This window comes from Pinus tabuliformis, chromosome 4_1 (genome assembly GCF_031772625.1).
Source record: "Pinus tabuliformis cultivar Carrire ecotype Pingquan chromosome 4_1, CPIR1, whole genome shotgun sequence".
In the NCBI taxonomy this organism is placed as follows: Eukaryota; Viridiplantae; Streptophyta; class Pinopsida; order Pinales; family Pinaceae; genus Pinus; species Pinus tabuliformis.
In genome coordinates, this window is record NC_142303.1 from 193,724,829 (window position 1) to 193,796,917 (window position 72,089).

The following is a 72,089-nucleotide window of genomic DNA, read 5'->3' on the forward strand; positions in this document are numbered from 1 at the left end:
GACAGCTCTCTGGCACTAAGCAAACAGAAACCTGCATACACATTTAATGATACGTACTAGAATTTATCATAGAGGTGGGATTACAGCCCCTCTAATGCTAAACATCAAGAGCACATGAAAAATTCATAACAGGCACAGCCTGGAACAAAGAAGAAGAAGTGGAAAGTGAGAAATTAACAGCAAAAGAAGCTTGCATTAGCTGAAAATGAAGAACATATGTGGCAGGTATCACAGTAGTTACAGTCTCCAGAAGTTGAACTTTATAGCAAAATAACATTCATCAACCCCATTACATCTTCTTTCTGGGTATATATGGAGGTTGATTACAAAAATGTTTGTTATCCTATGCGTGGAGGGGTCATAATGGACCACCAACCACATTTACAATCTAATATGGGTTTCTGCTGCAAACTCTGTGTTTTAATAAATCAATTTGACATTCACTGGTACTTTGTTGTCCTTCCTGAATAGGTGGAGTATTGTTTGAATAAATTCAATAACTGTTGTAGGCATTGAACTGCTCAAGGATCGTCCTTTCTTTCTCGACCATGCTGCTCTTTGAATGTGGTAGCTGAGGATTTAATGCGCAGAGTGCTGGATCATGGCGTCCTTCCTCCTTCGGGTGCATAGGACAGGCCAAAAACATAAAAACCGTATGGAAAACAAATGAGGGCCTAGGAATGAATGCTAGCCGTTGGATGGAACTAGCGAGCGACTAAGATCTCATGGCGAGAGGCGATGGAAGATGCATGGCGGAGTGAATATGCACTATAGAATCTTGCAAATAGACGGCGGGGATCAATTTGCAGGGGATATCGGGAGGAATGTGAGCGGGGAGAACATGGGTTGTTGGATCTAGACGTGGCAGATCCAACTGTTATCGCGCGGGAAAGGTGTGAGAAGGTTAACAAGTAGAGAAATGTACGTGTGGGCAGTAAGCGGTTTCCCCGCACCGCTTCGGGATGGCAGGTGGTTTCTGTATGTGGGGGCGCGAGCACATTCAATGAGCGACACGTGGCTGGTGGGTCTGGCGGGAAACCGCTTTCCCCGCGGGCTATCGTATGTGCAAGTTCGCAGGGGCGGGAGCTGCGAATACCGTCAGATCCGCGGGAAATGATCAGACGGCCTAGGTATAAAGCATGTGTTTTGATCGATGTGACAGGGGAGAGCCTCGCCGATAACACTTTTTTGTATGCGCGCGGCTATAAAGGGTTAAGACCTTAGCGCCGGGGGTTATATGACCACAGTCTCATGGGTTAACTTTGCGCCTGGGACTCGAGGGAAAAGGACTTATACGGGGTTTATGAAGGATTATAAAGGAAATAGAAATAATGGGGTTAAGAGAAAATAAGGAGCATGAAGGGGAAGGAGGAAATGGAGGTAGCGGGAGTTATAAGGGTATAAAGCAAATAAAGGGGGAAAGGATAAAATGAACAGCTGCGAGCTCCCTTTTTACAAAAAACACACGGCCTCGGTGTCTTTGACGCAACAAACACTGAATTATGTAGTAGAGCTAACATTGCCAACCGCCTTTTTTCACTTCATACATGAGAAGTTACCAAATCTGTTATCACTCAACCATTTCATTGCTTCAAAAATTTAATAATATATTATTTAACTAAAACAGAGAATCACAATATTGTCTAGTTTATTTTCTTACAACAGTAATTAAAATATTTATAGATTTCCCGGGGGCATCACAGTTGGTCATTTTGTTCTCTCTATTTAAACTTATGTTAGATCTGCTTTTCCATCTTATCCTCACAATAAACCACACAATGAATAATTCAAAACTCTCCAAAAAAATTATGTGATTTTTCTGAAAAAATATTTCCTTTCACTATGAATTATCCCAATTTTTTCTTCCAATTGTATGGAAAAATAAGGAATAATGTCTTAGAAAAAATTTAATAAAAACTTTCAAATAAGAAGATTCCTTTATTGCAAAATTAACTTCACCCTCATCCCCGCCTAGGAAGAACACTAACTTTATGCACCCAACTAATTCGGATCGTAACATGACTGTCCGTACTATTTAGGGCTTCTATATTGTGAAGAGTGCGTGCAAATACATAGTAAAGTTAGTAAAGTTAACATTGTAGTAGGGGGTGAACCATATTTCTCATGCTATCGGGCTTTAAATAAACGGTGATTGTATATGCTCACCGTTTGATTTCGGAATGAACGGCGGCTGTATATGTCTATTGTTCGATTTCAACCTTAGCAAAATCAAACGGTGAACATATACAGCGGCCATTCATTTAAAACCCAATAACATGAAATTTATTGATTGCCGTAGCAAGGACCCTCTTTTTTTCTCCGTATTCTAACCCGACACATTTGAAAGCCATGGATTATGGCTTTCAAATATATTTACGTACATAAATTGTCGTCTATTGTGCGTTCAAATTTACAATTTAAATGTGCGGTATCTAAGTCAACAAATTGGTACTCCAGAGTACCGCGCCCATGCCATGGTGGCCCGGGAGACGTCGGCTACCACCTATAATCTGAACCTTATTCTGTGCACCAAACTCCAACATGCTGGGGCACCCTCCTCTTCAAAGTTCGAACACCCCCTCTGTCGATTCGCCCGCTTCTATTTAATGGGATCGCGCACCTCTAACCTCTGATCCACACTCTATATCTAGAAGTAGCTATTTTTTCAAAAGCTCTGTTTTCGCTTGAGTTCACTTCTCTAGAGTGATAATTGCAATGGAAATCGACCAGGCCTCACGTTCAGCCAAGAAGGCATCCGTTATCTTTTTCTTCCTCATATGTTATACTGTTGCGCCAGCATTTTCACTAAACCGAGTCCCTGCAATCGGTCAGCACGGCCGAAGATTGTTTTCTTTAGTTCAGTCAACGCCTCTCGTATTGCAATATTACAGAGGTGCCCTTCTTACGGGACCAAACAGTATCAACGTCTATATTGTCTGGTATGGCAATTTCAGTCACTCCCATAAGGCCACTGTATCTGATTTCATTGCTTCCATTGAAATAAATGTTGGAGCCCAACCATCGGTGAACAGCTGGTGAGCAACCACACATCAATATAGAGACTCGGCCAATCAAGGCGTTTCACCGATCGTTAAGATTGGAGGTCAGGCCTTGGATGCGTTGTGCTCCCTGGGGAAGAAGCTCGAAAGAAGCGACATAGCATTTCTGGTACGAGGGGCCTTGGCTAAGAGGTTGTTTCCCTTGGCGCCAAGGGAATGCAATTTACATTGTTATGACATCAGCGGACGTGTACGTGGAGAGATTCTGCACTGACTTGTGCGGTTTCCACGATTCAATTCATGCAACTAAGTCTAAATGCGTTTCTAAGATCTTGTTGGCGTGGGTGGGTAACTCGGGTGTTCTGTGCCCGGGTCAATGCGCGTGGCTTTCTGTAGCCCCACTCTACGGGTTTCCGAGCAAGGTTGAAATTTGGATTTTTTTGCCTATCAATTTTTTTTTTTTGATGTTTTAGATCTTATCCGTATTTGGATTTTGTCATTCACTAATAGTGTTTTGATAATAAATTAACCATTCACTAATAAAATTTTGAGTAAAAATTTACCCTTCAATAACACAAATTAATATATTTATTAGAAGAAAAAATACAAAATGACCCTAACACAAATGACTTATTAAATCTTATTATTTATTTATAATTAATAATGATTACATATTTTCTATTTTAATTTTATTTTAATATCAAAATTTTTGAATAACCAAATTGAAATCAAATTAATTGTCAAAAATTAAAATAAAAGTACTTCATTGTAAGTCTTGTACAAAAAATTATATAATCCCACATAAGTGAATTTTTTGTATTTTAGACATTCTTAGAGAATCATTTATTTTTTATTTAATTTATACACCATATTATTTTTTATTTTTGTACACATCCATATTATTATTTGTACACAATTGTTATTTTTAATTCCAATTAAACTCAATTAAGTATCATTCTTTACCTAAGTTTCCAAATCCCAACCCTCATGAAGGCTATTATGACGACTCCACCCAACTAAAGAAAGCAACGCCTTTTGAAAATAAAGTTTTATCCTATTACATAACCTTTTGAAAATAAGTTTTATCCCACTACAGAGCTTTCCAAATAACCCTTGGTGAAATTGTTAACATAGATATACAAATAAAAATGATTTATACATCATCAACTTTTAGCAAAAACTAGTTTCTAAGTGAAATCAACCCAAAAATGTTGTATAAGACATAATTGATTAAATCACATTTTCCATTTCCACCCAAAAACGCTGGTATAAGGCAGGGTTGATTAAATTACATTTTCCATTTCCATCCTACATTAAAAGTTTGTAGATTCTCTAATAATTTTTGGTCCTCTTTCCCATATATGTAATAGTAAATCTATAGTCAATAACTGCTATATCTTCTTCGTCATCTTTTAAAGTACCTTTACCCTTTACCTTGAGCATGGCTATCATGTCACCTTCATATAATTTCACTCATCTCATGGTGCACATATTCGAATTTTCATGTGAAATTATAGGCTTTGCCTCCACTCCACTCCACTCCACTCCACTCCTAATGTCTCATCCTCAAACTAACTTCCCTTTTTTCTTTGTTTTGTGTGCTAATTTCTTATCATTTAAAACTAATTTCCCTTTCTTTCTTTGTTTTGTGTGTTCGTTTCTCATCATTTTAGAGCACGGATTACTATAATTCCTCTAAAATGCAGCTTATGTAAATTTATCTCATTTTACATTGTAAACTTTTAACATATTTGGAAGGTTGGAATTCCTTTTCCCTCCTCATTTTTATGTAAAATTACATCTCATAAAATTCTACAATATACTCTTTATATTCTATTCCTCAAACACATTTTCACTATTTTTCCTTCTCTTACATTTGAATAACACTTTCAACTCCTTTCTTTCACTTAATTCTTTCTTGGCCATAATTATAACCCATATCAAATTGAGGCTAAATTTAATTGAGAATTTCTTGAGAGAGTAATATTAATTAAAACTAAAATTATTTTTAATTTTTTTCCAAAATTTATTATGAAATATTTAGTAAATTTTAAATTAAACAATTAACATAAAAATAAAAACCAAAGGCTACAACAAAGTGAAATTTATCACCTCAATTAGGATTTAATAACGACATTATAATAAAACAGGTGAAGTTAATCATCTCATAATTGGCACTTCATGACAACGTTATAATAAACCATACTTCTTCATTTCAACACAATTAAAAAGATGTTACTTCACCTGGTAGTTGGCACTCCAAAGCTACTTTATAATAAACCATACTTACTTTTCACGTAAAAAATTAAAAAAAAAATATTAAAAATTTAATTTAGAAACAAGAATGTAAAAAATAAAAATAAATAAATAGCTTTCATTGCAGTGTTAAAAGATGAAAGAACCGGCCATTAGTGATGAATAAACACTATCTTGTAATTAAATGCAGCTAGTACGATTTATTTTTTATTTTTTATTTTTAATAATAAGAAATAAATAACCATTTGTAAAGTATTTCTAATAAAAATGCATTTGAACAATAGTAAAAATTAGCAAAATATTATTTACCCATTAAAAAAACACAAAAATCTATATAAAAATATAATTCTCTTAATAAAATTTCCTAACTTAAACATAATCCAAAGATATCATTTAACTGTTATAAAGTTTTTTTTGCATAAACCATTTCCTAACCTAAACACAATCAAGATATTATTTAATTGCTATAATGTTTTCTAAGATAAACCTAACCCATCTTTTCTAATTTCCTAGTTTTGGTTTATTTTTCATTGCTACTGGATTTTGATATTTTTATTAGTTAATTTTTTTTGTTAAATGACGGATAACTCCACTACCTTTAGTCCATCCGTTGGTTTATTTTTTGCTACTGGATTTTGATTTGATATTTTTATTAGTTAGTTTTTCTGCTAAATGGCTGATAACTCCACTACCTTTAGACCATCCGTTGAAATAATGATTTGCCCGAGTTGTTAAAATTTGATAATAAATGCACATACAATAACCCACAGAATTGTTAGACATGTAATCTATGGTGGGATTGAATGTGGATTTTGATATTTTTATTAGTTAATTTTTCTGTTAAATGGCGGATAACTCCACTAGCTTTAGTCCATCTGTTCAAATAATGATTTGCTCGAGTTGCTAAAATTTGATAATAAATGCACATGCAATAACCCAAAGAATACCCAAAGAATTGTTAGACATGTAATCTATGGTGGGATTGAATGTGGATATTGATATTTTTATTAGTTAATTTTTCTGTTAAATGGCGGATAACTCCACTAACTTTAGTCCATCGGTTGAAATAATGATTTGCCGAGTTGTTAAAATTTGATAATAAATGAACGTGCAATAACCCAAAGAATTGTTAGACATGTAATCTATGGTGGGATTGAATCTAGATTGGTGGATCTCATTAATTACATCAAAGAGTTGGAGCGTCCCTGCATGAGAATGCAGCGGTTGGAAAATAAGTAATTATGCCTGGGCCGCTGTTGGAAAATAAGTAATTATGTATAAAGATATTAATAATGGTTTTGAAAGAAAATAAAAGGAGTCGTCTAATAAGGTGGAGGAATTGACCAGACAGCTAAAAGTGGCTTGAATCTAGGCAAAAAAAAATTCAAAAAACCTTGTAGAGGGAGTGCTTAAATCATGTTTTTGATGATGGAAATAGGTTCAGCACCATCAAAAAAGTATAGAACACCTAAAATTTTGAAGTTTAACAACTATAATTTGGATTTAAAAAAATAAATCCTTGCCAGATTTCTCTAAATATGAAGTGAATTTCCATAATTTTCTGGGCAACTCCTCCGCCTCATTAAATTACACCAAAATAAACCATAAAAAAAATCGTTGAAATTTCAAAACACATCGTGTCAAACGGCAATATAGAGGGCATTTTGCCCGTCAAATTCCAGCCCTGCCTCCGAGTCAGCCTCTTATTCCGCCAACTGGAGATGTGGGTGTGGACAGAATGATAATAAACATAACGACAATTTTAGCAGGGCGGCCACGAATCCCTTCAACACCGGTTACTATCAAGGAGATGTTTTGACTCCCCTGGGAGGCAGTGACCGCCTGTGCTGGCATCTTCGGGAAGGGCGCATACTCTGGATATCCCGGAGAATAGCTGATCGATAAGAAGAGCAACGCAAGTTATAACGCTTACGGAGTCAACGACCGCCTGTTTCTTCTGGCAAGCATGTGGAAGCCCACTAAATTTGCTTGCAAGACAACTCTTTCTTGAATATTTAAGAGCATAACTAACTAACGTCACGGAAGGCATCAAAGTTCGAGACTACTATTATGTGAACCATTAGAAATAAAACTGTTAGTTTACTAGAGGTGGCAACGCAGTTGTAGCTATTAATTCCCTTCGTAAGTTGAAACTATTTATAGGCAATAAAGTTAACGAAAGTTTAGTTGTTGTTTGAGCCTCACAGATTTCTCGAAAGATAAGAATGCAAGACACTGATTAAGTGGTATTGAAAGTATTGACTCGTATAGCTGGGAAACCAAAAGTCTTGTGGTTCAATCTTGAGTTAGACGGTTTAATCTTGGGTTAGATTACATTTGAGAGCGCTCCAAACATGAATTTTTCAATAGAAAATAAAAAGTGTTTGAATTTATGGTAGACTTGGTTCTAATATATTATTAAATAGATATATGTGTTTATTTTGGAAATAAGTTTCTATGAATTTTAATTTTATTTTGAGTAATTAATAGATAGATGGTAGGAATTTAATCTCTATCAATATCTATTAAATATTTTTATAATAATTAGAATAAGAAGTTAAAATTCATTTAGAAGGTAATTTTTTTTTTAATTTAATTTAAAAATGTTAAAAAACAAATTAAAATAAAATATATTGAAAATATTTTACTTAAGTACTGTGTGTTTTCGTAGTGCATTATATTAGATAACATTTTTTGAGATTCAACTATGTTAAATAAGTCAATCATCTATAACCATTTTCATGAGAATTAGTCATAACTGATGCTCACACGGGTGAAGAAGTGGGATTGAAACTAGTGAAATAAATCAGGTAGTTCATGGTTTTTGAATAGTCCACTGAACATGCTCACAAGGGTGAAGAAGTGGGATTGAAACTAGTTAAATAAATCACGTAGCTCATGGTTTTTGAATAGTCCACTTAGCACTCGTTGCATCGAGTGAAGAAGTGGAATTGAATCATCACTTCTCATGGTTTTTGAATAGTCCACTTAGCAATCATCACTTCTGGGGAATCATCACTTCTCATGGTTTTTGAATAGTCCACTTAGCACTCATTGCATCGGGTGATGCTCACAGGGGTGAAGAAGTGGGATTGAAACTAGTGAAATAAACAAGTGGGATTGGGGAATCATCACTTCTCATGGTTTTTCAATAGTCCACTTAGCACTCATTAGGGGTGAAGAAGTGGGATTGAAACTAGTGAAATAAACAAGTGGGATTGGAGAATCATCACTTCTCATGGTTTTTGAATGGTCCATGGTTTTTGAATAGTCTACTTAGCACTAGTGAAATAAACAATTATCACTTTCGGAGAATCATTACTTCTCATGGTTTTTGAATAGTCCACTTGGCACTCATTGCATTTGAAACTAGTGAAATAAACAATCATCACTTCCGAGGAATCATTACTTCTCTAAGGTTTTGCAAATGGGGTAGCAAGCTAAGTGGGCTTGATTGTGGGGAAATCTCCACAGTTAAGCGCACTTGAGCCAGAGGCGATCTAGGATGGGTGACCTCCCGAGAAGTTCTGGTTACCGGGTGCAAGCCTCGGAAGTGATGATTGACGCTATGTGATTCATTTCACTAGTTTCAATCCCACTTCTTCACCCCTGTCAGGATCACCTGATGTAATGAGTGCTACATGGACTATTCAAAAATCATGAGAAATTAGTCAGCTGTGACTACCACTCATGGAAATGGTCATAGATGAATGACTTTCTTAACGTAGTTGAATCCCAAAAAATGGTATCTAATATAATGCACTGCGAAAGACCCTCAATACTTAAATACATAAGAGTGAAGGGAGCTCTACTTGAATGGTTCATGAGGCACAATACTTGCTAAGGTTTTGCAAATGGGGTAACAAGCTAAGTGGGCTTGATTGTGGGGAAAAATCCACAGTTAAGCGTGCTTGAGCTAGAGAGGATCTAGGATGGGTGAACTCCTAAGAAGTCCTGCTTACTGGGTGCAAGCCCCGGAAGTGATGAGAAGTGATTATTGACGTTACGTGATTTATGACTAATTCTAAGTGGACTATTCAAAAATCATGAGAAATGAGTCACTTATGGCTAAGTCTCATGAAAACGGTCATAGATGAATGACTTGCTAAGTGGACTATTCAAAAATCGACTAATTCTCATGAAAATGGTCATAGATGAATGACTTGCTACCCCAGAAGTGATGAGAAGTGATGATTGACGCTATGTGATTTATCTGATGCAATGAGGGCTGAGTGGACTATTCAAAAATCAAGAGAAATCAGTCAATTACGACTAATTCTAAGTGGACTATTAAAAAATCATGAGAAATCAGTCACTTACAACTAATTCTCAAGAAAATGGTCATAGATGAATGACTTACTTAACGCAGTTGAATCCCAAAAATGATATCTAATATTATACTTATAAATTTAATTATGATTTTTTTGGATATGTGTTATTAATAAACTATGATATCAGTTCAAACAAATTTGATTGACAAATTAAAAATATCTATAAGAAAAGGGATATATATATATATATATATATATATATATATATATATATATATATATATATATACATACCGAAAAAATGTATATATATATACCCAAAAAAATGATATCTAATATTATACTTGAAAATTTTATTATGATTTTTTTTGGATATGTGTTATTAATAAACTATGATATTAGTTCAAACAAATTTGATTGACAAATTAAAAATATCTATAAGAAAGGGGATATACAGACATACATATATATATACCCAAAAAATGGTATCTAATATTATACTTATAAATTTAACTATGATTTTTTTGGATATGTGTTATTAATAAACTATGATATCAGTTCAAACAAATTTGATTGACAAATTAAAAATATCTATAAGAAAGGGGATATATCCAAATATATATATATATATATATATATATATATATATATATATATATATATAAATAATAGTTTATTAATAGCATAGTTAATTAATAACTAATATCATAGTTTATTAATAACACATATCCAAAAAGATCATAATTAAATTTATAAGTATAATATTAGATATCATTCTTGGGGATTCAAGTGCCTTAAGTATATATATAGTTGTTTTTGTTTTTGCCTAGCACAATCAGTTTAAGATGGGTCTCGTTAACATGATGACCAAGAGGTTGTTGCCCTTGGGGTTAGGACACACCCTAAAATCTAGTCACCTTAGGGCTAGGCCAGGTAATATCCCTAAGTGTTGCCCTTGGGGTTAGGAAACACCCTAAAATCTAGTCACCTTAGGGCTAGACCAGGTACTATCCCTAAATGGCTTTGACAGCTTAAATACTCATAAATCAAGCCACAAGCCAGCCTAAAAGAACAAAGGCAACTTAACAAACAAAAGAATAATGTTTTAATATCTACTAAATATATATGCTTACCTATATTTATAGTGGTTAAAGCACTACTTTTAACCAAATATTTTATAGGAACTAAAGTCTCCAAAAATTCTCTAATCTTTGTATTTGTAATTTAAAATCTTAGTAAAAATATTAATAAACTAAATTATGCCTAATATTTTAACGTAATGATATTCAATATTTACTTATTTTTTAAAAATAATGTATACATATAAATTAGAATAAATTTTGATATAATCAGAATAATTATTTTTAATACATTTTAAATTCATCAAATGTAATATTATTTATTATAAAAAAATTATATATAAATTAAAAATATAAGTTAATTTAATAGATTAAATTTATGTCTATTATTGAAATGTCACATGTTAAATTCTTGATATTTATATAGAAATGGAAATAATTGAAACACTCTCGGTCTTTCATCCGCTAATTTACCAAACTGCAAGGTTTCAACACCTTTATTATCGAGAAACCTTTTACTCGTATATATTTCACATTTTCACATGCTTAGTAAGTGAAATCCCGTAGTAATTGGTTTAATAGTAATTAGCTTGTTATTTGACATCTCAGTGTGCACTCAGTACTGACCTACCGTGCTAAGACTTTACGCAATATGGGCCAGTGAATTGCTTCATGATCACTGTACAGATTTATATACTAATTGCTTCAAAATTTAAAATACAGACTTCTACTTTTCTACTATTTACAAGTAGCGTGAACATTCTCAATAAATTGTGGTTTTATTTTTTGTTACAAAGTTTGACATTCACAGTTGGAGACATTCTTAGAAATGAAATTACATTCTAGTATACTCGTGCAGTAAGCAGCATTGTCTTTTACCAGTTTTCTGAATTATTATTAGGTAAGCAATATATATATATATATATATTTTTAATTTAATTCTGTGCAGTTTTGATTGGTTTAATTTGAGCAAATTTTTATAAACAATAAAATTATCATTTACCAAATTTTAAATCATTTTTGTATTAAAATAATTATCTTACAGTTTTAATAGTATCATTTACAATTTTAATAGTGTCATTTTCATATGAAAATAATTATTTCACATTTTTACCTTTTATTTTAGATAATAAATTTACCCATTTTTACGTCTACCTCGGACAATTTGGATTTGACACTAATGAACCCACGAGAATAAGATGAAAATTATTCGTATATTAGTGAACTTATTCTGAGTGACCAGATTACTATGAACATAAATTCACATTCCTAATATATGATTAATGCAAACATGGGAGTCGTTATTAATTCAGAGACTTGTGATATCATAGATTGTCAAGATGGCAGGTACCTTTGATTTTCGTAAGACTTTGGTTGGCATAAATAGTACAGGAATTTACTCATATTTTAATACTTTAATACTGTAAGGATAACGGTGGTTTCTATTGGTTTGAAAGTGTAAAAGAAATCAGTGTAATGTGGATTGTAATGAGATGTCCCCGTAATGGGAAGAATAGTGTTAAAAGTTTAATGGAAAAATGATTGACCAGTTAAATATAAAAGAATATAGGGGTCTTCAACAATTATGTTAAAAAAAAAACTAAAAACCAAATTATTAAACATAATTAATTATTAAATTTGATAGAATTTTAAAAACAAAAATTTGATTGACTTCCTAAAATATAAAGAATGTGAACCTGCAACAACTAAAAAACTATTAGAAAAATATTAATTATAAAATTGGGTAGAAATTTAAATAAAATATTTATGAGAAATAATTATATAATTAAAATAATCATCTAACTTACTAAAAATGTTTAAAAATTAAAAATGATTACATCCAAAAATAGTATGTCATGAGTTTGAAATTAAATTAACTACATATATATATAAAAATTTAATTATGATATTTTTAAAAGAAATTAAGAAATAAAATAATAAAAATCTATAATATGTTATTAATTTTATGTATAGAGGTTTAATATTAGGTTTTTTAATATTGAATTATATTTGACTTTTAATATTGGGGTTTATAATATTAATATTATAATATAAATTTCTTAATATATAGTGCTTAATATTCTTAAATATTTAATATATTATTGATATTTAATCATGACATTAAGATCATATATATATATATATATATATATATATATATATATATATATATATATATTAATTACTAATAAATTACGATAAGATTAATAGTATTACTATAATATTTAAATAATATTAGTAAGAGTTTAATATAAAATTAAAGACACATTAATAATATATTAATCTGCACATTTATAATATGTTAATTATAAATTAATCTATATTAATACATGCGGGATTATGATTGACTATTGTTGGCATGGTCAACTATAGTCAACATGAACATCATAGTCAACAATAGTCAAGATGACTACCATGGTGAGCTACACTTACTACAAGGATCATGGTCAACGCTAACTATAGTAAAATCATGGTTAACTATCAACAACCACCATAGTAATGGGGGCCATAGTTAAATCACGGTCAACTATAAATACATCATAGTCATATCATGGTCAACTATAGACAAACCCTAGTCAAAATATGGCCAATGATAGTATCATTGTATTAACACCATGATCAACTATAGTTAATCATATTAAACAATGATTGAGCATATGAAAACAATGGTCCAATGTCAAACCATATTAAATCATAATCCATCATCATCAACCATAATCAAATCATGGTCACTTTCAATAGATGCAACCTCTGCTAGGGTTTCTAGAGTTCTAGGGTTTCAAGGCCAATTATGAACTTATTACATGATCAATTTTATTTCAACTTTCAAAAGTTGTAGTTTGCCTTGAGCACATGTTAGTTACCCTTGGGAGAGGGGGGTAGCCCCCTCCTTCAAGAATATTTGTTACTGGAGCTCACCGTACTGCTTTTGGTCCATCATGTCGAACATGGCAAAAAAAGGAAAGAAAGTGGAATCACCAATATTGGGAGCTCAATGAATTTCCATGATAAGGGATCGTTGCCTCCCAAAGGCGACTAAAAAGCCTCACGTGGTGATCCCCAATCATCGATTGGAATAATCTAGGCAGTACAGGCAAGATCATGCGATAATCTACAAATTGATGGGTATTTGGCCTAAGGAGTCACATATCCTTAGATGGATCCAACTAAAATGGGAGCCAAGAGCTCCAATTGATCTTTGCTTAAGAGCAAAAAGATTTTTCACTATCATCTTCGAAGATTTGGAAGATAGGAGGAAATTTTTGGACAATGAGCCATACTTTATGAATAGTGCGGGGCTATTCATGAGACATTGGGAACCATGCTATAATCCAGAGAAGGAACAATCCTAGCAGTGCCAAAATGGGTACCACTATACTCTTTGCCTCTGAACTTATGGGAGATGAACATCTTGGAATCGATTGGAAGTTCTATTGGTAACTTTCTTCAAGTCTCAGAGATCACCAAATGCCAAAGATTTTCTTCCTACGGTAAGACTTGTGTTTACATGAACATGTCTCAACACTTGCGAGAGTTTGTGGAAATTGAATACCATGATGAAGTTTGGTCCTAGCCACTGGATTATGAGCATGTCCCATTCAAATGTAGAATCTTTCATGAATATGGTTACTTGTTTCATGATTTTCCTCAGCGGCAGAAAGAGAGTCCCAAGAAGGGTAGAAAACCAATTAGTGAGGTGATCCATGAAGCGAGGAAGATCTTAGTCAACCTAGAACAAGCGAGTGTCCTCACTGAATACTACAAATGCTCCCTACCCCCTCCTCACAGAAATTAGTCTCTTGGAATATAAGGGGCAGATAAGTTGAGGTACTTATGAGATAGGATTCAACAAGAAAAATTGGATGTGATTGTATTACAGGAAACCAAGGTGATGCAGGAGAAGCTAGGAAAAATCATGAGAAGAAGCTAGCCATCAGCGGAATGTATGGCGCTGGACACCAAGGGTAGTGCGGAGGTTTAGGGATCATCTGGGATATCAGATCTATATCCTTTGGATCTTGGATTGCTTTCCCCAACTCTCTTTCACGACAATTCAAATGTATAAGCTCCTGTGTGAAGGTCTGGTTAACAAGTCGAGCTTGCTTAATAGTTTACAGAGGTTAAGATAAATATTGGGTGAGGGAAGTTTACGATAAGTTAAGATATAATTATTTTGTTTGTGAGAACAGGAATCTTTAGGTTTTCAACTGTTATGAAGAATGACATATTCTTCAGCATCCAAATTAATCTATTAAACTCATGAAACAAAAAATCCTTTATTTGAGCTTCTAACCTAATACGGAAAAATATACGTTTTTAATAATTAAATGCACTTAAGGTACACAATACCATAAATGAATATTAAAAACCATAATAATTGAAACTCCAATGAAAAATGGCTAAATGGTGAAGGCGCACCGATAACGCACTCTTTGTAGATGCGCTGTTTTGTTGAAGCGAGGAAGCTTGGCCGACCTGCTCCTTACGTAGGGAAAATGATTCCCAACATTGTTCTGAAATACTTAGGGTTATGGGTAGGTTTCAACAACATTAAAACGCAGAGAACGTCACTGCAAACGTAATCCGCATATTCAGCACGTTCAAAAGGTGAACCCATACTTTTTCATGTGTCACATTGATTGAATTGATCGACTACCACGCTTCAAATTAGAGTTTGACATCGGTGCGAGACCTCAAGAGGGTTTGTCATGGAGATTTGTGCGTTTCATAAGATTTTATGGCATTGTCATCGGCTCTGGTATCATTCAATTCAGACGTTTCAAAGGGATATAGATTGATCGTACTCAAGTTTGGCAAAAGTTGGTCAAATAGGGTTATTGATTGTTGTACACAACTTTAGAAAAGTGATTAAAATAATTTGTCCGTGCTCAGCAGCGAAAATTTGAATCACAGTAAAACTTCCATCATATTCCCATTTTTCCCAATACTTCTCGTAAAAAAAATTCAATCGAATGGGAAAATACACAAATTCGAGTAACACTGTTAAATAATATTCAATTCGAAAATAAATTAGGTCAATCTCTTCTTTCAAACGTATGGGAAAATAAAATATAATCTCTCAGAAAAAAAATTAATAAAACCTTTCAAAAAAAATTCCTTTATTGCAATATGAACTTCATCCTCATCCCAACCAGGAAGAACACTAATTTTATACCTAATGCATCCCAACCAGGAAGAACACTAATTTTATACCTAATGCAGTTCCTAACCGGACTGTGAGTACTATTTAGGGCTTCTATATTGTGGAGAGTCCGTGAAAATACACGGTAAAGTTAACCTTATAGCAGGGACAGTTCTGGCAGTGGTGTAAACAGACTTATTTTTGTTTTGAAAATTATAAAAATTTTAGCATTAAATTTTTCACGGTTTTGTAAATTCAGATTATAATTGTTAAATTTAAAAATTTTAAGTATTTTAGATATTTTTGATAAAGCTAAATCTATTTCCGTTTTAAAAAAAAATATGATTCAAATCCTAAATTTTTTAAATTATTCTTACCCACATTCCAATTATTTTTAACCGTACTTCAAGTTTTCCGTGTCCTTCTTCCGTTTTCTCTCCGTATTCTAACCCGATTTTGCTAAGCCCGAAATCGAACGGTGGGCATAAACACCCGCCATTCATTTATGGCCCGATAGCCTGGGAAATATGGCTCGCCAAGAAGTTGTTTCCTTCGGACGCCAAGGGAATTTACGTTGTTATGACGTCAGCGGACGCGTACGTGGAGAGATTCTGCACCGACTCGTGCGGTTTCCGCGATTCAACTCCTGCAACTAATTCGAAATCCGCTTCTAAGATCTTATTGGCGTGGGTGGGTAACTCTGGTGTTCAGTGTCCGGGGCAATGCGCGTGGCCTTTTGCAGCCCCACTCTACGGGCCTCCCACTCCACCTCTATGTCCACGGCAACCCTTAGGTCGATTGCAGGTTCTCTTATCCTGCATACGTGGCTCCTCGGGCCCACCGTTTCCGTCACCGTTTGAATAGACCTCGGGCCCACCGTTTCCGTCACCGTTTGAATAGACGGATGTTGGCGTTGTTACCATAATTATTTATTGCCGGAAAACTTTTACAGCGGATAACTTATTTAGTACATGGTAGAATGTCACGTTTAATTTTTGTCATTTTTGTAAAATTTCCATTAACAGCCCAAAGATCATCAATACCGAATATTTCACTGACAAACTCAATATGATCTTTGTTTAAGATGACATACCTTGATTTACAGCGGAAGAAGTAATGGTTGCCATCTTCTGTCTTCTGTCTTCTGCTCTTCTTCTTAGAATTCGGTTTCTCTCCTCTTGCCCTCACTTCCTTTATGCGTTTCTTGATGGAGAAGAATACAACTCTTGTGTGTGGGAGAGAGAGGACCCAATCCTTTATATATTATTTAACTCTAATCTGGTACGTCCATCATATACCAATTCAACGCTTAAGATCTGATGCTTTAATGCTTTAATGCTTTAATGCTTTAGATCGGGTCACATTAAGATTAGAAACTGCTTTAACGTTAAAAAGCAATGAGCCTTTTGCTGTTTCTAATAGCAGTTTCTAACATTCTCCCACTTGACCCGACTATTCATAATATTAAGTGTTGAACATCATATTATGATAAATTGCTGAGAGTTATGGCGGTTGTGCACTAATAATTCAATGCATTCCCTTCCATATACTACAATACCAGCAATCCATCAATTCATACTCATAATTTATATAAAACAGCATAATGGTCCACATAATGTCTTATATCATAATGATTAAACATAATATCTTTATAAGACTCTTTCTTGTTTTAAAATTACATAAAATACGTACTACTATATTAAAACAAGAAACACATGATTGTATATCAGAAACACATAAAAGAGCTCAGAATGTCACACATCAATTATTATTAATACAACCAAGATCCATTCTTTGAACATGTTCCTTAAATTGTCTTGGTTGTAACCCTTTCGTCAAAGGGTCTGTAATCATAAGTTCTGTCCTGATGTGCATGATTGACATTCTTTTTTTCTGAACCTCATCTTTCACAACAAGATACTTCAGTTCTATATGTTTGGCACCTTTAGAGTACTTGTCGTTCTTTGAGAAAAAAACTGTTGCAGGGTTATCACAATAAATTTTCAGCGGCTTGCTAATGGTGTCGACAACCGCAAGTCCTGAAATAAAGTTCCGCAACCATAATGCATGAATTGTGGCTTCAAAACATGCCACAAATTCTACCTCCATAGTGGATGATGAAGCAACGATAGTCTGTTTCGCACTTTTCCATGATATGGCACCTTGAGCAAACATAAACAGGTAACCAAAAGTCGATTTTCTAGTATCGATGCATCCAACAAAATCTGAATCGCTATATCCAATCACTTCCGATTCATTGGATGAGCATGTAATCTTTCGTTGAGAGAAATTCCTTAGTCTCATGCAATATACTTAAATTATTTGCAGCAAGCAAGACGTCATCAACATAAAGGACCAGATAAATAAACTTGCTCCCACTGATCTTTCGGTATATACAGTGATCAACCGTATTTTCCTTAAAACCAAAAGATGTAATAATGGTATTGAACTTAATATACCACTGCCGGGATGCTTGTTTAAGCCCATATATTGACTTCTTAAGTTTACACACCAATTGTTCTTTACTTTCTACAGCATGTGAAAACGAAACTGGATCCTTATTGATTCCAATATCATAATCTGATTCTTGCATAATCATCAGAAATAGCTGACCTACGATTTCTTTGAGGTCTTCTTAATGCTACTTGTTGTGGTTCATGCATATCAGCATTATGTAAATCATTTCCTTCAGGAAGTACTTCTTTATTTATATGTTGTTCATTATCATCATGCTGTTCTACAACAGCTGGAACAACATTTGGAGTAATAGTAGATGGAGGAACTATTCTAGGCAATGTAACATTTACCCTTGTTTCCTTTATTTCTACTATTTCTCTTCGAGTACTCCCACTGACTTCACCATTCTCAATATATCTTGCATTACCAGTTTCTACAATTCTTGGACTATGATTAGGACAGTAAAACACGTACCCTAATCATATCTATTAACGTCCTATTGCGCCTTTCTGCTACACCATTTTGCTGTGGTGTACCTGGCATTGTGTATTGCGCAAATATCAGTGTGTATTATTTCAAGAAGCTGGCTGCTTCTGGTGGCTCCTTTCTTATTATGTTTGGTTTGTTTACCTTTAATACAATCCACACATAATTCTAGATCACTAAAGTCCAAATTTGACAAAATTTCATTATTTACTATTCTCATCATTCTTTCTTTGGATATATGACCTAGTCTTTTATGCCACAAGAAAGCAGAATTTTCATTCACCATGCTACGTTTACATCCAACATTATTTACTACATTCAACAAGGAATTCGCATAATTGTCATTCAGTTTCAATTTATATAAACCATCAATTAGAATACCAGAACCAACATTATCAGTATTCTTATATAAATCAAAACAGCCAGATCCAAACATACATCTAAAACCAGAATTATCCAACTTACTTACGGAAATAAGGTTTCTAGATAATGAAGGTACATAAAGGGTACTGTATAAGTCTAATACATATCCACTTTCTAGAATTAGACGATAAGTCCCAATGCCTTCAATTGAAGATTTCATTCCATTTCCCATAAAGAGAAAACGATCTTCATTTGTATTTATGGTTCGGATCATAAGAAATCCCTGCATATTATTGGAAACATGAGTTGTAGCACCAGTATCAAACCACCATGTATCAATGGGAACTTCAACTAAATTTGATTCAAAACATACGAAAGATAGATAATTACCTTTCTTTTCGAACCAAGCTTTCCTTTTCGGACAGTCAACTTGATAATGTCTTTTCTTTTTACAGAAATGACATTGAACATCCTTTAGTTCCTTCTTTTCCTTATCCTGCCCATTCTTAGCAGGTGCCTTTTTCTTCTTGAAATGACTTGATTTTCCTTTCTTTTCTTTACCAGCTTTATTACTCACAAAACTTACTGAGTGATTCACTTGATTTTTCAAACGTCCTTCTTCCTGAACAAGTCTACTGGCCAATTCATTAACATTCCACTTATCCTTTATAGTGTTATAGTTAATCTGAAAAGGTCCATATTCAGAAGGTAGCGAGTTCAGGATGAACTGGACAAGAAAAGAATCCTCTACTGTAAGTCCCAGGGAGTTTAACCTTGCTGCAAGATTAGTCATCTCTATAATGTGCTCTTGCATAGTTCGCGACCCATCAAACTTCATGGTCGTGAGTTCTGCCATAAGAGTACCAGCGAGTGACTTATCAGCTGAACGAAAACGCTCTTCCACAGACTTCATATATTCCTTAGCACTTTCTGTTTGTGGAATTGTTGACTTGATGTTGTTAGCAACAGTCATCTTAATAAACATAAGGCTCAATCTGTTACTGCGTTCCCATGCTTTATGGTGTGATTTTTCTGCCTCAGTACTATCTCTTGTAAGAGCAGCAGGCTTATCCACAAGGAGTGCCAAGTCAAGATCCTGAATACCTAAATGGAAATTGACTTGTTCTTTCCATTCAGAAAAATTAACACCAGTGAACAATGTAACAGATGAAGCATGTGTATTCATGGTAACTCCTGCAAATTAAAAATGAAATCACTATAAGCTCATAACTAACGCGATTCAGATGTAGACATAATAGTATAATATAGCACTCCTTTGGGTAGATACTATCTTATACTTAACATAATTAAATACCAAAACATAAGTAGGTAATAAATATATTCAATTAAATAGAACTGACATCTTTGGATGATCAATATTTATTTAATCAAAATATTTATCAAACCTCATCATGTCAACTAGTTATAGAACAAGACTTTCCTTTGGGTAAGTTCTCAGGTTCTATCATTAGTGACGCCAGTTCTTAATTGGTATTATTATAACTGGCAATTTCTATCAATAATCATTATGTCACTTATGCACTAAATGATTATTCTGATTTTGACCACTTTGGTGATTAACAAAATCATAAATCTCATGTGCACAAATAACTTATAACACATACCTTATGCAAAACAACATTCTGATTTTGACCACTTTGGTGATTAACAAAATCATAAATCTCATGTGCATAAATAACACATTAATGTATGCAAAACAATCATTCATAGAGCAATTACTTTTATGCCCAAATTTCAAACGTCAATCGAAACTGTAACTTTCCTACAGGAGTTCTTCTCAACTCTGTACTAAAAATGATTGCTTTGTTAGTCTTCTTACAGTGCACAAATTCGACTATCTACCAGGATTCAATAACTTATATTCACCGCATTTTAATACATTCATTCCAAACAAGGTCGAAAACTTTATATCCGACGGTAATATACACCATGGTTGACATGCAACCTCAAATTTTCAGAATCCGGATCATCAATGTATCATTATATCATATAAAACATGAACGGTTCATTCAAACAACAGATTGGATTTTCATCGATATTTCAGAGGATATTTTAGGTAGACGGAATTGACGCTGTAAACGGCCATAGTCTTGGCATATTCTAACAATGGGAGCAAATTAAGATTCATATCTCGAACAGGAGTGCTACATTGAAAGAAGCCATTTTCGGTGCAGAGATCCGTAAAACAAAAACATAATGGCACACAATCATACCACTCGCGCCCTATGATGCATATAAATGTTAGACGTGGCCGAAGTCGCAAGGATCTCTGTTTCATATTGGCAGTGAAGTATAACAGGCTGGGCGAGACTGGTATACAGGGATACAAACCATACGGTTGTTTGAATGAACCAAAGATTACGGCCTCTTGAACCAAAGATTCATAACCATTATTATAGAATGCGGAACATTCAGTCTAATTCATTAGGTACGCTTTACCAGAAACAGGAAAATAGCACATCCAACACTAAATACAAATCATAAATCGGCTGAGAGACAAAGGGATTTTATGACTTCTAAATATCCGCGTCTTCTCGAACAAACCCCTACTGCTATACCATTTTATCTTATATAATGGTAATATTGGTAAGTTAAAAACCGTACAATGTCTTCATGTAGACCTAACCAGATAAATTATTTAATAAAAAATACAGCAGAAGACTCGCTGAGAACACTTTCCTATCCTGAAATAACTTGAGAAAAGAAAGCTTTCATATTGAGCGGCTTTAACCGTGAAGTGCATCAAAGAACAACCTCCGAGACAAAGAAAATTGTTAAATTACTAGATTCCAAGGGTTTAAAGCTCAGGAACAAATTAAAACGATATTACAGTCAGAATCACACTCAATATACAAGGATACATCAAAAGCTTCTAAAATAATGCCACATACGAGACTGTAACAAGAAAGCATACACACGCTGCATAGGAAGACAGCATAATAACCTAACTCATGGGGCTAGGAAACGGCGACACGGTCAACCGTAAGAGACAAACGATCATAACAACGAATTTGCAGCGGGATGAGTAAATGTTAAATTTATCTACTTGCAAATACTTGAAAATTAATGCATAAATATGACATCACGTGCATAATGGGAGAAACAAGTTCGAGTTTGCCAAAGGCGGATTGAAGGATCCCGTTACAGGCGAAAGCCTAAAGGATGGCGTTTTGACACCGGCAGCGCAATTACATGGCTCGGATTCTGAGGGCAAGAATTGAGCTTGAAAATCGAAACGATGCTGAGCGAGTAAGGGCGCTTACGGATTTGATTAACATCATGAGTAAAGCTTAATTGCAATCATAGGAAATATTCAGTTATTGAATGGCTCTTATACCAAATGTAAAATTTCCATTAACAGCCCAAAGATCATCAATACCGAATATTTCACTGACAAACTCAATATGATCTTTGTTTAAGATGACATACCTTGATTTACAGCGGAAGAAGTAATGGCTGCCATCTTCTGTCTTCTGTCTTCTGTCTTCTTCTCAGAATTCGGTTTCTCTCCTCTTGCCCTCACTTCCTTTATGCGTTTCTTGATGGAGAAGAATACAACTCTTGTGTGTGGGAGGGAGAGGACCCAATCCTTTATATATTATTTAACTCTAATCTGGTACGTCCATCATATACCAATTCAACGCTTAAGATCTGATGCTTTAATGCTTTAGATCGGGTCACATTAAGATTAGGAACTACTTTAACGTTAAAAAGCAATGAGCCTTTTGCTGTTTCTAATAGCAGTTTCTAACAATTTTTTCCTGCGCTGTCCTGGCTCCATTTAATGCAGAGTTAGCGACATGGAATTTGGACTATCTGCGGGCTTGTGGGGACATACAAATCCAAGTTGGAGCAATTTATTTCTGGAGTGTCGCACCAATAATTTGACAGAGTGGAAACCTTATTACGGTATAAAATTATGGTTTAAGTTTCTATGAAATAGGAATCTCATCGTGAGCCATATGAAACTGTCCACTCTGTAAAAATAAACAAAATACATTTAAAAAATTATATTATATAATCTGTCTTTTTTGTCTATTGTAATGTATTAATAGTATTTTTAATTATATATATAATCTGTCTTTTTGTTTATTGTAATGTATTAATAGTATGAAGGAAAGTCATGTAAATTAAAAAACAATTTTGATATATATATACAAAAGTAAATCATTGTGGATTAAAAAAGTTTTAAGCGGGTGAGTATAAAATGAATATATGATTAAGTTCAGTAAAATTTATGTTATATATAATTGATTTGATATATTTTTTTTTATATTAATATAAATTAAAATAATTAGTTGTTATTAAATATAGAAAAATGAATATCTATTTTAATATGTTTATGGTAAGTATCAAGTTATAATTTAAAATTTAGAATTTGTTATAAAATTAAATTAAAATAAAATATTTATATTTTTTTGGTTTTTTTTTTTTAATTGAGTTATGGTTTTTGGGTATGTGGTATTGATAAGTCATGATATCGGTTAATGGTATTGTAAAAAAACCTATTTTGAAATTATTAATATCCATGGTAAAATGAGTGTGAATATTCCTGGTTAAGAATCTTGTTATATTGTAAATATTAATTTTTTTGAGTTTAATAATTAAATTTAAATATAGTTAAATTTATAAGTACTGCTTATATGTGTTATATATTTTAATGTGATTTTATTTATAAGTATATGGTATATGTGTAGGTGTAATATAACAATTTTAAATGTCCGCTCAATAAAAACATTGAAAATTTAAATGTTGGTTCAATTAATAATAAAAAATTAAAGTAATAAAAATAATAAAATTCAATTTGTTATATTTTTATTTTGTTATTAACCTGTGAATAGGCTTTGTTACAATACTATGGATTATTATAAAAATATGACAAGATTTTTTAACCATGGATATTCACCCCACTTTTCCATTAATATTATGAACATGTGAATAGGATTTGTTACAATACCATTGGCCAATACCATGGCTTATCAATACTACATTCCAAAAAATAACTTATTTCGAAATCAAAATATTTTATAACAATATGACAAGATTTTTACCATGGATATTCACCCCACTTTACCATAGATATTCTTCACTTGTAAATAGGCTGGCTTATTGATACCACATGCCCAAAAAGCATAACTTATTTCACGATCAAAATATTTTATCAATATTTTATTTATTTTATAATATAATTACTTTTGAGATATATCTAAACACTCTATCCTCACTAATACTTAAAATATTTCCGTAGAAATTAAATCAAGGTTCAATAAAATTAAAAATGAGAATACTTTTATATATAAAGATGTGAAATTTATATAATATAAATAATATTATGAAGAACAAGCATAGATCCATAGATCCATCTTAACTAAGGATCCAAGAAATTAGAGCAAGCAAAGTGACTAACAATAATAGAGGAAAGATAATGCATGATTCTTAAGTTTTTCATTATTGTATTTTCTTTGACATGATTGATCCAAAATATATGTTTAATATTTAACAACCAATTGAGTTTTTTTAATTTAGATACTTTCTTAAACACAATACAATGGGATCAAATTTAAGAGAGAGAGAGAGAGAGAGGGGAGTAGAGAGTGACAAAGTTTGAGGGTGGAGAGAGAGAGAGTGAGAGTGATTGGGGGAGGGGGAGAGAGGGAGGTGAGAGAGAGGGAAAGAGAGGAAGGAAGAGAGAGGAGAGATGGAGGTGAGAGAGAGAGGGAGAGAGAGACATGGAGTTGGAGGGGAGAGAGTGGGAGGAAAGAACAAAGGCATAGAGAGATAAAGGTGGAGAGAGAGCGAGGGAGAGAGGAGAGGAGGGAAGAGAGAGAAGAGGAGAGGAGAGAGATAGGGAGTGAAGGAGAAGAGAGAGAGAGGGAGACACATAGATGGCATAGAGGAAGAAAGGTGGAGAGAGAGAGGGAGTGACAAAGGGGAGATGGAGGGAGACTGAGGAAGAGAGGGAGGAGAGAGAGAGAGACGGAGCGAAGGGGAAGATAAAGAGAGGGAGAGGAAAATGGAGTGAGAGAGATAGATAGATAGATATTGAGAGAAAGTGTGCATATTTGGGGGGTGAGATAGAAAGAGGAATAAGAAAGAGACACATAGATACAAATATAGATATTATATAACAAGCCTAGATCCATCTTAACTTTGGATCTATCAAGCTCCAAGAGGGATAAAATATCCTTGGATCAATCAAGCGCCAAGAGGGATAAAATATCCTTGGATCAATCAAGCGCCAAGAGGGATCACATTTCTAGATCCAGATTAACCTTTCCTCAGGTTTTGCACTCAAAAAAGAGGTTTTCACCTTAGGAGATTTGGTCCCATCTTAACCTTTCTTGAAGTTTTGCACTCAAAAAAGAGGTTTTCACCTCAAGAGATTTGATCCCACCAGGTGCTTGATAGATTTGCGATAGGATGGCTTATCTAAAAAAATGTCCATAATTTTATTAATAAAAACAAACATACTATATAAAAAATTTGAATTTAGAAAATATTTATGTCTAACATCTAACATTTAATGCCTACATATCTAGTGATTAAATAAAATATTGAAAAAAATTAAAAGAGGAAATTTTTTTACCTATAAGGTGAATTGGTACTTTTTTATTGATCTCTTGTGATACTTTTTCACTTGGTAATGTTATTTTGATATTTTCCATTATTGATTTATATGTTTTCATGATACATTTGGTAAGGTATAATTGACGATTTTGTGTTTTATTTTTATTTTCATTTAACTAATAATATTTTTGTATGAGATTTATTTTATTTCTATTTTTGTTTAATTGGTAATATCTTTATATGAGATTTGTTAAGATGCAAGTTAGTGTAATGGTTTAAAAACAACATTTTAAAGTTAGAGAATTGCACATTCCACAATTTGGAAGAATGATTAAAATGAATTCAAATATTCTATAACAAGTTCAAAAAAGTTAGACATGTAACAAGATAATATAGAATAAGTTAATGTTTCCATATGAAATTTTTGGGAAACACTTTTACTTTTATCTTTATTGTGATTTATATTTTTGTATAAATAGTAATTTTACTATTGTGGACTAATTTATTATGAAGATAATTTGGTTATTGATAAATGTGTATAACCTTTAAAAAAAAAAAGTAAATTGAAATTATATGACTTCATGAATATGAGTAACTTTATGTGAATATAAAGGTTTATTATTACACTTTAGATATAATGAGGTTTATATAGTTAATTAAGGAAGGATAAAGAAATTTGGAACCTTATTTACTGCTACAAGGGTAAGGGAATATAGATATAACCAATAATAGTTGTAATATGTGGGAAAATAAATTTTAGTAATTATTTTATGAATTGTTTGTACTTTTCGTCATAATAAAATATTTTGATACTATTGATGAAAGTAACAACCTAGCCATCATGGCATAGTTTGAAATGCAATTCCAGTTGATATGAATGATGGGTTCAAATATAAAATGGATTCAAGATGATAGTTGAGCCTAACTCCTAATTAATGATTATTGGATTTACTTGCTTTGAGGATGTTGCATTTTGAAGATGGGACGAATGGCGATAAAATCCTAACCATGGAAATTAAGTAAAGAACATCAAAGATAAAGTAACATACAATCACATAATACGTTAAAGGCGTAACAAGCGTTAGTAAAGAAGGCACTAGTCATTCAGGAAAGATGTGGAGATGATCAATAAATTGTCGTGAATATTCCATTGGAACAATTTATCATAATAGATCTGATAAAATATTGAAATTTTTACTGTGAATGTTAATTCTTTTTAGATCTCAGATTATTTATTTATTGTTTGTATGCTTAAATACAAATTAGCTAAAATGCAAGCAATACAGATTGAAATGACATACACACACTAACTAAAAAAGGAACAATTTTTTTGTTTTTGGGAAAAACTTATTGGAGAAACCTAGGTAGAAGGTGAGGTTTCTTTGATCTCTATTCTCTATAATGGAAAAATGTGTAGATGAAAAGAAAGAGGCACCCTCTATAGAGTTACCTAAGACTTATGTCTTGTAAATTTGCTACAAAATCTTAAGCCCCTTTTTTTCTCTCTCTAACATCCCACTCCCAATTGCTTTGCTTAGATATGGAAGAAAATATAATAGCATGGAATGGAATCCCTACTCCTCCTAGTGGCCTAGTATTTAACATAACCCAATAGCTAACAATATGAAAGGTTTGACTCCCTCAAACCTTAATTAGAGTTATGATTTTGGACGTTTTAGAGTCTTTTTTAAATTCCACACATGGCTAGCCCTATATACATGAGTAACAGAGACTAACGTTACATCGACTTGTACCATGGTGGTCAGTATGGTAGATCAAATTGTAAGAGGTATAAATTTTGCATACAAACTTAGAGCTACCAAAAGGTCTCGCGCAAGAGATAATTTTTTTACCCCAAAAAAAATTGTTTAATGCCTCAAAATGGTTGTGGAAGATTTCATACCCAAATTTTCCAAATTGGGACCCATTGATAAAAATACCCTACAAGTTGATTCATGTAATTCTTCCAGTCTTAAATCATTGAGATAGATGATGAACAATATAATAATTCAATCTGAATCAAGAGAAATTATTGATGAGAAATAGTATCGTAATTCCCTAAATTACATATGAATGAAGTCAAAATTGGAAGAAACTTTCCCCTCAAGGAATACAAAACCTATGATAAGATAGAAAAATAAGTATAAAGAAAAGGGGGTTTTAAGAAGTTAATGATGATAACCTATTGCAACGATCGTAACCATGACCAATCTATAATGATGAGATGAACCTAAAAGAGTAATAAATAGATACATAAAATTAAATATGTGAAATTTTCTCAAACAAGTGTAAGAAATCAACCAAGACATGATGGAGGCTTTTGTAATTAGGGACTAGTCATGATGAAATAACTTAGCACTCTACTAGTATATTGTAAATAACCACGTGGCAAGTGGTTGTGGAATCACATATGTGTGGAAATTAATTCATATGTGGAAAAATAAATAAACTATGTAGACTAATGAGAAAACACCTAACATGAAGTGTATGAAGGAATGTTGTGAGAAATTCTATAATGAGACCTTGAGAAGGATTATGCATAATTGAAAAAACTAGTGAGAATAAACTAAGGTCACTTGCACAAGAATGATGACCCCAAAAGTGGAAATGGGGCTATCATGAGGAACACATGCCCACAAGAACGTGTGCTTGTTCTTAGGAATACACACATGTTCCTAGTTGTCTAGGTTCCATAAGGCCCAAGATAGGCTTCTTGTTTAGCATGGCTCAAAAGTGTATGTCCGTTATTAGGAAATATCATTATGAAATTTGAAGACCTTAGTTTAATGCACTATGAAAACCCTAGATTTTTGGAATTTGAAAACCCTATCAATGTGGAATGTGGAAACTCCAATATAGTGAGTTCAAATTTGAGCGGATAATTAGACAATGTAAGTAAGTACACCATATTGACCTTGCATCACAATTTGGTGATGTGTGTCAATGTATATTGAAGTGAACTTTGAAGACCTTAGTTTTGTGCAATTTGAAAACCATATGTTTATGGAATTTGAAAACCATATTATTGTGGAATTTGATGGAATGGAATCGTATGGATGTAATTGTTGTTTATACCATTATGAATAATTTATTCCCAACACTCTCTATCTCTCTATTTCCATTTATAGATTTTCTAGTCTCTCTCTCTCTATTTATATTTCCCTCCCTCTCTCATTTCCCAACAAGCACTTCATTGACTCTCATTGAAGAAATTTTACGAGATTTCTTATCGTTGGAATCTCTAACCAATAGAAAATACAACCCACAAGAAATATGACCATAGTAACTGTGTCATATAAGAACTATGAACTTGAGAACTTTAACCCTTAGGAACTATGACACATAGTAACTATGAGCTCGAGAAATTTGACCCTCATGAACTATGACCTTAGGAATCATTCCTTTGTTGTTCATAGTTCCCTTGTCAATTACGAATTTTTACTTTATTTTACAAGAATCATGACCACAAGAATTATGATGTGAGAGCTTTGACTATGAAATTAAACTACGACCTTTGTTTTTCAGTCATAGTTCTAGGGAATAATTCCTTTGTTAGTTAGGAACCTTGAATCACAAGAACTATAATCAATGTTTATTAGTCATAGTTATAGGGAATTTCTTGATCAGAGAACTATTATGACAAACAACCTATAATCATCTTATTCATTCATTGATCAAATTTCTTGTTAGCTAGAGTAACTGTGGTAATAGTTCTCATTGGTTATAGTTACTATGGGTTATAGTTCCTATTGGCTAGAGTTATTAAGGTCATAGTTTTTCTTGAATTGATTCCAAAATCTATCTTTTCAATGTATCGATTATTTAACGATGAGTAGTGGGAAAACGATGAGCATTATCCACCAGGATGAAGAGTCCTGTAAGACTATGTTATCCATATGTATGCATGTATGGTATTGATATTCTTGTCACTTTTCCAGCCTTCTCCTGCTCCCATATTTTGTTCATCCATTTTCTGTCAACCCCTTATTTTGAAGTAATCTTCGTTAGGATCACCTCTACAGTTTCCAAATGGTTGAGTAAGTAATATGGTGAGTTGGCAAGGTATTTTTTTTTTTGTAAGCTGCGATAGTTCTATTCATATAAACATATAGTACAAAACAGAGGAGCCTCAATCTGCCCCGAGGGGAAACCAGATCTGTTGGCTCCTTATCATCCAAGAGTCAATTAAGTCTGTGTTTAGTTCCTGGATCCTTATCCAAAATTACAACATCTCTTTCCTCCACTCATCCCAAAAGGAGAGCAAGATTTCAGCATTCTATTTATCCTAACGAAAACTCTGATCGAAATTCTACTGTTCCTTCCTACATTGCTAATTCAATCACTTAAAGACCCATGGAAGTTTTTTCAAAATTACAGTAGACTCTCAACAAAATTAACAATTTTAAAACAAGGAAAGAGAGCAGGAACCAACCTCTTAATCCTCAGCAAAACCACGCTCGCTTGCTTTACTGGCTCTGTCTTGCTGCATTTCCTTCAGCATAGTTCTGATTTCTTTGAGGAGTTCAGTCTGCTGACGCACCTGCTCTGCCAGACTGGAGGCCTCCTGCTGTGCAGTTGCTGAGGCTTGCGCAATCTCCAGCATTTCCGACGCCACCTGCTCCAGAGCTTTTGCGAGGAGGTGTTTGAGAACCCAATAGGTGTGCAGAGCTCTACGATACAGCGTTAGCCGTCCGCGCGTGTTCCCAGGATCAGGCAATTGAGAAGTCCACTCATTCATTTCTGGATCTGAGGGTTCTTCTAAGACCCTCGCCTCCATCCCTTCCATGATTTGCCTGATGTCCTCATTGGTCTCCACCTTGTATGCTTGCTTCGCCGCATGCATGGCGGAACTGGTCGTCCTGCTGCTCCTCCTTTTTCTGGTTGGCGGACGGGTCTCTTCCGCTTCGCTTGACTTGTGTCTGGTCGGCCTGTTTACTCCCTGCTCCTTTTTCGGACGCCCTCTTCCTTAACTATCCTGACCCAGTTCTCTGCTGCTCTGTCCCAAGTCAAACTGGTTCCCCTTGCCACCTTCTTCTTGCATGTAGTCCGACTCTTCAGAGCTCTCTATGTCTATGCTTTCATACTGCTGCTCCTGGTACCTTTCTTCGGCCACTTCCTTCCCTTTTTGGGTCGCCATCCTCTTCCTATCACTCATTGTTGGATCTGTTCCTTCCTGATCTGTGACTTGATTACAAAAATCCTCTGTTTTCGCTACCTTTCTCGATCTTGCAATGCCTTCTCGTCTGCCCCTGTTTCCTCTTATATCCTTGCTGCCACCTTTACCTGTATGATGGTGTTTCTTCCCGCTCCCATGAACGTCTTTACTTCGCATGATGTATAATGTCATGGGGTTTGTTCTTTTCCTTGGGCCGCGTCCCTGCTTCGCTGTGAGATTAATTGTCCCCTCTTTCCATGATTTAAGTGTACTATCCTTTTGTCCTTTCCACCGTCCCTCCTGCTCTGGCGTATTTTCTCCTCCCCCCAGCCACGCTGGGTGACGATTATCCTTGTCCTGCAACATTCATATCACTGTCAAGCAGTTGCCTTAATCCTTCCCATTTTGCCAACGTGGACTGAGTTGTCCAACTGTCATCTACTTTGCCATTGTGTTCCGCACACCCCCAGTTTGCTAAACAGTCAGCAGGTTTATTACCTTCCCGTCGGACATGCGCGGTTAGACTGTATTCGATCCCTGCTAACATCTCTCCGATGTCTCTGACTGTGCTGGCACTTCTCCAGCTTGTCACCACATGCTCCCAGTTCTTTCCCTGTACTAGTTTTCTAATCGAATCGATGACCAGAGAGGAGTCTCCTTCAATTTCAACTCTCCTATATGCATTTCGCTTGGCAATTTTAAGACCTTGGTAGGCAGCCATAAACTCCGCCTCATTATTGGTCATAGTTCCACCATTGTCCGCATAAATCCACTCAGTTTCCCCCTGGTCATTCCTGATAATTCCGCCAAACCCTGCTGGCCCAGGATTTCCTTTCGCCGCACCATCAAAATTCAGTTTCACAAACCCGTCTGGAGGTTTTCTAAACTCTGTCCTGCTCTGATTAGCTGAAGGTTGTCGTTGTTTGGTTCCTTGCTGGAAGATCATTCCCGGTTCCAAGTTTAATTTCTTCAAGATGGCAGACTCTGCTTCCGACGTTTTCCAGTCTTCATCATCCCATTTCTCAGCTAGAATTGACTCCCTAATTTGGCTTAGAGAGCGCTTCCACACCTCCTCCGGCCCTGTTGCCTTCCCTCTGAATATGCGGTTGTTCCTTTCCTTCCACAGGTTCCAAATATTGAAACCTGCAGTGACACTCCACGCTCTGTTAACTACTTTGCTCTGGAATTCAGCTTCTCCCCAATTTTTGATGGTTTGAATTATGTCAGTTGAGTTTCTGTTTGTTTTAGTAAAGAGCTTTATCGTTTCCTCCCATTGATATTGTGCCATTGTACATCTGTTAAGGATATGTTCCTGGTCCTCTATAGCAGAATTACAGAGATGGCATCTGGAGGGACCAGAAAAGCCTGTTTTCTGAATTCTATCCCAAGTTAGGATTCTCTTTCTTCCCACCAGCCAGGCAAAAAATTTAACCTTTGGCCACCACTTTGTGCTCCAGATTTTTTCCCAGATTTTATCTTCCTCTCCTTGCTCTTGGTATGTTATTAGCTTGTAGGCCTCCTTAATCGTGAAAGTCCCTTTTGTTTCTTTTCCCCACCGGAGTATGTCATTACCTTCTCTGTTCCTTATTTTCCTTGAGTTCATTTCCTTAGTAAAGGTTGTTTTTTGTACTTCCGTTGGGTTCCTTTCCCATTGTTCCAGCGGTTTCCAGAGCCTCCATTCCCCATTAACTTGGTCTGCATCCCAATAATCACTTACCGTGATCAAATTCCTATGTATTCCTCTTCTTTGTAGTTCCTGCATTCCTGTGAGATTCACCATTTTGCCTCGCTGTTGCCAAGATTCATCCCAGAACCTCGCTGTCTGTCCCCCTTTGATTTCCCAGAATATATTGTTGTCTACTATTTCCCTATTTTGAATTGATAGGTTCCATATATCCGATCCCCGAGGCATTTCTTGCTGTCTGATAATTTCTTCCGGGTTATTGGGCATATTATATTTAGTTGTCCAAATTTCCTTCCACAAGTCCTGTCCTCCTTGTAACCATCTCCAGCGTAGTTTGGCTGCCATCACCTGGTTTAAAATTCCTGGGTCTTTGAGACCTAAGCCTCCCTTTTCCTTTGTTTTGGCTAAGCTCTCCCATGAGCAAAGCGCCCATTTCTTTTCTTGTTTTGGCCCTCCCCAAAGAAATTTCCTGTACATCTCAACCAGCTTGTAACATATTCCTTTGGGGGCGTTCATCACTGAAAGGGAATATATCGGAATTGCCTGGAGCGTGGCTTTGAGAAGCACCACCCTTGCTGCAAAGTTCAGGGCTCTAAACGTCCAATTTTCCATTCTCTTTTTGATTTTCTCTAGGATATGATTCCAATTCCTTATTCTTATGGATGAGGAGTCTAACATTGTTCCTAAATATTTGGTTGGGAGTTTCCCCAACTGATATCCCAGGACTCTAGTGAGATGTTTTTGTATAGGTTCCACTATGTTAAAGAAGAAAGTTCTCGACTTATCTTTGTTGACCTCCATACCTGTGCCTTCCATAAAAATCTCAAGAATTTTTTTAATCCTTTTTACTTCACGTAGGGTTGCTTTACAGTATATCATTATGTCATCCACAAACTGTTGGTGGGTGACAGTGGTTCGGGTTCCCCATAATTTTAGCCCTTGAATGTTGCTGTCCCTTAATTCCTTTTTGATATATCTGCCTAAACCTTCAGCTGCTATTATGAACAAGAAGGGGGAGAGAGGATCCCCTTGTCTGAGGCCTCTAGTTGCATTAAAAGTTGTTGTAGGTGCTCCATTTAGCAAAATGGAGTAGTTTGGCGTAGAGATCATGCTTAATACCCAATTGACCCATCTGTCACAAAATCCAAAAGCTTTAAGGATCTCAGTTAAATACTTCCAGTTGAGCCTATCATAGGCCTTTGATAGGTCTAATTTGATCAGCATGCCTTTTTCCTTCTTTGTTTTCATCGTATGGATTACTTCTTGTGCTACCACTAGCCCATCCAAGATCTGTCTCCCTTCAACAAAGCCGGTTTGCTCCGGAGAGATAATACTTGGGAGAATTAGTTTCAGTCTTTGAGCTACTATGGACGCCACAATCTTGTAAATGACATTGCAAAGGGCTATGGGTCTGAATCCATCTGCCTGGTCGGCCTGATTAGTTTTTGGTATAAGAGCCAGAAGCGTAGCATTTATTCCTGGCCATAATCTTTGATTTATCCTGACTTCTTCTGCTATCTCCACTACTTCATTAGCCAGAAAGTGCCATGTCGCTTGAAAGAATTCAACAGTATAACCGTCTGGGCCTGGAGCTTTATTTCTTTTCATGTTTTTGACAATCTCCTCCACTTCCTCCTTGGTGATTTTCCTCATTAGAGCCTGATTTTGATCTCTGGTCACTATTTGTGGTATTTCCCTTTTTATCTTTGCTATTGCCTCTGTTCTGTTCGATAGAGGTTCCTTCAAAATGTCTTTGAAATGGTTTACTAGCACTTTCTCAATCTCTTCCTGCTGAAGAACTCTTTGACCTTCTTTGTTTTTGATTGAGAATATTCTGTTTCCTTGACGGTGTTGTACCATGGCTTTATGGAAAAATTTTGTATTCCTTTCGCCCTCCCTGAGCCATTGAACCCTTGATTTTTGTTTCCAGAGTATTTCCTCTTGTTTCCTTCTTTCCTCCAGCTTATTTAGGATCACTCCTTCTTCTTTTGTTCTCTCTTCCTGAATGCCTTGTATGATGTCCATTTGTTGCAGTTCTTCCATTTTCTGTTCTAATTTCTGTTTTTCTTCTAAGATGTTCCCAAATTCTTCTTTGTTCCATTTTTTTAATTTAGTCTTTATTTCCTTCAGTTTAAGCTGAAAGGAATGCATTTTGTTTTTACCTCTCGGGTTACTTTCTCTCCACCAGTCTTCTAGTTTTTCCATCAGCCCCTCATCTCTCAGCCAGAAGGCTTCAAATTTGAATGGTCTGTTGGGAGGTCGTTGCTTGATGTCAATTTCTAGTTTAATTGGCCAATGATCAGACCCTATAACCGGAAGTATTGATGCTTCTATGAAGATATCCTTGATCATTATTTGTTCTGAGATTAGAAACCTGTCTAGGCGCGAAGCTATTTGGTTAGCTCCACCCCTTCGATTGTTCCAAGTGTGCTTTCCATTTATGGTCTGGATATCAATCAGCTTTTGTTCTCTTATTAGATCTCCAAATTTTTCTGAGGCCGTATCCAATCTCCTTATCCCTCCTCTCTTTTCCTCTGTGGCTTTAATCATGTTGAAGTCTCCACCAATTATCCATTGTTTTTCTGGCATCAGGCATCTTAATGCCTTTAAGTTTTTAATAAAGTTCTCCTTTTCTGTCTGTAAGTGTGGACCATACACCCCTGTTACCATTACCTCCTCTGTTGTACCTAGTATATGAGCATTTCCTGTTAAAATTCTTGGGAAACTCATCCAATTAGTGAATTGGATTTCTTCTGGATTCCAGAGAATTACCAATCCACCAGCACTTCCCAAAGCATCTTGTCCCATCATCTCATACCTGCTTCTGTTTCTGTTCAAGATTTCTCTCATCTTCTCCGAGCTTACTTTGGTTTCTTGGAGTATCATAATGCTTGGTTTTTCCTTTTTCAGTCTCTCATTGAGATACCTTTGTTTGCCTCTACTATTGAGGCCTCGTATATTCCATGTTGTGATTATCATTTTAACAATTTTCGGGGAGTTTGGAACACTTCTGACAGGGGTATTACCCTTCCTGAACTTACGAGTGCCTCGCCTACATCTTGTATTACCTCACTGAGAGGTTTTCTTCCTCGTTTTTTGCCACCTTTGCCTGCACTGCCCGTTCCCACATCTGGTTTCTCTGTAGTTTGACTTGTCTTCTCCCCTGTGCTCCCTTTTTTTTCTTTATATCGTTGAAAGGCTTCCTTATATCGTTGTTTCTGTTCTTCTGGGATAAAGTGATCATCTAGCCTTCGCCATTCTTGTATTAATTTTGCCATTTCCTGTTCCTCCTCGTCTACTTTCATGCTCTGTGTATCTATCTCCATTTCACCTTGATAATCTTGGTTGTCACTTAAGGTTTCGTTTTCCTGTTCAGTATTACTTAGATCTTTCCTTTTGCTTTTCTGTTCTCCAATTATCTCCATTTCCTCCGCTTCTTCTTCCTCACTAACCTCTGTTTCGGGATCTTCTTCCTGTAGGATTTCAAACTTATTTTGTGTTTCAGGTTGCTGTTTTTCCTGTTGTTTAGCTTTCGGCATTCTTTTGTTTGCTCTTCGCCCCCTCCTTTGTACTACTTTAAACTCTTCTGCTTCTCTCTTTGTTGTCTCTGTTTCCTTTTTCCTTGAGATTTCTGCTTCCCTCTCTTTTTCAGCTTTGGTTATAGGGCAGTCTCTGGCTAAATGGCCATACTCATGGCATCTTCTACATCGAAATGGAATATGTTCGTAGTCTATGGTTTGGGTCCATATCTCGTCATGATATTCCAGTTCGATGGATTCTGGGAGGGGTTCAGTTATGTTCATGTAGGCGCAGATCCTAGCATAAGTATTGTATTTGCCTCTCTTCGTTGATTCAGCTACTTTAACAAAAGATCCTATTGAGTTTCCAATGCCTTGAAGTATATCTGGGTTCCAGAATTCTGAGGGGAGGCCAAAGAGACTTATCCATATTGGGGCAGCTAATATCTTTTCCTTATCCGGGTTATAGCATTCAACCCAATGTCTCATGACCAGCCCCGCATTATTCATGAAGTAAGGCCCTTCCTCAAATATCCTAGTCCTATCTTCTAAGTTAGAAAATATAACCGTAAAGAACCCCTTTGCTCCCAGCTTTACCTCTACATGACCTTTTGGTTTCCATTTCAGATTGATCCATCTCATAAGATCTCTCTCCGCTGGCCAGTATCCTATGAATTTGCAAATTAAAGCATAATCCCTCATATATGATCTGTAATTTTCAAGCTTATTAGGCGGTATTACAAACCTTGGGGTATTTGCTGACCGTGGTAGGCATTTGCTTTGGATTCCTGCTTTTCTTTGTGCTCCTGCTGCTGAAGTCTCTCCGTCGATGGATCGATCCCTTTCGTCTTTTCTCTCTTTCCTCGCTTCGCCTGTGATTACTTCTTTATAGGAGGGGATCTCTCCCCTCCCTGCCTCCATCCCCATTCCTTCGCCGCAGTACCCGTGCTGAATGCTTCACAGGTTAATATGCGCTCGTGAATGCGTGCGGAGAGGTTCAGACATCCAGAAAAGTCCTGCTTCACAGGAACTTTCCGACCCTGCACCTCGCTTCCTGGGATTCAACCGAAGTTGATCCCCTGCTGCCCTGCTATCGACCCGTCGACGAAACCCTAGCTTCGTTCGCTACCTCGTCGCTCGAATCGTTCCCTTTGGGTATCCCAATATCGAGTTGGCAAGGTATTTTAAATATTAAATGTGATGGGGCAATTTTTTTTTAGTTTCAAATTTAAATTCAAAATCTTAAAATTGCAGTATACCACCTCTGATTTGTCTCGGAGACTATTTCAAAAACACTTCGTTTAGTTCGAATCAATGCAAGGAGATGGAAGAATGTAAAGTCAAGACATAATCAAGAGGCTCCATAATCGACATTTCATTGTAGTATATGTTTTTTGTCTTTTTTCTCACTGTTGGAAGTAGTCTTAAAATAATATCTTAAACATTCTATGGTCTCTGTGTTTTCTATTCATGATCTTCTCTAACAACAATTTTACATGGGGTATTTCAGGCAATGAGTCTTTCATTGCCAGTTTGGACTAATCTTTGAGTATTCTCCAGTTATCAATATCATATATCAAGTGACCTCAAGTTTTATGGCATCTAATTACCTATTTTCTCATTCTTTCCAAGTTCCAACAAATAAGTGTATTCAAATGTTCCACATTGAAATTAGTAGGTCAATTCTTAAGTTACTACTTCCAAAAAGCATCCGTTTGAAGTAAATTTAGTGAACTTGCAGAACTATAATGATGAAATTTTCTAACAAAGAAAGCCAAATGTTTGCAGCGCAATTGCACATGAAGCAAATGAAATCTTTGTGTACACAACTAGATTCTCCATTGTGATGGCACCACTGGTGATACAGACATATGCTTCGTCAATTCTTTTAAGACACCATCCTCTGATTTCGTCAATTCCTTTAAAACACCATCCTTTGATAAGGGAAAGGATGTGCTTACAAAAGAAACCCTCAATGAGGAACCAACATGGCAATCCAGAGTAGATGAAATCTACATCCTATCATATGGGTCATTAGTAGGGCCCACACATAGAGAAATATAGAATAGTAGGTAAAAAATAAAAAGAAAATCTTATATCATTGTTGAATACTTAATTGATAAGTTATCTTCATTTTGTAAGACATTTATTAAATTATTTAAATATATATGTTTTTTTTCTTAATTATTTTACCTCTAATACTATGTTTTCAATAAAAAAGTGTGTTGGTATATAAGTTTTATACTAATTTGAATTACTATAAAGTTTTTTACAAATTTTAAACCCATCAATTAAAGTAATTATAGTTCACAATTTATTTTTTTAAACAATATGATAAACATGATTTAAGTACTTCACTATTTTAAATACCAATCAAAGTTAAGAGTTAGTTATTACAAGACAAAAGATTTGCATTCCATCACCACATAGAACCTTGTCATATAACAATGTATTAACAATTTTTTTGTTTTTTTTTGTTTTTAATGTTTCCTTGAATTTATGCCTTCTTTCTTAAGTCAAACTAACAAAATTAAATTGAGTATTATAGAATGACTTGACATATTACAATTAAAAATCCATAAATATTTTACTTTTCTTTAATAGTTAAAATCTCTTGTTTTATTTACACACCCAAAGGTCTTACCATTTTCAAGTGAGAACTCTTACAAAGCAATAAAAATAAATAAATTATTTAATATAAGAAATTCTCTGTTTTTATGCATTTCATCGTAAATAAAAACACCCAAAGGTTTTACCATTTTCAAGTGAGAACTTTTGCATTGAGGAATCCACTAATCTCTTATTTTTGTCCATTTCATAGTAAATAAAATCTATTGTTTTATTTACCTACCCAAAGGTCTTACCATTTTCAAGTGAGAACTTTTGCATCGAGGTATCTGCTCACTTCGAGCCTCCACTACTCTTATTACAAGTTAAATTAGTTTTAGTAGTAAATGAAGAATTTTTGTATTGCTCACTTGAAGTTTTCCAATCAATCAAGCTATAACATAATGTCCATCATATTAAAGTAGTCATTCTCAATGAAAAGAATTAACATAGGATTTGAACCAACAATTTCAAAAGATTGACAACTAATTTATATTTAAGAATTGGTAGAAATTTAAAATATAATTAAAATTATTTTTATATTTTTAGGTAAAAAAATGTTTTTATTATTAAAATTTACTTTCAAAAATGAGATAGAAAAAGCCTTACAACCAGCATAAGAATCTTATATGATGTAAATCTCTACATTTATATGATGTAAATCATTTAAGTTCATGTCTTATCCACCACTTGCATCCGCTTTTGGGAGCCGGAGTGGGGCCGGGTGCCGGAAATCAAGAGAGTTGTGAAGTTGTGGGAATATTGAAAGTATTAAACGGAGATGGATGGGGCCGTCAACAAACTTTAACAACCTGCAATCGAGATAATCTCGGCTAAGTCCACCAAATGGAGACGTGGGTGTGGATGGCATGATAATAAACATGGCGACCATTTTAGCAGGGGCGGCCACGAATCCGTTCAACACGGGGTACTATCAAGGAGATGCTTTGGCTCCCCTGGAGGCAGTCACCACCTAGGTTGGCATCTTCGGAAAGGGCGCATACTCTGGATATGCCGGAGAATTGCTGATCGATTAGAAGAGCAACGCAAGCTATAACGCTTACGGACTCAACAACCGTCTGTTTCTTCTGCCAAGCATGTGGAAGCCCGCTAAATTTGCTTGCGAAACAACTCTTTCTTGAATATTTAAGAGCACAAGGGACTAACGTGTTCTCAAATGTAAGCAACACGGACGGCATCAAAGTTCGAGACTACTGTTATGCGAATCATTAGAAATAAAACGGTTAGTTTACTAGAGGTGGCAACGCAGTTGATAGCTATTAATTTGGTTGGTAAGTTGAAACTATTTATAGGCAATAAAGTTAGAAGAAAGTTTAGTTTTTGTTTGAACCGCTCAGACTTCTAGACAGATAAGAATGCAAGGGACTGATTAATTGGTATTATAAGTTTATTAGGATGGTAATGTGTTTGAATTTAGTTTATGGGATGTGGTTTAACGTTTAGGTGTAGAAATTTGGTCCAAGTTTTATGCTTTAATTCTGGGCTGGACTATGTACACTTGAGAAATGTTCCACACACTATTTTTTCAATTAAAAATGACGAGTGTTTGAATATATGATGGATTGGGTTTTTATTTATTATTAGGTAGATATATGTGTCTATTTTGGAAGTAAGTTTTTAGGAATTTTAATTTAATTATGATTAATTAATAAATAGATGGTAGGAATTTAACTTCTATCAATACCTATTTAATATTTTTTATAATAATTGGAGTAAAAAATTGAGATTTATTTCAAAAGTATTTTTTTCTTTAAGCGAGAGTGGGTCCTTCTATTCAATTAACTAAAAAGGTTACATAATGTACATTAAAGACAAAGGAGGTGTGGCCCACCTATATGACAGGCCAACCAAAGCCTTTGTTATCGAGACCACATCTCAAACAATGGGCTGAGGGCCCACAAAACATTACAAACAGTCCTCCGTAGACCGTGCGATCTTCCTCCAAAGATCTAATGGTCGAGAATCATTTCGGGTGGCTAACATGCCCACCCCTTAACCTCTAACTCAGACCCGATGAGCCCAATGAACCATATTAAACAAGCATTTCGAGTCCATCTGGGGAGATAACCTCCGAGTACTTTACTTGCCTAAAATCCACCATATGCGCGCGATCCCGATGAGGCCTTGCGACTAGCATGGAGCTTAACCAATGATTTGGACCCGAAGCTGGATTAATATCCTGCTTAAGTAATTTCGGGTCTGGTTTCCTTGTTAGCTTTCTTGCTGTTATGCATGCGCAATGCATGGGATTGCTGCGATTTCGCCAAACTGCTTCCTTTTTATCTGAATCTATGTCCCAATGAATCAGGGTCCATAATCTAATATTTATGTGATTAGGGTCCATAAGTGTATCCTTGGCCCACCTAATCCTGTTTGTATTTTCTGGCCTGAGAACCATTAGTTTATGAAGTTCCAGGAGCAATTTCCAGCTTGAAGGCCAAATGCATACTTTAGAGGGGTACCTGACCTCCTGCTCGCGCTTTGCCATACACTGCTTCTTCCTGTGGACTAGAATTCCTTTGTCTCCCTCAGTCTTCATTCTACTTATTTTCCTTGCTCTAATAGAGCTCTTTGTCTAAGGTCACTTGTTTGGAGCATTCTTCCCTCAAATGTCCTTGGGGAGTCCCTATCCAGTCATATATTATATTGCTTTTGGAAGAGAGCACGCCTTTGTTTGCCAAAATATCTGCTAATCTGTTGGTTTTTCTGCGCACACAAAAAAAACTAAGGGTTCTCATGTTTTGCAGGTGGGATTGAATATGTTGATAGATTTGCAGTAACCTCCAGTGTCTCGACACTTTGTGTGGTGTTGATCTGTTGCCAATTTTCTTGACTGAATTAATTATCAATTCGGAATTAGCTTCAATTATGATGTTATGTAAATTTGAGTCCCTCAAGATTTCTAGGCAATGTTCCGTGGCCATGAGCTCTGCCATGTTATTGGTGACCTTCCCCAAATGATAGTGAAAGATGGGTTTTATGAAACCCTTTTCATCTCTTATGGCTCCTCCATACCCAGCCATACCAGGGTTTCCTTTTGAGGCTCCATCTATATTGCATTTCATAAAACCTTGAGGTGGAGGTTGCCAGAATTATTTATCAGCTATTATATGACTTACTGTCTTGTTTGTGCCCTGGGGGGAAAGCCCCTGTAGTCCCAAATTTAGAAGTATCTTCTCATCCTGATCTTGAGGTTGGTTATCAGGGGGGTTTTTTAAAAGGGTTCCTATAGTCTCTTTGATCTATCTAATGATCTAAGTCATGATGCTCTCTGGTGACCCAATCCTGTTCTTGAAGATTCCATTGTTGCGTTCCTTCCAGACATCCGAGATTATAAAGCTTGGAACCAAATCCCACGCTTTGTTGATTATTTCATTTGTAGAGAAATTTTTCCTCCAATTCTTCAAAGTACTGGTGATATTGCCAATGTCCCTATCTGTTTGTCTAAAGATTGTAGCCACCCAATTCTATAAGGTGGAGGTGAGTGGGCATAGGTTGAGAAGGCGTTCCATAGTTTCTTCTTGTAATTCACATAGCTAGCATCTGGATGGACCAGCAACCCCTCTTTTCCTGAGGTTTTCCCAAGTCAGAATTTTTTTATGTTGCACTAACCACATGAACAATTTAATTTTCATCCAGTTTTGGTTCTGCCATAGGTCCTTCCATACCTTATTAGGGTTTGGGAAGTCGAGCCCAAGGGCTATTCGCTTGACCTCTTTGAGGTTAAAGTTGCCTACATTGTTTTTACCCCATCTTAGTTGAGCTAAAGATGTTGATATCAAAATCTTTCTCTGTTCCAAAATAATTGTAAGAGATTTTGCCTGAGCTTTCAATGGGGAGTCATCACTATAAACTAGGTTCTTCCATTTTCTCCATTTTCCATCACTTCTTTTCTTATCCCAAAAGTCATTTAATTTGATTAACCCTTTGTCATCAATTTCATTCTTGAGATTGACAAATTTTTCTTTTAACAGTTTACGTTCCTGTTGCCAATTATCCTCCCAAAACCAAATGAGGTTTCCATCTCTGATCTCCCAGAAACTATGTTTATGAACTATGGCCCTATTCTACCAAGCTTTGTTCCAAATGTGGGAGCCTTTGATGAGTCTAGACATCCTAATGTAATCCCTTTCTTGCCAATTTCTTGCATATTTTTGTTTCCATACTTTGGACCAAGGGGAAACTGATTCTTTTAGCCATCTCCACCATAGTTTTTCCCCCAAGACTTTGTTTAGGGTTAAAATCCCTTTGGATATTTCTGATGTGTTGCATTACTCCTTTAGGAGCTGGAAGGACTGAGAGCATGAAGATGGGGACAGTTTGTAGGATAGATTTTGTAAGCACTAGCCGTCCTGCTATATTCAAAGACCTGTTAGTCCATTTCCGGATTTTGTCCTGTAGTTTATTAGTAACCGGCTCCCAAACTGCCTTGCTTAGAGGTTTGTTTGTTAGAGGTACTCCCAAATATCTGGAGGGTAGCATATCTCTTTGGAAGCCTAGAATTCTGGTGAGGTTTCTCTGAATAGCAATATCAATATTAAAAAAGAAAATTTTTGATTTGCTTAGGCTTACCTCTGTCCCCGCAGCCAAAGCAAAGTCGTTCAGGATTTGTTTGAAGGCTTGAGCTTCCTTGATCATGGGTGTACCCTACAACATGGTGTTGTCCACAAATTGTTGATGGGTCAAGGCATCCCCATTTAAAGTGAGTTTGAGACCCTGGATTTTGCCTTCTCCTTTGGTATATTTAATTGCATTGCCTAGCCCTTCCATCATGAGAATAAAGAGGAAGGGTGAGAGAAGATCTCCTTGTCTGAGTCCTATCAAGGGCTTAAAGGTCTTGGATGGTGAGCCATTTAGCAAGATTGAAACACTTGGGGTGGTTACAAGGGCCATTACCCATCTTATCCAATTATGGTCAAAGCCATATGCTATCAGTACTTCCTTGATGTAAGCCCAGCTCAACTTATCATAAGCCTTTTCTAGGTCAAGCTGAATGATCATACGTGCCTGCTTATTGCTCTTAAGTGAGTGAACCACCTTCTGAACTTGTATGATGTTATTAAGAATTTTCCTGCCTTCCACATATCCAGTTTGCTCCTCAACACTAGAGTTGGGAGTAGGGGCTTAAGTCTGTTCACAATTACTTTTGAAATAATTTTATACACCATGTTGCATAATGCTATGGGTCTAAATCTGTCTGGTGTGATAGCATTCTTCTGCTTTGGAATCAGGGCTATGAAAGAGGTGTTGAGCGCCTTTAGAAAAGTTTTGTTTTTCCTTGAGTCCTCCACCACATCGCATATATCTTGCTTGACTATTTCCCAGCGTGCTTTGAAGAAGTCAACTTTGAAACCATCCGGACCTGGAGCTTTCCCATTTTGCATTTCTTTGATGACTTCGTTGATTTCCTCTTCATTCACTGGCCTGTTAAGATTATAATTGTCTTCTCTTGTCACTAGCTTAGGAATGTGCTTTGTGAAGTCCTTGATAAATTGAGATCTGTCTATGAGAGGCTCCTTGGCTATGCCTTGGAAATGCTGAACCAGAACAATTTCTATTTCTTGGTGTGTAGTGAGATGATTTCCTTGAGTATCTTTGATTTTTGAAATCCTATTATGCGACCTATGATCCATGGAAGATTTGTGAAAAAACCTTGTATTACTTTATCCTTCTTTAGCCATTGTACCCTTGATTTCTGTTTCCAGAAAATCTCCTCTTGCTCACAAAAGCCTTCCCATTCTTGTTGAACATAATCCGCTTGTTCCTTACTCTCCTCGGTGAAGCCCTCTACAATGAGGGTTTGGTTAATTTCCTTTAGTTTCTGTTCTGCTGCTTTTTTGGCTTCGAATATATTGCCAAATTCATTCTTATTCCAATCTTTAAGCCTTTTTTTGACGTGTTTCAATCTCTGATGTAGAAGGAACATTTTAGTACCCTGAACTTGCGTATCTTCTGTCCACCATCTTTCAATATTGCTGATGAAGTCAGGATGGGTAAGCCAAATGTTTTCAAACCTAAAAGGTCTATTTCTTGGAGTTCCTATAAAGGATGCTTCAAGTTGAATAGGCCAGTGGTTCGAGCCTCCAAAAGGAAGTATCATTGCTACCAAGTTATGGCCTGTGAGGATGAGGTCCTCTGAGATAATGAATCTGTCAAGTTTAGAGGCCACTTGAGACGCTCCTCCCCTCTTATTATTCCAGGTAAAGATGCCATTACTTGTCTTTGTATCTACAAGCTTCATGTTGTTTATGAAATTCTAAAATGCTATAGAATCTCTGCCTAGTGATCTGGTCCCCCCTTTTTTTCTCGATAAAGACCTGATCATATTGAAGTCTCCTCCCAGAATCCAACGGATACCTGGATGTCTTCCTCTTAACTCCTCCAATGAGGTTAGAAGTCTGAGTTTATCTTTTGGATTTTATGGACCATAGACATTTGTGAGCAAATAAACTTCCTTGTCCCCCAAAGGTTGGATGACCACTAATAAATAGTTCTTGGATGCTTCAGCATCTAGGATACCAAGTTTCTGAGGGTTCCAAAGTGTGAGAATTCCTCCTGCTGCTTCGTCTGCTTTAACTTCTAGATATTCATATTTGATAATCCATTTGCTATGTATCTCTCTTATTTTGTCTACTGAACATTTTGTTTCCTAGATGAAAATCATATCTAGATTTTCTTCTTTCATTCTATTGCTAAGATTTATTTATTTCCTTTTACTTCCTAGACCCCTAATATTCCATGTTGTGAGTTTAATTAAGAAAGATTTGTAAATGAGTAACTAGTTAGGTCTTTCATCTTACCTGAATTGATCATGAGTTTTCCACACTCTATAAGCAGCTCATTCTGCTTTCTCCTACCTCTTTTCCTACTTGGGTTTCTAGGAGTTAGTCCCGATGTTGCCTTCATTGCTTTATCCCCTTTGTTATTCTGACTATCATGGTTTCTTTTGACCCCCAAACCTTTTGCCCGAGCTCTCCATAGGAATAGCTGTTGCACTCTATTAAACTCCTCTTGAGGTAGAAAATCCATTCCTTTGGTAGTTCCCTGCTCCAGGAACTTTTCCAGATCTAGATGCTCCCTATCTACAATATCCTGCAGTTCATGATCCTTTGTTCCCACCTCGCTCGGAGTCATTTCTTGGTCCCTGTCAAGTTCCATAGTTTTCGGCACATCCTCCTTTTGTTGGTTGTTTTCAGGTAAATCCTCCATGCTATCTTCCTTTTCCTTCTCTGCAGGGTTGTCCTCCAGTATCTGGTTCGCTTTATCGTGCTCCTCTTCTTCTTCTAATACCTTGAACCTATTCTGACTAAACTGCTTTTCCTCACTGGCTTTCTTCTGGTTCTTTCTTCCTCCTTTACCTCTGCTCCCCACTTTGTTAAAGCTTTCAGTTTCTTTCCCTGAGGTTGCTTTAGTTCTGATTTCCATTTTTTTTAAGGGGGAGTCTCTGAATAGATGCCCGTGTTCATGGCATTTGCGGCATCTGAAAGGAACATGCTCGTAGTCCACTGCTTGCACCCATTCTTCATTGAAAAATTCTAGAATTATTTCATCTAGTAGAGCTCCAGAAAGGTATATATCTACAAATATACAGGCAAAGGAGGTGTACTTTCCTCGCATTGTGTCCTCTGATATTTTTAAAAAATGCCCTAATTTATTTCCTATGGCTTTTAATGATTCTGACTGCCAATAATCTAGAAGTAGGGAATAGAGCCTTACCCATACCGGGACTGAAGTGAATGTATCCCGCTCTAGAAAAAAATTCATCACCCAAGGCCGCATATAGAGGCCTGCAACAACATAGAAGTAAGGCCCTCCTTCAAACACCCTGTCTACATCCTTTATGTTTGTAAAAAATACAGTGAAGAAACCCTCAGATCCAAGGTGCAGATCTATATCCCCCATAGGTTTCCAATGATTCTTTATTCATGCATGTAAAGCCTTCTCCGTTGGCCATAACCCCATGAATTTACAAATAACTACATAAGTCGCCATGTGTTCCCTATGCAATTGTAGCACTGGATCACTTAACACCACTCGGGGTGTGATGGTTGCCCTAGGCTTACATGGTCCAGTTAAATTTCTGGTGTCAGCCTTTTGATTATCTCCTCCTATTCACTTCTCTCGTATGACTTCTTCCTGCGTATCTTCCTGCACCCGTGAGCTTCTATTTTCCTGTTTCCCTCTTCCTAAAACCCTAGTTTTAGCCCCCAGTAGTTTCTTGAATCGATTAGAGACTGCCTGACTATAAGAGGGAGTGGAACTCCCCCCCTCTCGCCTCTCCATGGTACCCAACATTGATCTTCTGCTGCAAACCCTAGCTCTGCGTATTTTCTACCGGCGCCGCTAGTGCAACCTTAAGGCTGCACGACACTCATACCAATTTCCATCTTAAACTCCGTCATGAGAGGCAGGATAGCCTGCATAACCAATGCATGTTCCAACCACATTCCTTTGTAAACAATTGGATTACCGACAACCACAACTTCAAAATATTTTGAATTAAAACCAGGGTATGTCCTAGAATCCTTTAAAAGATTTATACCAATTTGTCTGGTAATTTAGTGGAATAATGTTTCTTCCATCAAACACAAATTCGATTTCAGTCTTAGTGAGAAAATAAGAAACATCGAGAAAAAAAAATCCTGCCAACTGTGCATTCCTCCTCCAGACTTCTTCTCTCATCCTTCTATGGTTGTGAGCCCTTTTCTTAGGATTGAGAGTCTATCTTTTTTATAAGGTCTCTGTGTGCATTTTCTCCCTCTGAGATGTGTTTCCTAAACGAAAATGGTCTTGTTTGAATTATTCTCATGCGTTTTCAATGCTGTGCATCATTAGGGAGTCAACCATTATCCGTTGCATACTCAGGTGTTTCCCTAACCCTTTGGCAGGCATTTCAGAGCCATTCTCTGAACAAAGGAGACTAGAAGAAGATAACCCAATAAAAACTATCAAAACCAGAGGACCCCAATCAATACTGCAAGAAACATACACGATCTTGGAATTTCTACGCTGCCCGCAGGCTTACAAGTGCCTCTGGTCCTTTTTTTTTCTCTGTCTCCCCCCTGCTGTCTCTTCCTTCCAGAAAATCCAAAAAATAAGTTATACATATGTCATATCTAACTACTTCTTTCCACACATGAAGGAATTAGTTATACAGTTATAATTCAATCTTATCTTCATCTAAACAAACTAGATTACTTGGCTTGATCTCCACACAGGGATGATCACTTGCCATTTATTCCTAATTAGACCACTCTTAACTACTTATCCTTATTGAAATTAATATAAATTTAACAACTAAGTCTTCCTCCAATCTTGCATTAGCCACAACATGTGACCACCCCATCACATTGCTGGCTAGGTCTAGATGCTCCTGCATCAGACTCTCACACTTGAAAACATTCATGGTCTCTTGATCATGTGATTTCAAAAAGGAAAGAAAAAAAAGTTCCTCCTGTATCCCAAACTTTGTCCTGGAGTTGTCCATATGCTCTGCTCCTCTATTTAGGTTGCATGTTAGTTGCTTCCTGCTTCATCTTCCTTCCCTGGTCACAATAGTTTGGAGCTGAGGAAACCATAATAAGTTTGCCATCATGTTCAATTTCATAACCTTCCTCTTTAACTTCATGAGATCTGACCACCAGCTCAAGATTGTTTTGTTGGAAAAACCTTTTGGTCACATCTTCTCCAAAAGATAAACCAACATCTCGTTTACTGGGTCCACCCCCTTTATAGGGTTGCAGATCACTCCAAAGTATTTCACACATCAGACCCTCTTTAGGTGGCTCTCGGAATTGAACAATTTCTTTGATATCATCCAGTCTTATACCATCAACACTAAAAAGACTACCATGAACAACAAAAATCTTGTCATTGAGGACATGAGCCAAAGACAAGAAACAAAACACTTTAGCGAAAAGATCAACCATTCTTTCACTGTACTTGGACCTGACTTCGCCCTAAAAACTATAAATCTTGTTCATACTCCTGCTTTCATGATTTCCTCTTGCAAGATAGAGTTCAGTTGGACACATAAAATTGAATGCGAATAGCACAAGTATGACTTCAACTGAAAATGATCCTCGATCAACAAAATCACCAGTAAAAAGATAAGGATTGTCCTCCGAAGGAAGCCCACTAATCTCAAAGATGTTCAAAAGGTCATAATATTGACCATGGATGTCACCACAAACAGTGAATTACTTTCCATTCGGAATATTGATGTCAACCAGCGATGGCATCACCTCCAGAAAATCCTTTACTTGCAATAATATTTGAAATGCATACCTTCTATGTATATTTTTCTGATTCTTGAAGTCATCCATCATTTTCTTTATAAATTCCAATGTTACATTTTCTCCTTCTATTCTATGTTGGTGTTCTACCTTTATTGAATGAAAATCAATGGAATCAACAACAGAATGATTCTCAAGATCATTCACTGAGATGGCCTCAATAAATCTAATTTTTTTGACTGTTGTTTCGGTCTCTTCAAGCTTTTTGGTGGCATCAGGATCATTTGGACAAATTCTCTTAACCTGCTGAAAATCTTTTAGTACTTGACTGATCACCTTTTCTGATGCTGCCAACCTTTGCCTTCTGGTCTGCTTCAACATCAGTTCCCTTATGTTCTCAATCTTTGTTTCCAATAGATCTTCTTGCTGGTCTTCTTCATTAATTCTTCCTTCCTGCTTTAGCTGGTTGCTGCTGTCCAGCTGCATCTTCCTTTGTTTCACACATTCAGACTGTGTGTCTCCTTTCAACAGTATTTCAACTTGTTGTTCTGGACTTTCTTCTTTCATCAAAAATTTAGTGTGTTGATTTAACTCCTTCAAAGAGTTTTCAAGCTTTTTCTTCACATCATCTATTCTAATAACGCTTCCTTGCCCTGGTTCACAGTTGTGAACTTCTTCCTCTGTCTCTGCTTCCTTTACTGCTTGCAATCTTTTCATACTCAAATGCAGCCCTTCCACGTTGAAGCTCTTGCCTCAAGCTGTCTACTTCTGTATGCATAGCAGGAATCGGCTGAACTTCTGCGTGGGCTTGCTAAAATTCTTGATTTAGCTGTTGCACTTGTTCATTTAAATATTATCTAGCTGATTGAAGACTCTGCACATCAGAACGAGCTTGTTGCAACTCTGCCTTGATAGATTCACTAGCCCGGAGATCTGCCTCCATATCTGTAATTTTGTCCAAAAAACTTCTAATTTGTTGATCCTTATCATTTCGCATAGCTGCAATATGCGAATGAAATTGCTCCAATTCATGTTGAGACATAACAAGATCTTGTCTCAAAGCTCCATGTGTTGCAGCTAACCTTTGATTTCCCGTTGCAGGCCTTTGCATCTCCATACTTTGTGTTGTAAGCTTATGTTCCAACACTTTTGGCAGTGGTAACATATCTAAGGGATGATGACCTGCAGGAGGTCCCATGGCTGGACCATCTATCTCAGGCCCCATGCCTAGGCGTTGAAGGTGTCTAGCAAAAGGGGGTGGTATGCAACCTCTACCAGCCATCTCTTTGTCTCTACAAATTCCTCCCCCAGTCGATTGTGACAAGGACTAAGGAAGAAATGTGGAAGATATCTTGCAGTATTCATTAGGTACTGGTGCTTTTAGCCATTTCTCCAGTAGCTCTAGCTCCTTCTCCCATACATTAGCTTCTTGATGAGAGCTTCTTTCTTCTTCTCCTTGATCCTGTTGTTGACTTCTTGTCATTGTCAACTCTTCTTCCTTTTTTCCGCCTTTTGCTAGGTGAATTTCTGCTTCATGTCTTCTTCCTTGAGGTATCTTTTTCAAGTTAATCAACTCAACATCTCCCATGGTTGACTCAATCATGCCTATCATCATGACAACATGATGATCTTTTACTATGTTTTCAGAAATCATAGTCTCTTCTTCATGAACTTCTTTGACAATCTTCATTGGTTGTCCTTTTTCACCTTTGTATGTTTCTTTCACTAATATTTTTGAGCTCTCGTCTTCTATGCAGTTTTCTCTTCCAGGACTGTCAACTACACTCCATGTGGGTGATACTGAATCGCTTGAAAACAATGTTGAGGAGCCATTGGGTGGAGAGGAACAATAGCTAGGACCACATGCTTCCTGCCAAGAAATGTCTCTACCAACTATGGGCAACCCTGTTATTGATACATTAGCCAGCTCAGTGGAATCAGAATGTCCTGATGTGACAGGGTGATTGTTGTTTCCCAAAGTTAAATTTTCCAAATTTCGAGTTTCTTTTAAGGCTGTAAGATTACCTCTATCACCGTGAAGACAAGATGTCGGCAACTTAACCCTTCCTTCAATTGATTTTATGTCCCCACCTGCCAACTTCTCAAGGGAACCAGCTTGATGTGCATCCCAAACCACAGGAGCAGAACAGGGTTGATCACTACATTTGATGGCATTTCTGCCAGGTTTCCATTGACCAACAAATGAAATATTAAACGATGATTTGTCTTCCCCTGCCTGTCGAACTAATACTTCCACGTCATTTAAACCCTCTTTGACCTCTTCTGTCTCTCTCAGGCTACTCTTGGAAAGTTGCACATCCTCTACAGAATATTTTTTAGATGTTACATCTTGAATTAACGAATTCTTTTCTACTAATAAAACACTCTTCCTGATGCTCATATGGCCTTCTTGCATACCTGAACTTCCTTCGAGGGGTAACATTGTAGCCAAGATTTCTGACAACGGTGTATGCAATGTTGGAAGCTTATGTGGAACATCAATTACTTTATTTGCATCTTTCCCATAAGGTTGTGTTTCCGTGGTTCCATCAGTTTTACCTTCTGTCACCAGTTCAACCTGTTTCTCTGAATTTCCTTCTAGTCTTCCTGTCAACATTTCAGTATATCTCCTTGAGCTTCCTTCTAGTCTTCCTGTCAACATTTCAGTATATCTCCTTGAGCTTTCCTCAAGGTTTCCTGTTAACATTTCAGTATGTTGATGCAAGTTCTCTTCTGAACTTTTGAGACCCTCACACAATCTCACCTCTTCCTCATCATCATCCAGAGATATTCCTTCCTCTGGCTTGCAGATAACTTCATCTGCTTCTCCTGCTTCTTCAAGCATTTTCCTCTGAACAATTTTGCCTGTGGCATCTTCAATTCTTATCCTTGACTCAAAGAATTTGAGTTCCTTTGTCCATAAGGCAATCTCCTTTTGCTTCCACCTCATCTGTAATGAGTGCCAAATCACCTTCTTTCCTTTTAGTGGAAAGGTCCATCCTCTTTTCTGGTCTTCTAGGTCTTGTAGCAGCTCTGTCAATATCTCCAATCTTGCTTTCATGTCAGCAAGTTGCTTGTCAAGCTCCTCTTGACTCATCCTCTTCATGCCTTTTGTCTTGGCATCCTTCCCTCTATAGTGGCTTTCTTGAGAACCTCTGCAATGACCTTCCATCATCTTTTTCTTCATCTTCTCTTCATGAGCTCCTCACTCCACTGCAACAAGCCTCCGCAACAACAAGTCCTCCTCACTACAATCTTACCTCACTAAACTCTCCATGCTTAGTCCTTTGGTAAGCATGGTCCTCTATCTAGAACCTTCTCTTGAGCAACATCTTTACTCCTCCTAGGCTTCTGGAAGCTCTCACTCTCCCTTGAGAACACTTCAGTTGTCCTCTCTATCCAATCTCTTGTTCGATTCTTCAGGTTTACTGACACTTCAGAGTGCTTTCTTTGCTATGCTTTTCCCTTTGCCTGCTACTGAAAACCTTCAATCATAGTTTATCAACTCAGTTAAAACAAATATCATCATATATATTTTTTTATGATTCCTGCAGGATCATGTCCACATGCATTTTGCATGGGCTGTCTCAAATTATTTGCTTTCTACAAATTCTTTTTTTGAGAGTAAAACTCTTCTCCTCTCTGTTCTGTTATGTGTTCAGATTTAAAATCTCCCTTGAGAATGAAATTCTCAGCTCTCTCTGCTATCTTTCATCCTTGTTATCTTTGATCTCTATTGTCCTTGGCCATTTGCCCTTTGCAATTTTTCCTTGGGAGTATTAATCACATCCCATCTTTTTTATCTTACCTCCTTGCTATTGTTAGCTTCTGTCTTTTTCCAAGACCTGCTTCTCCCTATGAAACCTTTGAACCCTTGCACACAAAACACGCTTGTTTTGTCTTTTTTTCCTGTTAGTCTTTCTCATTACTAGATTTGTCACCTTGGCTGGTCACACTCTTCTTTCTCAGCATGCAAAAACTCCTTTCCATAGGAAATCTTTTCCTGCTCTGATACCAAAAATGGTGCAACCTTAAGGCTGCATGACACTCATACAAATTTCCACCTTAAACTCCGTCATGAGAGGCAGGATAGCCTGCATAACTAGTGCATGTTCCAACCACATTCCTTTGTAAACAATTGGATTACCGACAACCACAACTTCAAAATCTTTTGAATCAAAACCAGGGTATGTCCTAGAATCCTTTAAAAGATTTATACCAATTTTTCTGGTAATTCAGTGGAATAATGTTTCTTCCATCAAACACAAATTCGATTTCAGTCTCAGTGAGAAAATAAGAAACACTGAGAAAAAAAAAATCCTACCAACTGTGCGTTCCTCCTCCATACTTCTTCCCTCATCCTTCTATTGTTCTTAGCCCTTTTCTCAGGATTGAGAGTCTATCTTTTTTATAAGGTCTCTGTGCATGTTTTCTCCCTCTGAGATGTGTTTCCTAAACAAAAATGGTCCTGTTTGAATTATTCTCGTGCGTTTTCAATGCTGTGCATCGTTAGGGAGTCAGCCATAATCCGTTGCATACTCAGGTGTTTCCCTAACCCTCTGGTAGGAATTTCAGTCGCAAAGCCATTCTCTGAACAGAGGAGACTAGAAAAAGAAAACCCAATAGAAACTATCAAAACCAGAGGACCCCAATCAATACTGCAAGAAACAGACACGGTCTTCTAATTTCTACACTGCTCGTAGGCTTACAAGTGCCTCGAGTCCTTTTTTTTTTCTTTGTCTCCCCCCTGCTGCCTCTTCCTTCCAGCAAATCTCAAAAAGAAGTTATAAATATGTCATATCTAACTACTTCTTTCCACACATGAAGAATTTAGTTATACAGTTATAATTCAATCTTATCTACATCTAAACAAACTAGACCACTTGGCTTGATCTCCATGCAGGGATGATCACTTGCCATTTATTCCTAATTAGACCACTCTTAACTACTTACCCTTATTGAAATTAATACAAATTTAACATCTAAGTCTTCCTCCAATCTTGCATTAGCCACAACATGTGACCACCCCGTCACATTGCTGGCCAGGTCTAGATGCTCCTGCATCAGTCGTGCTCAACAATCAATTTAGTTCTAGTGTAAAGACAAAAGTTTATAAATGTGATGTTTCAAAAGTATTTATTTTCATTTCATTTTTGAATTTAATTAAAAAATATTAAAATTAAAATTAAAATAAAATATATTAAAAATATTTTAATTATGAAATTAATTATGATTTTTTAGATATGTGTTATTAGTAAACTATGATATTAGCACAAACAAATTCTATTTACAAATTAAAAATATCTATAAGAAAATAGAAATACATCTCTATAGTTAAAATTTATATATAGTTGAACAGAATATTGATTTACAAAAAAGAATTATATCTATATATATATATATATATATATATATATATATATATATATATATATATATATATATATATATATATATATATATATATATATATATATATATATAGTTAATATTTATAGTTGTTTTTGTTTTTGCCTTGTTAGCATGGCTGATGTTGCACCCCTGCTAGGCGAGGAGACACGCTAAAATACACTCAGCTTAAGGCTAGTGTGGCCCAAGCCGAGTGCAATCCCAAGAGGGAAGTTTTATAACTTAAATGCCTCTAGATCCTAGTGTCTCAAGCCACAAGTCAAACTTGAAAAAACACAAATAACTTAACAAACAAACAAAAATATTTTAATATCTACCATATATATACTTACCAACAGTGATTACTACACTAGTTTTAACAAAATATTTTCACAGAACCGAAGTCTTCATGTTACACAAAATATTGTCACCATGACTATTTGCAGCCAGTATGGGTCTATTGTCATTCATACTGTCCTCCTTAGCAAGTCTCAAACCTCAGCTCTTCATGTCAAGCTTTGAAAATGAGAGAAAGTCCTTAAAAATCAATAAAGCTCTGGTTCTGCACTTTCTCTTACTGTTACCTGCGGTCCCGCACCCCTTGTTCATGTTACCTGCGGACCTGCCCGCTCTGTCTCTAAAGGAGTGGGTGCGGACCCCTGTGAAAGTAAAAAAGGCACAAGTTTATTCTTAAAAACTCACTTGTGGTTAATTCTAGATGATTCTAGAAGGAATCTTGACGTGGATGGTTCGCTCCTAGGTGGTTCATGCATCCCAAAACTAAAGGAGCTAATCCCTTGATGAGAGGAGCTTATCCCTTTGAAGGAGGGCTTTATCCCTTTGAAGGTGGACCTAGTAACTTCCCTCCATTGCACTATAAATTAAAGCATTGGGCTAGTTGCTAGAGAGGTTAGAAGCTGAACATTTTTTAGGGTAAATGCTGTTGGAATTGAGACTTCCTAGTTAAGCTTGAGAGGAGAGATTACATACCTTTTGGCTTCATTGGGAAGAGAGTGAAACTTGTCAAAGTAGAGGAGATTCTTGCTGGACCCTGGGAGGAGCTTGTAAAACATCAAGGCACTAAGGTTGTAAAGTTCTTCTTTGATTAAAGTTAATACAATCAGATTCATTTTTCTCAACAAATTGTCTTATGTGATTTGTTTCGTGAATTCCTTGATCATCATGATAAATATGCTTTATTATATTGGTTTTTCAGGTGCTATTTAATGTGTGTGCTTGTTTGTGTTTGCAAATTCTTCATAAGGGAGCTCATTTGGATCAACGGAGCGTGGCTTCCACAAACTTTCACTGGACCCAAGGTAGGCCTAAAACACTTGTTTGCCTTTATCTATAAATTGTATATTTAGAGAAAGATAGAATTTGTTTGGTTTGCTTGTCGCTAGATATCATCAGATACTAGGGAGGTCGGTCTTGTCCGCAAGAACGACTTATCTGGCCGACAAAATGGCGACTCCGCTGGGGGACTTGAATTTTTGATTTTTCCTTTGCTTTTACTTTGACTTGAGAAACTGTGTCTTTGTTCCTATTTTTGGCTTGATGTGTGTGGGATTGGGTAGGTTTAGTAGATTTTGAATTATTTTTTGTTTTTCATACTTTTGGGAGAGGACCGCACCCTCTGCTTGTAACACAGTGCGGACATATCCGCACTTTTGCTTTACACACAGAGCGGTACCGCACCTGGGTGAACCGGGGGCCTGCGGACCCTGTCAAAAATTTTGAAAAACTTAAGATTTTCTCTTTCAGTCAGCTTAGGATTTGTTTATGTGTTTTTAGCCTCTGCCCAGATCTGCACGTGACTTGTCAGGAACTTTTCTTAGGTTAATTCCATTGGCATTAGGGTTTTAGGTGAAATTCCTAGAAGTTTTGGTTGCTGGGCTTGATTTTCATTTTGGTCTTGTAGTAACTCAGAGCTTAGAAGCCTTAGAAACCTCAGATCACCTTGGTTTTTGCTGGCCTTCTTATGAGTCTGACCGTTTGCAAAATCTACCTTTGTTGAGGAATCCATCTTATTTTTCTCTTTGCGAAACTTCGAAAGGACTTGTGTTGAAAGTTTTGGATTTCGTTTTTAGAAAAGAAAACAAAAATTGGTTGTTTTTTGGCTGATTTGTGATTCTGGACAAATTAGTCCTTAGTTTGCTTATAGCTAAGTAAAACATCCTTGAAAAGAAATCTTGTAAGCTTTTACTTCAATTAGCTTTTTAGAATTTATAGATCTCAAGATTAGATTTTTCCATAGTTTTGAGTGTTTTATAAAAATAAAAAAAAAATCTCTTTTGAAAAAGTTTGTTTTGTAGTATTTGAGTATTTGAAAGAAAAGGGAAATTTTCGTGAACATAACTAGTTGTCTCGTTTTTGAGTGTATTGGAAAAGACAAAAAGCTCTTCTTTTGATTTGATTTTTAAGGAAAGATTTGTTTTTACAAGCATTTGCATTCTCAACTCTTTCTCTAGCTAGAAATTCATTGAAGGGAAAAGATTGCTTATCATCTTAAGTGCATTTTTTAGTGATTTGGAGTCGAGCCTTCACACCATAAGTTTCATCTCCGCACCTTTTGACTTAAGAAAAACCAATAAAATAACGCTTAAAGTAAAATCTATTTAGTAATCTTTTTATTTCTAGGTCTCTTTATCACCAACATAGCTTAGGCTAGTATCTTGGAGTAGGGAGTAATTAACTCTCCAAGATAGTAAAAGAAACAAGTAGCTGTATCTTGCGGTAGGAGATAAATTCCAATTGTTACATCTATGCTCTGGGAACACTCCTCTTAAAGGAGAAGCACGAGATCATATCTGAACCAGTGTGGGAATCAATCCTTCATCATTGGGAACAATAGAAGATATTCACGTATTAAAAACGGTAAACCTCGGATTGACCATTGTCGAGGCGCCTGGGGTCACTTGTTGGTAAACTTTGGATTATGTCAAGGAGCCTTCAAGGGGATTGAGCTTGTTACTTTGCCCTTGCATGCGTATCGGATCGTAGACTGTTCCCCCAGGTATATTTGTTTCCGTTGGTAACCATAGTGACCATATTCTATAGGATTCTTTCATAAGGTGACGGTGGAGGGAAGATCCCACTGTACCTGGAGCAGACGTCGGCTAGACTCACTTGGATTTTCTGGGGGGTTCTCTTCACTCGAGACGGTTTAGTGGAGAAACTTGTGCCAGTCTATTCATTAAGCAGGTTGCCAGGGTAACTTTCCAACCGCCATTTCTGTATTGAATTCTGCGAAGTTGGATTTCATCACCAACTAGTGTTTTCGGCACGGAAAGTTACTGTTTGTGTGTGGTTTGATCTCCTAGATTCTTTAGGCATGTGATTCAAAATTGTTTGGTTCTTTAGAGGCTTTAGGTGGTTTTCATTGAGATTTTTCTTTGTTTGCGTGTGAAGTAGTTAAAATATTTAATCGTGGCTCAATTACCGAGGAAGTCCTGTAGACTTCGGGGCCAACCTCCTGAGTTTTCACCGAGCCAACTTGAAGGGATTCGAGTCCTTGTAACTCCTAGTGACAGTAGAGTTGGGTCACCTAAAGAAGGAGAGTCTTCTTTAGTGGCACATCCTGATTATCAAGCTCTAGTAACATATTATAATCCACAATTTATTTCATTTTCCAAAGTTACTGGTAGTTTTTCGTCTACTAGTGATTTAGCTGAGGAACCTGAAATATCTGAACCTGAAACTGAATTTGCTGCTACTCCAACATCAGGATTTGCCTCTCCAACTTCCAGTGGTCCTGGTTCACCCAGGGTAGAAAGAGTAATTACCCAAAATCTTCCTTCTGGACTTATTGCTATTGAAGAACTTGTTACTCTGGAAGAAGGTATCCCTATCCCTGAAAATCAACCAGCTATAGAACTTAGGGAGCGTGAATCGATCTTTTACAGTCCACCTAGGAGGGATGCTTGGTATCTTTCATTGACCAATTTTTTGGAAAACCCGGGACTATGTTTTTCACCACCTCGCATTCATTTTCACCCAACACCTAGAGGTTATTATCCTCCGTTAAATATGTCAAGACAGTCGTCCATGTTTTCTCAATCTCCAGAAACCTTTTTATATGGCGGTCCTTCTGTTCCCTCTGGGTATTAGTCACTTACTGGTACTTTTTCGGGAGCATCTCCTCAACCTATTGAACAAGGGTTATTAACTGGTAATAACGGAACTAAGCCGTTGAGTGTAGAAGATATTCTTATGATGTCAGGTACTATTCCTAATTCGCAACCTCAAGGTGGCCAGTTACCGCCTGGGGGGCAGCCTCAAGGTTCTCAATTATCGCCTGGGGGGCAACCTCAAGGTACCCAATTATCGCCTGGGGGCAACCTCAAGGACAATACATACCTACGGGACAATACATTCCTCAAGGTCAACCCCAGACTCAGTATATACCTCAAGGTCAACCCCAGTATCAATATGTACCTCAAAGTCAACGCCAGTATCAGTACGTGCCTCAAGGTTATCAACCTCAAGGTCAGTACCCAACCCAAGGTTTCCAACCACCTTCCAGTCAATCATTTGTCCAAGGAGCTGGAAATGTACCTTTGAATTATCAACCCTACCCTCAACCTGGTTATGGTCCTCAATATTCTCAACCTGCTATAGGTCCGTACCCCGGAATGAACTTAGTGTGGGATCCATCTCAATCTCAACAGATCTTGCAACCGAATGTGCACTTGTCATCTCAATCTCGAAAACCCTTGGTTTCTGGTTCAACCCAACAACCTGTCCAGTCTACTATTCAAACTTCTTCACCTTCTGTATTTTCTCAGCATGGGCCTAGTACGCCTCGTACTCCGCCTCAAACGACTGCTGCAACATCTGTTCAATCTACCCCACCTACTTCTGGAGTATCGACAGCTCTGGTTTCTACTGTTCCTGTATCAACTCCTGAAGCATCTTTACCTCAGTCTGGATCCACAATTCAGACTTCGGCTCAAATGCCTGTAGGACAACCTGGTCCAAGTACGGTTGTCACAAGTCAACCTCAATTTACTTATCAACCGTACCAGGGATAGTACCAATTCGATTCTACTGTGCAATAGTCAGTCTATCAGTATCAACCGTACCCTGGATATACATATCAACAACCTCAACAACCCTAGTACAGTCCAGTTAATCCTGATTTTCCGGGAGGATATAATATCCCAAATGCAATTCCAATTCCTAGTTATCTTGGATATCCTCCTCCTGGGGTTGGTCTCATGACCCAGGGTTTCAGGGACCCTAATCGTCAGTTACCATTCATTGCAACTTTGGACTTGCCTGACTTGTCGCGTCTTATGAACGATCCAATTAACTATCTTCTGTTTTGGCCGCTAATGCCGAATAAGTTGACTAGTGATATTCCTAAGTTTGAAGGCAAATCAGGAGAGGACCCGTCGAACCATGTGATGACTTATCACCTCTGGTGTCCGTCTAACTCCATTTCAGATGATTCAATCCATTTAAGGCTTTTCCAATGCACTCTAATTGGTCGTGCGGCCAAGTGGTACATTGAGTTACCGCAAGCCACTTTTTATAACTTCAGTCAATTAGCTACTTCGTTTTTAACTCATTTTCAGTTTCCAGTCAGATATAACAATGGCACGGAATTATTAACTTCATTAAAACAGTTAATGTCCACTTACATTTCAGATCATATTCATGAATGGAGACGTCGACGATGTTTAGTGAAAGTTTTTATTCCGGATCAGATCTTAGCTAAATGGTTTGTCAAATCTTTATTACCGAAAATCACTAAGGATGTAGCTAAGGCAGGAGTTGTTACTGAAGAGCAAGTAATTGCTCAAGCTCAGTACCTTGACTTAGTTTATACGCAGTCAGGTACGTTACACGAGAAAATCCCCGACCTTCCTAAACAAAATCAAATAACTGCAGCTCCTTCAGGGTCTCATGCCGCTGATGGTATGATTGGTACGGTTAATACCAAAAGTAAGAAGAAATCTTCCAAGAATTATTATCCTATCATAACTTTACCAGATTCCCCAACAGGAGATTCTTCTGTGGAAATTTCTGCCGATATTCATGTTGTAGAGTCATCTACGGCGAAATCAAAATCCGGCGGTAAAAAGAAAGGGAAGAAGAAAAATAAAACGGATAAAAATTCGAAAGAGAAACCAGAAAAAACGGAATCTACTGATGAAAAACGCAAACCTCGTTATCCTTGTCTCATTTGTGACGAAGAGCATTTTACAAGAGACTGCCCTCATCGCGCTGAGGTTGCGAAAATCGTCAAAGGTTCCCAAACGCCTGCTGTTTTGAAGGATCCTTTTCCTAGTCAAGACAGTAAGATGATAGGTTCTTCCTCAAATGCCTCAGAAGAACCCATAATGATGATGTCCCATGTTAGGATTGCGACTCGATCGCAAGATTATGGAAGTAAAAGTCCTGTTGGTGGTAAGGAAGCAGAATCTTCTAATTCGAACCCATCAACTTCAACTCCCGGTTCCGATCCACTACAGATCGAGAAACCTAACCCAGACTTAGTAATCAAACCGCCCGCCAAGGGTATACTTTGAAAGTCAGCTTTCAATCCACATGCAAGAGCGGCTCAGAACTATAACATTGTTGAAGATTTGGCTATTTCACCTTCAGCAATGTCAGATTTGGAGGTGCTGCAATCATGTCCAGCACAACGTAAATTGCTATTGTCGGCTATAGGAGCTGTTGACATTCAGGACTCGAACCTTATAATTTTCGATCTAGAAAATAGTACACCTCGCTTACCTCATCAAATGGCTTTCCAGATTCCAGTGTTAGTAAAAAACAGACCTTGTTATAGGACTGTGATTGATGAGGGAGCCTCAACATGTATTATGTCGATCTAGTGTTGGAGATCGCTTGGTTCTCCTACACTTAATCAATCCCCGACGATTCTAAAGGCCTTTGATGGCCGTGGGTTCCATCCTTTTGGCATTCTACAGGATTTACCTATAGGGGTAGAAGGCAAAACTGTTAATCTAGATGTGGAGGTGGTTGATGCCCCTCTAGATTACAACCTTCTCTTGGGTCGTAGTTGGTCTTACGCTATGACAGCTGTTGTTTCATCGGTCTTTCAGCTTATAAAGTTCCTACATAATGGAAAGATTGTAACTATAGACCAGCTAACTTACTTTTCATCCGACCCAGCCTCTTCTGACAGTATTCAGCATGTCGGCAAAACAACTATCCCGTATAAGGATGTTGGAGTAGGACTAGTTAAAGATTCTGGTTTACTAGGAACTTTTCCTTTTCCTCCTATCAACGCATCGTCTTCTACTACAACCATTCATATGATTTCATCAGACACTATTGTTTATGATGATCCTTGGATCGTACCTTCCGAATCTGAGATAGATTCATTTGGTGATGTTATGCCTTTGAGTCCATGTGAAATTGCGTATCAGGCCGTGTAGTCGCTTTCCGACCCTTCTTCAACCGAAATTGACTTAATGAATGTGGTCCATGAAGAATCACTTTCAAAATAAAACTCAGATTCAACAAAATTTTCCGAACTTGTTCACACTGATGAGAAAATTCGTGAAATCATGTGTGTTGATGATTTACCATGGGAAGATCTTCATCATAGATCTTCATTTTTACCTGAGATTGATCGCTTTGAAAATGATTTTTCATCTATTTTTACGACTAATTATGTCAAGGAACCTCAGAATCCAATGAAAAATCTTGATTCTGAGTTAAATTTGGGAAATATTTCTCGAACTATTTCTATTGACATTTCGGTTAAGCTTGGAATTGTTGAAAACATTCATATAGGTGCCTCTTGTACGGAAAATGAAATTCAAACATATAAGGCCCTGTTTCAAGAATTCCACGACGTGTTTGCCTGGTCATATGAGGAAATGCCAGGAATTGACCCAGCAATTGTTGTTCATGAAATCAAAACTTACCCATATGCTAAACCCGTCCGGAAACGTTTGCGTCAGATCTACCCGCGAAAAGCTTCTACCATTAAAGCAGAAGTTGAAAAATTACTTAAAGCAGGTTTCATTTATCCAATTCCGTTAACGGATTGGGTATCGAATATTGTTCCCGTGAACAAAAAGCAAGGTCAATAAGAATATGTATCAATTATAGGGATATTAATCGAGCCTATCCAAAAGACAATTACCCAACTCCCTATATCGATCAAATCATTGATGATTGTGCCGACAGTGAAATATTCTCCTTCATGGATGGTTTTTCCGGATACAATCAAATCAATATTCTACCTGTTGATCAACCAAAAACGACTTTCATTTGTCAATGGGGGACATTTGCTTATTGCAAATTACCTTTTGGGCTCAAGAACGCCGGGGAAAATTTTCAAAGAGCCATGTCTTACGCATTTCATGACATCAAGCACATTGTGCAACCCTATCTCGATGATTTACCTGCTCATTCATTACATCGAGCTGATCATCTCATCCATTTATGAGCAATCTTTATGAGGTGTAGGCATTATCGAATTAGGTTGAATCCACACAAGTGTGTTTTATGTATAGAAACGGGTTGGTTACTGGGGTTCGTTGTTTCGAAAGCCAGCGTTCGCGTCGATCCCTCGAAGGTTGAAGCTATTGTCAAATTGTCTCCTCCTTCGAGTCTTCGCCAACTCCAAAGTTTGCAAGGGAAAACAAACTTTTTACGTCAATTCATTCCTAACTATGCCGAGATCACAAAGGGTTTTACCCGGTTGTTGAAACATAATACTCCATTCTTTTGGGATGAGATAGCTGACAAATCTTTTGATGCACTAAAATAGGCATTGACCCATGCACCGTTATTGCATCCTCCCAACTACAACCATGACTACTTCCTATATCTCGCCGCCTCACATTCCACCATTGGAATGGTGTTAGTTCAGAAAGATGAATTTGGTAGTGAACATGTGATATATTACCTTAGTCGCACTTTAAATCCAACTGAGCTAAAGTATTCACATGTGGAGAAATTGGCATTAGCAGCTGTTCAAGCTGTCCAACGTTTTCGTCATTACATTTTACTACGCAAAACTACAGCAATTTATGATTGCAACCCTATGATCTATATTTTGACCAAACAATTTCTAGGGGGCAAGTACTCCAAATGGATTGTGATCCTGCAGGAGTTCAACTTGGAATTTGAAAAGTCTAAGTCAAAGAAATCTTTAGTTTTTGTGGAGTTGATGTGTGACTTCCAGCGTGCTGACACGGAAAGTGTGGCGGAGGAGCCCATTGTGGACGAATCCTTGTTTCTAATCAGCACTTTAGATCCATGGTATGGGGATATCATAGTTTATCTCCAAACCCAATCCTTTCGGCCAGAAATTTCAAGATCAGAACGTCGGAAAATACGATTCCAGTCCCAACAATTCAAAATTATTGGAGATACACTTTATCGTCGTGGGGCGGACTCTGTTTTTCGACGTTGTTCATGAGGAAGCTAAAAGGGTTCTAAATTACTGTCACTCTGGAGCATGTGGCGGTCATATGTCTGGGTTTGCCACAGCCCAAAAGATATTGCGCGCTGGCTATTTCTGGCCGTCTTTTTTAAAGATTGTATTAACGCGGTCCAAAAATGCCACAACTGCCAAATTTTTGATCGAAAGATGTGCGTTCCACCTGCTACTCTCCACCCTATCATTGCCATCGGTCCTTTTGTGAAATGGGGTATCGATTTTATTACATGTAACCCTCACTCGGACGGGGGGCATGTGTATATCATCCTTGCGGTAGATTATGTTACCAAGTGGGCCGAGGCGATGCCTACATTTGAGGCAGACAGCAAAACTGCTGCGATTTTCGTGTTCAATCATATAATTGCTAGGTTTGGTGTTCCACAAGTGATTATCACTAATCATGGGCGTCATTTTCGAAATATTATGATGACTGAACTTACAAACCAACTTGGCTTGCGTCACGATAGTTCAACTCCTTATTATCCACAGGCCAATGGTCTGGTTGAAGCCATCAACAAAGTTCTAGTCATCATGATCTGACGAATCATTGGGATTCATAGGTCGAATTGGCATAACATGCTATTTTCAGCGCTTTGGGCATATCGAACCTCAGTAAAAACGTCAACTGGTTTCACTCCTTTCCAACTAGTTTATGGTCTGGAAGTTGTGTTACCCATTGAATGTGAAATCCCGTCATTGCAAATGGCCATCGAATTACTTCCAGCCACTTCCGAAGAGGAAAAATGTTTGTTGTACTTGGCTCAGCTAGATGAGAATCGACGTGATGCTGCATTAGCAATCGAAACTCATGCCAAACATATTAAAGCTCAGTATGATCGAAATGTTACCCCTCGTAATTTTTCGGAAGGAGACCTAGTCTTATTGTACGATCAAGCAAATGATAAATTAGGCGCTGGAAAATTCGTACCCATGTGGCATGGTCCTTATGTTGTTAAGCGAAAGCTGGCAAAAGGGGCCTATGAATTGGTATACTTTAACGGGGTCTCTTTAGGTAAACCCAGAAATGGTATTTACCTGAAGAGGTATTATGCTTAAATCTAGGTGTGGAGATTTTTAGTTAGGTTAGTTTTCTTTCTAGCTGGTGTGTTTTAGATTAAAAAGTGTGCTTAGCTTAGAGAGTGTTTTTTGTCATTATTCCTGCTTATCTTGATTTTACTCTTGATATTGCAGATGTCGACGCCTCTCCAAACATACATTGGTTTTGCTGATGGTGCTTGTAATAATACACAGAACATTTTTTCCACAACTTGGGTTATCTATTCGCCCTCTGACGAGTTGGTATCTATGCATGGGGTAAGCCTCAGTCAAACAACGAAAAACATCGCTGAGTATAGTGCAGTGATTGAGTTATTATTTGAATCTATCTCATTTCGGATTCGGAGTTTGATAGTGAGGTTAGATTCTGAACTCGTTGTATTACAACTTAATAGAGTATATGCCATTAGAAATCCAGTGTTATTAAGATTATTTTTGAGAGTTCGTCTCTTGGAACGTGAATTTGACTATATTGAATATTAGCATATTCCAAGATGTTCAAATACATTAGCAGATGCGATTGCTTCTCGAATGTTAAGTAGACATTTGCAATAATCATACAAGTAAATTTAAAAACATTCCATAACATGTTTTGCAAGATAAGCCGGTAATAGTGATATAGTATAGCATAGAAGTGTGTCAAATATACATCGTCTTCGATCATAGGTTGAAAAACACCTTATGATCGGAAAAAATGATAGTACAAAAAGAAAAAAATGTCATATGTGTCTACAACAGGCGATCATCCTATCACTGGTGATGATCACAATAAGAAACCACTGTACGGGCCACCCTACAAAGGAACCTCCTGAAAGGTCCTGGGACCCCAATCACATAGCGCTGTAGCCTAAGAGGAATGTCATCTATGTTGGTCTCTGGAATATCTGCTGTCAAACGCTCTAGATGACTCTCCAATTCGGCCAAGGTCTCTGTAGATTCGTCCTGTGGGGCTGGTGCTGCTGCAGTTGGCTGTTTCCTCTCATAGGGCTGGAGAGTGGCTGGTCGCCGTGGACCTACATCTGCATTTGAAACTTTTACTATCAATTTTGGGACGAGATTAAAAAAAAAAAAAGAAAAAATTAGAAAATGTTGAAAATGATTTTACATGAGTCATCCCATTGCTCTCCTGGTGGAAGAGCCATGTCTGGGTCACCACGGTAATCTACCCCAGCATAAGGAAAGTACTGAATAGCAAAAACTTGGTTCTCCAACCAATGAAAATACTCAAGAGTGAATCGAATGACTTCTGTTCCCTCCTCAGGATGACGGGCCATAACTGCAACCCAACGCATCAGTTTGGGCTCTCGGAGAAGTCCAGCTCCAACAGTAAGATGCTGTGGGACCAACATTGGGACCCTCTCCAGACCAAAGCTCACAACTATAGCACCATATCTAAAGGTCTTCAGTTGTCCGTTCTTTTCTCTAGTCAGTTGGCCTTTTATATTAGCCAACACAGCCTTGCACCAGTTGAAGATGGTGCCTCGAAAGCAGTCTACTGCCATCCGCATTTCGGATCCAGTGGCTATATGTAGTGCTACGCTTCCGCAGAGCCTGGTAACAGTAAATACAATCACTTTGAGCTCAGGAAGGGATATGGTTTTGATATCAATCCCTGTGTCTCTAGTTTGGTCGTTATAAAACTCTAGCCAGAGGCTATCAACAGACTGGCCACCTGGCCTAGTCTCGAATAGAGTCAAATGTTCACCTCTCTTAGGCAAGCCAGTCAAAATGTAAATGTCTTCCGGCTCCATTTCGAGCTGGTGACCACCAATAAAGAAGCACTGGTCCTGTATATTCCATCTGTCTACCAGTGACTGCAAAAAGTGCACCTGGGCCCTCATGTCACGTATGGCCCAAAATTTGTATAAACCACATGCCTTCAATGCATCAATCGAAGGTTGATGATTAATCGCGGCGAGATCCACATAATCATGCTCCCGTTCCCGCCAATCAAGCATGATGTATACCCTACATTCAATAAAAAGGCGGATTAGAATATTTAAAATCAAAATTTTTGGGTGGAATTTGAAAAATTTAGGTTTAAAAACCTTTGCTGAGGACCGCACCCTCTCTGCTAGAGACAGTGCGTGGGTCCGCACTTTGCCTTCACGACAGGTGCGGACCCCTGACCTTTTTCCTTTTATGAAAGAGCCGGGGTCCGCAGGTTTCCTATGCTATGCCTGCGACCCCCGCGCGCGGGTTTTTAACCTTGAAATTTCCTAAAAAACAAAATAAAACCCTAAAAACAATTTTCAAACGGATGAAATGAAAGAGTAAGATGATGTGGATTACCTGGAGGAGACGACGTTCGATTCCAACGGACGGATTTTCCGCAATCTTCACGGGAAGTTTCTAACCAAAAGCTCTCTTTTCTCACTCTGAATTCAAACGGTAAAAATGAATTTATAAAAGCCGTTTTTATAAGCTTTTTTGAATAAATGAGTTTTTAATTTGTTTATTTTTCACTTTAAAGAGGTAACTTTTGAAGCATTTTTATCTATTTTAAACATGTATGAGTAATGTTTGAGTTTTTGTGTAGGATAACGGATTTTTCAGGCAAAATTGGTCATTTTTGACAAAAAACATTAGAGTCACCTTTAAGCTCTTTTCTGACTCCTAAAACATGAAAAGATTGCCGAGTTTTTCTTTTTAAGCTCGTTAAAATGGAACTAAAAAGACGGTCCACTTACAGCTCTTTTCTGACCGTAAAAAACATGAAAAGATTGCCGGATTTTTGTCATTTCAAATTCGATATTGGTTATAAAACGACGTGTCATTGATCACTTTTTTACTTTTTCGGATCAGAGGCACTAATTATGAAAAGTACTCCTTGGTCGTAATGATCAAGCGGTTCTCTCAAGTATTATTTTATACTTTTTCGGGCTTGGGAGACACAAATTTACGAAAAAGGACAACCATGGAGTTTTCTTAAGTTTTTTTCAGACTCTCTAAAATTGAAAAACGCCGAGTTTCTCCTATACTGGACTCGTTAAAATTTAATAGTAAAGGACTTGTTCAATTACAAATAGGAACAGACCACTCCTTCTTAGGGTTCGAATTTAAACTAAGTTGGACTCATCCGAAGGATGAGCTTATAATCAAGCAAATGTTATCCTCCTTAAGCTTGTCAAAAATAAAGAGGTACTTGCTAGAAATGGTGGGGGAAAAGAGAGAAAAATGAGCTTGTTTGTGATACTTTGTAACCACTCTTGAACACGACACTTTTTATTCACCTGGGTTGGGAAATCCTTTGCCTAACAGTTGATCAAACCATATTGAAAGTCTTCAGCCAGTTTCTGGGTATTAACTTTGGGTCAATTGTCACCAAACCATCTGCTGTGTCGTTATGTGTTCAAGAGGTCTGTGCAAATAAAACATCCATCTACAAAATATCTGTCATCCATCTTGACCATCCCTGAGTCAGTCCTTGCAACTATATTTCTTCAAACTTGATCTATGATTTCGTGTTGTGGGCTTGCCTACGACGAATCACTTTCTATCGACTTCAACTCATTATCTAGAAATCGTCAATACCTTGGAATCTGCATGCCTCAATGGAAGGTTTCTCACCTTCGATGATAGGTTGCATCATTGACCTTTGATCAAAGGATTCCGTGACATGTTCGACATCAACAAATCTATTCACATCTCATGGATTGTACTGAGCACTTTGAGAGCCATTGACATTACTGGTGGTTTCTCTCACACTTGTTAACAGTTTACATCATTGACTGGTAACCAAGTGGTTTCTACCATGTTCGACTTCGACACATTCATTCACATGGATAGAATTGTACTATTTCGGGAAGTAGAAATCAAGACCCTGGATCTAGTTTCCACCATCCAGGTTGCGAGGAATTTTGTATTCAGTATAGAGTGGACTATTCATAAACAGATGGCTGCGTCCATACTGTGTCTATACTTGTGATGTATTACAAGATCATTCCTATATCAGAGCAGTAGTTAGTTTTCTAGTCAGTTTTGATCTGAGTATGGGAATGCCCACCTCAGCGATGATATGATATCATATATATATTTTGCATTGAATGTTTTTACAGGTTCCAACCGGGCTCTCCACAAGATGATCCTCGAAATGATAAAGTACTTCACTCTTCTTAGATGATAAATGAAATCCTCATCTACTACAGACTTCGCACTTTAGGGGGCAATCTGTTACACAAAATATTGTCACCATGACTATTTGCAGTCAGTATGGGTCTATCATCATTCATGTTGTCCTCCTTAGCAAGTCTCAAACCTCAGCTCTTCATGTCAAGTTTTGAAAATGAGAGAAAGTCCTTAAAAATCAATAAAGCTCTCGTTCCACACTTTCTCTTACTGTTACCTACGGTCCCGCACCCCTTGTTCATGTTACCTGCGGACCTGCCCTCTCTATCTCTAAAGGAGTGGGTGCGGATCCCTGTGAAAGTTAAAAAGGCGCAAGTTTATTCTTAAAACTCACTTGTGGTTAATTCTAGATGATTCTAGAAGGAATCTTCACGTGGATGGTTCGCTCCTAGGTGGTTCATACATCCCAAAACTAAAGGAGCTAATCCCTTGATGAGAGGAGCTTATCCCTTTGAAGGAGGGCTTTATCCCTTTGAAGGTGGACCTAGTAACTTCCCTCCATTGCACTATAAATTAAGGCATTGGGCTGGTTGCTAGAGAGGTTAGAAGCTGAACATTTTTGAGGGTAAATGTTGTTGGAATTGAGACTTCCTAGTTAAGCTTGAGAGGAGAGATTACACACCTTTTGGCTTCATTGTGAAGAGAGTGAAACTTGTCAAAGTAGAGGAGATTCTTGCTAGACCCTGGGAGGAGCTTGTACAACATCAAGGCACTAAGGTTGTAAAGTTCTTCTTTGATTAAAGTTAATACAATCAGATTCATTTTTCTCAACAAATTGTCTTATGTGATTTGTTTCGTGAATTCCTTGATCGTCATGATAAATATGCTTTATTATATTGGTTTTTCAGGTGCTATTTAATGTGTGTGCTTGTTTGTGTTTGCAGATTCTTCACAAGGGAGCTCATTTGGATCAACAGAGCGTGGCTTCCACAAACTTGCACTGGACCCAAGGTAGGCCTAAAACACTTGTTTGCCTTTATCTATAAATTGCATATTTAGAGAAAGATAGAATTTGTTTGGTTTGCTTGTCGCTAGATATCATTAGATACTAGGGAGGTCGGTCTTGTCCGCAAGAACGACTTATCCGGCCGACACTTCAAAAAAATCATCCTAATTTATTTTCCCTTGTCTTTGTATTTGTAACATAAAATTGTAGTAAAAAAAATTGATAAAATGAATCATGCATAATATTTTAATGGGATTCTAATGAATGTTTACCTGATTCTTTTTAAAGAACTAGTGCACACATATAAGTTAAATACATTTTTTATATAATTAAAATAATTATTTTATAATACATTTTAGATTGATAAAATTTTAAAAAATATTTAAATTTTAAACTATTAATATATAAATAGAATATATAGTTTTTAGGGTTAGTTTAATGGGTTGAATTTGTATTTATTATTAAAAAGTTACACGTTCAATTCTGGACACTTCGAAGTAAATGAAACAATTTTACCTATCGTGCTCCTCATAATTTCAACACCTTTATTTTTGAGAAACCTTTTACTCGTATATATTTCGCATGCTTAATAATTAAAATCTCCGTAATGCATGGTTTACACTCACGTTAACATTAGTTGATTAAATAATAAACTTTTATATAAAAATATGTTATTTAATTTTATTTCTTTCGCCCCTTCATAATATTATTCATTAAACTTAGATACTGTGTGTGCTACATTTAGTTCGTTATTTGACATCTCACTGTGTGCTCAGTACTAACCTACTTTGCTAAGACTTTACACAATATGGACCAGTGAATTGCTTAAAGATTACTGTACAGCTAACCTACTTTGCTAAGACTTTACACAATATGGACCAGTGAATTGCTTAAAGGTTACTGTACAGCTAACCTACTTTGCTAAGACTTTACACAATATGGACCAGTGAATTGCTTAAAGATTACTGTACAGACTTCCATACTTATTGCTTCAAGATTTATTTATTTTTTTAACAAAATTTGACATTCACAGTTGGAGACATTCTTACAAATGAAATTAGATTCTAGAATTCCCGCTGAGTAAGCAGCACTGTCTTTTACCAGGCTTTTGAGTTCTCAGTTGGTAAACAACATTCTTTCTTTCATTCTGTTTGGTTCTGATTTGCTTTGTATGGGTAAATTTGTATGAGAAATAAAATTATCATTTTTATATTAAAATAATTATCTTACTATTTTAATAGTTTCATTTTTATATTAAAATATTATTTCATATTTTTAATTTAATAGATTTACCATTTTTATATTCACTTGTGATAAGTCGGATTTAACACTAAAATTATTTTTATATTTGTGGGCTTATTCTGAGTGATCATGAAAATTAATTCATATTCTTATTATATGATTATATTAGTAATTGTCCCTAAAGGTGCAAAATACATCCATGGAATAGCCATTGTTGAAGTAGATGAGATCTGTCAAACTTGGCAATGAATGCATGTAGATGAGGTCTGTCAAACTCTCCAATGAAATCAGTAATTAAAATATAAATTATTAGTTATTAAATATTTGTGATTAATTTTTTTGGGGATTAGTCACAATTAAACATTATCACACTAATTCTCAACCACTTAAATTATAATTAATTTATAAAATATCATTTTCTATATAGAAAATTAAAATCATTCATTAAATTATTATAATGAAAATTTAATAGTTTGATATTTTTACAATAATAAAAATTTCAAAAAAATAACAATATTTTCTTTCAAATTTATTAAAATTATATAATTAATCATCAATTTTACTAAACTTAATTACACGAAAAAAAGTCAAATAACTTTATATTTGTATGGCAAAAAACACTTCCAAAAAATCTCATTTCTACTTAGATATTTAATTACACATACATGGCTTGTTTTTTGTATGGTAACATTCAGAAAAAGCAGTAAGTCGGAATTCTTTTAACATTATAATTTTGTAGCTAAATATATATTTTAAAAATTACACATACACAATTTATACATAATGTAGTGTATTTTAAACGTATAGGTATAGATTTTTTCCTTCCAGAAAATTGTATTTTTTATTATTTGTACAACTTATTTGAATTGTATTTATGTACATTTTTGTGTTTGTAATAAATATTTTTGTCATATTGGTAAAAAACATTCTCTATATAATGGAAAAACAAATTCTCTCTATATAATGAAAACTATGTGTGTGTAAGAGAGAGAAAACCATATATATGTGTGTTAGTTATTGAATAAAAGATTTTG

The 72,089-nt window shown here is 36.5% G+C and overlaps 4 pseudogenes; 2 read left to right on the forward strand and 2 right to left on the reverse strand.

The window, feature by feature from the left end:
• Positions 1-2,715: 2,715 nt before the first annotated feature.
• Positions 2,716-7,266, forward strand: LOC149174871 (protein EXORDIUM-like 2; annotated as a pseudogene).
• Positions 7,267-15,044: 7,778 nt separating this feature from the next.
• Positions 15,045-39,748, forward strand: LOC149174872 (protein EXORDIUM-like 2 pseudogene; annotated as a pseudogene).
• A 3,158-nt stretch (positions 39,749-42,906) lies between these two features.
• Positions 42,907-49,429, reverse strand: LOC149174873 (serine/threonine-protein phosphatase 5-like; annotated as a pseudogene).
• A 91-nt stretch (positions 49,430-49,520) lies between these two features.
• Positions 49,521-50,144, reverse strand: LOC149174874 (protein FLX-like 2 pseudogene; annotated as a pseudogene).
• Between the last annotated feature and the right edge of the window lie 21,945 nt (positions 50,145-72,089).